The sequence below is a fragment of the Ammospiza caudacuta genome, chromosome 29, assembly GCF_027887145.1.
Source record: "Ammospiza caudacuta isolate bAmmCau1 chromosome 29, bAmmCau1.pri, whole genome shotgun sequence".
Taxonomy (NCBI): Eukaryota; Metazoa; Chordata; class Aves; order Passeriformes; family Passerellidae; genus Ammospiza; species Ammospiza caudacuta.
This window is the reverse complement of record NC_080621.1, coordinates 2082192-2152736: the sequence shown is the minus strand read 5'-3', so window position 1 is coordinate 2152736 and position 70545 is coordinate 2082192. Positions and strand designations below refer to the sequence as shown.

Below are 70545 nucleotides of genomic sequence, written 5' to 3'. Positions count from 1 at the left end.
ACACCTGAACTGGTAAAAGTTGGACAGCTGGGCTGGTTGCTTTCCACTTTTTTTTCCAGAAAAAGCCTTGTGCGGTTCCACAGGCCAATGGATTTTTAAAAATAGGCATTGCATTAGCCTGATGCCTTTTTGGGGGCTACCTATAAGTAGAATAAAGGAAATAAAAAGTGGTTGTATTTTGAAATGCTTTCAGGTACATCTTGGGCAGATGAAGCCCCCCTAGGGACTACACCCAAAAATGGACAGAAACTTTTCCTGGAAACAAAGGAAAACCAGGAAAAACCCAATCAACAGCCACTGGTCAAGAAATCTCAGGGGGAGTCATGTGGGGGCTAGAATTTGGGGGGATCCCAGTGGGGCTGGGGGTTCCTACAGCATCTCCTCAAACCCCTAGGCCTGGAAGCTTTGGTGTCCTCAGCCCCCACCTCCATCCTGGGGCTCTGAGGAGATCAGGGTGTTCTCATCTCCCATCTCTGTGCTTGGGGTGATCTCAGGATGTTCTCCAGGCTGGGAACGGCCAAAGCAGCCTCAGGATTCTGGGCTTGGACTCTACAGGAAGTTTTGTGTCTCTGCTTTGGTGCCGTGTCTGAGATTTCGGGTCCTTGGCACGTGGGATTTTCCAGAGTCGGTGATGGGAAAAGCTGAGTTTAGGTGGGAAAAGCTGGGTTTAGGTGGGAAGAGCCAGGTTTAGGTGGGAAAAGCCAGGTTTAGGTGAAAAGAGCCGGGTTTAGCTGGGAAGAGCTGAGTTTAGGTGGGAAGAGTCGAGTTTAGGTGGGAAGAGAAGGGTTTAGGTGGGAAGAGCCAGGTTTAGGTGGGAAAAGCCAGGTTTAGGTGAAAAGAGCCGGGTTTAATTGGGAAGAGCCGAGTTTAGGTGGGAAGAGCTGAGTTTAGGTGGGAAGAGAAGGGTTTAGGTGGGAAGAGCCAGGTTTAGGTGGGAAGAGCTGGGTTTAGGTGGGAAAAGCCAGGTTTAGGTGGGAAAGGTCGAGTTTAGGTGGGAAGAGTCTGGTTTAAGTGGGAAGAGCTGGATTTAGGGGGAAGAGCCGGATTCAGGTGGGAAGAGCCAGATTTAGGTGGGAAAAGCCAGGTTTAGGTGGGAAGAGCTGGGTTTAGGTGAGAAAAGTTTGGTTTAGGTGGGAAGAGCTGGGTTTAGGTGAGAAAAGTTTGGTTTAGGTGGGAAAAGTCAGGTTTAGGTCAGAAGAGCCAGGTTTATGTGGGAAAAGCCAGGTTTAGGTGGGAAGAGCCAGGTTTAGGTGGGAAGAGCCGGATTTAGGTGTTGCCTTGGAACAGTGGGTGAAACACTGGGAGTTCTGGTGCTGTCTGGGGTTCTGTTGCTTCCCCAAAAATTCCCCTTTGCTCTGCCCTCGAAGAATCTGCAAGAGCCGGAGTCAGTTTGGGGTGAGCCCAAGAATGAAGAGAGATTGAAAAGATGATGAGGAACCAGGGGGTGAACTGGGAGCACTGGGAGTGAACTGGGAGTGAGCTGGGAGCACTGGGAGTGAGCGGGGAGCACTGGGAGTGAGCGGGGAGCACTGGGAGTGAGTTGGGAGCACTGGGAGCACTGGGAGTGAACTGGGAGCACTGAGGTCAGGCTGGGAGTGACACGGGGATGGCACTGGGAGCAGTGGGGCAGACAAGGGGTGAGACTGGGATGGCGCTGCAGGGAGCAACACTGAGTCCAGAAGTGGATGGAGAGTCAGCTGGGAGCACTGGTTGGAACTGGGAGCACTCAGGGAAACCAGGGGGTCCTATTGGGAACTCTGAACTGGGAGCATGGAGATGAGGTGCTGGGAGCACTGGGAGGGGTCACTGGGAGCAGTGGACACCCCATCTCCCCATCTCGTGTCCCAGTTGCTCGAGTCCAGCTCCTCCCTGGCTGGGCAGGTGGGGAGGGGCCGGGGGGTTGTGAGAGTCTGTCCGAATTTTCCCTCATCTGCCTCATGATCGTCATTGGGGGTTACTGAAGAGACGACCCCCCTGTCTAGAATCTCTGGCTTTGTAGGAGAAAGGCCCTGAGAGCTGAAAGCTCAGTGTTAAGAAATTGTTCACAGGTGTTGTTTGCTGTATGCTACACTGAGCTCACAGGGCACCGTGTCCTTTTGCACAATAGCTCTGGAATCCTCCCCACCTCTCGGCCTGGCTGGATTTCTCCTAAGCTTTAGGGTGGTCCCCCCTCCAAAGGAAGACCCCTCTCACCCGTTCATAACCACCGTGACAGACAAGGAGAGATGTAAGAAGCCTCTTCATCAAGAGACCAAGACATGAAATCCCTATGTGAGAAGGCCCCCTCTCACCTTCTTCCAGAGACTGGGACTGAAACCCCCCCAAACTCAGGGGAGGTGTGCAGTGGGGGGAGGAAAGCTGCCCAAAGCAAGATGGATGTTGCAGGTACAGGCAATGGACCACGAAAACAATGGCTCTTGCCTGCTGCCTAGCTTGGACTTTGTGTACACCCCTTTCAGATGCTATTCTTCCCCCCTGAAGACCTTTGTTTCAGTTGAGAAATTTATTCCCTCTTCCCCCAACGAAAAAGAGTATAATCGGGGTCCAGATGAACTGTGCCTCCGAGATCTCCCAGGATGTGGCCTGGCGGACTCCATCGGCTGGACCCCAAAGGACAACGCAGTACCACGTTTGGTAGCTATAACCCATTCTTCTTCCTTCCTCTTTTCCCTCATTTTCTCCTTTTCTTCCCCGGTTCCCTCCCCAACGCATTCCTGCTGTGATTATTTCAATAAAGTTGCACTTGCTTGATTGTTACTGCAAATCCCCTGTGCCATGTCGGTTTTTTGCACCCCAAGATCACCCCCACAAACCATCACGAAGCCCGTTCATGAGGACGGATCGTGACAGGGGTCCCCACATTTTTCTGGGTGCCCCTAGCAGGGACGGTCTGATGGACAGCTGGGAGAGAACAGGTAGTGGGGGTGATACAGGTACGTGTCCAGGTGAGGGATTCAGGGTGCACTGGTGTGGATATTCTCAGTTCAGTCAAAGAAAGAACAGAAATAATTTCTCCCAGGCTGAGCCTGGGAATCTTAGAGGAAAGAATGAAAACAATTATTATCTCTCTTTCTTTAACCATTGTTTATAGTTATGGTTCTCTAGAGCGTGCTATTCATAGTCACCAATAATGTGAGATGTTTTCAATTTGACACCAATCAGATGCCAGCTTAGTGAGACTATAAAGCGAGACTATAAAGACTATAAATCTCACAACTTCTTGCTAATAAAGGAATTATTCTTTTGCTTTCTGATTCACCTGAAGAATGGAGTCTTTCTTTCCATCCCTGACTCAACAGTGTCATGCTGGGAAAGGAGACCCCAGGAATGAGGGACCCTGGGAATGAGAGACCCCGGTGTGAAAAATGCATGTATTTTATGATTGGCTTTTTGCAAATATTAAAATGAATAGTATATATGTTGTGTTAGAAATTATGCTGCATTAATTCTCTTAAATACTGTGTTAAATATAGTTTTAGGTTATAAAAAATGTTAAAATAGAAACTCTGCTATGGAGGGTACTTTTTTTAAAAGAAAGGACTCACAGCAAGATAGCAGCCACAGGACGGCTGAATCTTTCAAAGAAAAATAATTTATTCCTCCCTTATCAGAAGAAACGAACTTTTTCCTGCCTCGAAGGCACTGTAAGGATTCGGAGGAAAAAGTTGACGATGACCAGACAGAATCCTGTATTTGAATGGAATTTATGCATCATGCATGACGTGTATGAATATGCAACAGGCTGTTGCTTTTAAGAGTTAATCCTTTGTAAACAGGTGTCCTTTTTCGGGCTCCTGCTGCCCAGAAAAAGGTACCCGGACGTCCGTAACTCTTTGTCCCTATTGTCTCATATTGTCCTAATACATTATTATTACTCTAATTTTATTACTATTTTTATAACAATTTTATTACTTTTAAAATTTTAAAAACAAGTGATTGGCGTTTTTCACACCGGGGATGAGGGACCCCGGGGATGAGGGACCCCGGGAACGGGATGGACGGGCCCCGGGTGATCCGGGGTCGATCCCAGGGGGTCCCGGGGGAATTCCCAGGGATTCCCCGCCCCCACCGCGTCCCTCGGTCACTTTCGCGCCTCCCAAACGCCTCTGGGATCTGCCCAGGGACCGGTGACGTCACGAAGAGCGCTAGCTGCCATTGGCTGTGGCGCGGGCGGCGGCGCCAATCACGAGCGGGGCGGGGCCGGGGCTCCAGCGCTGGGTCTGGGGGCGCTCCGGGGGCTCCTGGGGGGCAGCGAGGGCACAGAGGGACCCCTGGCACCGGGACCCCCCTGAACTGCCCATTCCCGGGCACGGGGACCCTCGCGACCCTCTGGGCTCGGAGCCCCCCTGCCCTCCCTTCTCCGGCACCGGGACCCCCTGTACCCCTAATCCTGAACCGGGACCCCCTGTACCCCTTCTCCACCACCGGGATCCCCTGTACCCCTAATCCTGAACCGGGGCTTTGTACCTGAACCCCTTATCCTGAACCCTTATCCTGTACCTGAACCAGGACACCCTGTACCTGAACCAGGACACCCTGTACCTGAACCGGGACCCCCTGTACCCCTTATCCTTAACCGAGACCCCCCGTACCCCCTAATCCTGAACCGGGACCCCCTGTACCCCGTAATCCTGAACCGGGACCCCCCTGACCTGCCCATTCCCGGGCACGGGGACCCTCGGCAGCCGCTGTTTGCTGGTTCCCCAAAGGTGGGGGGTTCCCCAAAGGTGGGGGTGTCACCCAAATGTGGGGGGTTCCCCAAAGGTGGAGGGTTCCCCAAATGTGGGGGGTTCCCCAAAGGTGGAGGGTTCCCCAAAGGTGGGAGGGTCACCAGAGGTGGGGGTTCCCCAAAGGCTGGACCCCCAATGCTCACAGCAGGGGCCGGGGGTTCCCCCAAAGGTGGGGGATCCCCAAAGATGGGGGGGGTCCCCCAAATGTGGGGAGTTCCCCAAAGTTCTCTCCCCTCTCCCCCCCCAGCAAAGCTTTGCACCATCGGGACATTTTAACAGCGCTCATTGGTTACAGACATTGGCAGAACTTCTGATTAATTAATGGTTAATTAATTATTAATGAATGAATTTCCCAGTTTGCTGCTCCTGTCTTCCCCCTCCAGTGCGATGAGCCCGGGGTGCAGCTCTGCCCTGGCTGGGGACACGGCTGGGGTGTCCTGAGGAGAGAGACTGACAGTGACAGGGACAGTGACAGTGACACAGTGACAGTGACACAGGGACAGTGACAGTGGCAATGACAGTGACAGTGACAGTGACACAGGGACAGTGACACAGTGACAGTGACAGTGACAGGGACAGGGACAGTGAGGACAGTGCTCCCAGTCCCCCCTTCCATTAGTCCCAGTCCCCAGCAGTCCCTCCCAGTGACCCCTCCAGTGCTCCCAGTACCCCCTGTGCCATTCCCAGTATCCCCAGTATGACCAGTCTCCTCAGTGCTCCCAGTATCCCTTCGCAGTGACCCCCCCAATATCCCCACATCCCTCCCAGCTCCCCCAGGTACTCCCAGCTCCCCCAAGATCCCCCCCAGTGCTCACAGTAACCATTCCCAGTACCCATTCCCAGTGCTCCCAGTGCTCCCAGTGCTCCCAATGCCCATTCCCAGTGTTCCCAGTGCTCCCAGTGCCCATTCCCAGTGCTCCCAGTGCTCCCAGTACCATTCCCAGTGCTCCCAGTGCTGCCAGTACCTGGCCCCTCCCGGGCTGGGGGGCAGCGCTGGGGCCGGGGGGGGGGCCCGGGGGCTGCGGGGGGAGGGACAGAGATCGGGGGGGAGGGGGGATCCCACCCCAAATTGGGGGGGGGAGGGTCTCGGAGGATCTGGGGAGGTCCCGGTTAAAGGGGAATTGGGGGGGGGGGAGTTTGGGGGGTCCTGGGGGGCTTGGCGGGGTTATTTTGAGGAGGGGGATTATATTGAGGGGGTGAGGATTATTTTGGGATGGTATTTGGGGGCATTGGGTTATTTTAGGGAGGGGGATATTTTGTGGAGCATTATTTGGGGTGGGGGATTATTTTGGGAGAGTTCTTTTGGATGGGGATTATTTTGGGATGGGGACAATTTGGGGGGATTGGGTTATTTTAGGGAGGGGGATATTTTGGGGAGGGGGATTATTTGGCGTGGGGGATTGTTGGGGGGTTTGGGGGTTATTTGGGGAGGGGGATTACATTGAGGGGATTATTTTGGGGGCACAGGGATGATTTTGGGGGGGTCTCTCACCTGTCCGGCCGTGCACGAACCAGAGCCCCCCGCCAGCGCCGCCCCCACCACGAAGGCACCGAAGGAAACGGCGGCCACGGCCCCGGGGGGCACGGGGGGGGCTGGGGGGCAGCGTCAGCGCCCCGAAATCGGGACCCCCAAATCTGGGGCTGGAACCCCCCAAATTCCCCCATAAACCCCCCAAATCTGGGGCTGGAACCCCCCAAATTCCCCCCTAAACTCCCCAAATCTGGGGCCGAGACCCCCCAAATTCTCCTCTAGCGCCCCCCAAAGGGACCCCGGAGTTCGGGACACTCCCCAAAAGGGAAACCAGAGCCCCAAGACACCTCCGGCCCCCGGCCCCCAAAACTCCCCCAGGAAGGACCCAGGGATCCGGGATCCCCCCCAAAGCCCCTTCCCCGAAAGGGACTGAGCAGTTCGGGACCCCCCAAAATCCCCCCCAAACCCCCCAAAAGGGACCCAGGAGTTCGGGACCCCCCCCCCAAAAAAAAAGAGCCCGGGGTCTCCTCCCCACCCCCCCCAAACCCCCCCAAAAGGACACTCGGGGCTCCGGGACCCCCCAAACTCCCCAGTCCCGGGGGTCCCGGTGCCCCCCCCCCCCCCATTGCTGTCACTCACCCGCGGGGGGGGCGCGGGGCCGCTCCCGGGGTGGGGGCGGGGGGCGCGGGAGGGGCGGTGATTGGGGGGCACCGGGAACGGGGGGGGGGGGAATTGGGGGTCCCGGTTTGGGGAGGGGTCCCCTTTTGTGGGGGGGTCCCGGTTTGGGGAGGAGTCCCTGGTTTGGGGGGCGTCCCAGTTGTCGGGGGGGTGTCCTCGGTTGTGGGGGGGGGGGGGGCCCGGTTTGGGGAGGGGTCCCGGTTGAGCTGGGGGTGTCCCGGTTTTGTGGGAGGGGTCTCTGTTGTGGGAGGGCTCCCGGTTGTGGAGGGGTCTCGGTTGTGGGGAGATGTCGCGGTTTTGGGGGGGGTCTCGGTTTGGGGAGGGGTCCCGGTTATGGGGGGGGATCTCTGTCAGGGGGTCCCAGGTTGGGGAGGAGCCTCCGGTTGCGGGAGGAGGCTCCTGCTTGGGGGGGAGGGGTCCCGGTTGTGGGGAGGGGTCCCCTGTTTTGGGGGCGGGGGTTCCCTTGTTTTGGGGGGGTCCCGGGCTTGAGGAGGGTCCCGGTTTGAGGGGGGATCTCTGTCAGGGGGTCCCGGTTGTGGGGGGGTGTCCCTGTTGTAGGGAGGGGTCTCTGTCAGGGGGTCCCGCGTTACGGGCCGTCCCGGGGGGTCCCGGGGGGGTTTGGGTGGTCCCAGTGCGGGGGTCCCAGTCAGAGGGTCCCGGGGTTGGGGCGGACTTTGGGGTCCGGGGGTCCCGAGGGGGAGTCCCGGGGGTGTCCCCGCCCGGGGGTCCCGTACCGGGCGCGGGGGTCGCAGGTGTCCACAGTGTCCCCAGTGGGGCTGGGTTGACGGGGAGTGGGGGACGGGGATCGGGGGATGACACCTCCAGAGCCCCCCGGTGTTCCTGGTGCCATCCCCAGTGTCCCCGGTGCCGCGCTCAGTGTCCCTGTCCCTCCCCAAGTGTCCCTGTACCCCCCCCACTGTCCCTGTCCCTCCCCTGGTGTCCCCAGTGCCACCCTCAATGTCCCTGCTCCCCCCCCTCGGTGTCTCTGTCCCCCCCCGCTGTCCCTGTCCCTCCCCCAATGTCCCTGTCCCTCCCCTGGTGTCCCTGTCCCTCCCCTGGTGTCCCTGTGCCCCCCCCGCGATATCCCTGTGTCCCTCCGATGTCCCTGTCCCTCCCCAAGAGTCCCTGTCCCTCCCCCAATGTCCCTGTACCGCCCTGGTGTTCCTGTGTCCTCCCGGTGTCCCTGTGCCACCCCCGTCCACCGCGATGTCCCTGTGTCCCTCTCCAGTGTCCCTGTCCCTCCCCCGCTGTCCCTATGCCACCCCACTGTCCTTGTCCTGCCCCCATGGTGTCCCTGTGTCCCTCCCTCAATGTCCCTGTGCCCCCCGATGTCCCTGTCCCTCCCCAAGTGTCCCTCTCCAACGTCCCTGTCCCCCTCCCGGTGTCCCTGTTCCTCTCCAATGTCCTTGTACCGCTCCCCAAGTGTCCCTGCCCCCCCCCCCCCCGCAGGTGTCCGATGTCCCTGTGCTCCCCCTCCCGCAATGTCCCTGTGTCCCTCTCCAATGCCCCTGTCCCTCCCCAAGTGCCCCCAGTGCCACCCCATTGTCCGTGTCCCTCCCCAAGTGTCCCTGTGTCCCTCCCCAAGTGTCCCTGTCCCCCCTGGTGTCCCTGTCCCCACCGGTGTCCCTGTGTCCCCCTGGTGTCCCTGTCCCTCTCCAATGTCCCTGTCTCCCCCCGTGTTGTCCCTGTGTCTCCCCCCCCGATGTCCCTGTGTCCCTCTCCAATGTCCCTGTACCCCCCTGGTGTTCCTGTCCCTTCCCCGGTGTCCCTGTCCCTCCCTAAGTGACCCTGTGCCCTCCTCCCAGTGTCCCCATGTCCCCCCCAGACACAGGCAGTGCCTCCAAGAACTGGTGTCACCTTTATTGGTTCCTGTCCGTGACCGTCCCCACGGTGGCCCTGACCCGTGGTGGCCCTGACCAACCCCATGGTGGCCCCAACTGTCGCCATGGCGACACCGACTGTCGCCATGGCGACCCTGGCCACCCCCTCCATGGCCCTGGCTCTCCTCTGGTCCCTTTGGTGGCCCTGGTCACCTCTGTGGTGGCCGCCATGGTGCTGGTGGCCCCTCGGTGGCCATGGCTGTCCCCTGGCTCTTCCTGTGGTGGCCCTGTCCATCCCAGTGGTGGCCCTGGCAGTGGTGGCCATCCCCTGACTCCCTGTGCTGGCCCTTGGTGGCCCCGGCCACCTCCTGGCTCTTCCTGTGCTGGCCCAGTGGCCCTGTGGTGGCCTCGTGGTAGCCCTCTGGCCATGCCCATGGTGGCCCTGGTGACCCTGTGGTGACCGTCCGGTGGCCCTTGGTGACCCTTGATGGCCTTGGCCGTCCGCTTGGTGGCCACAGTGACCCTGTGGTGGCCCTGGGTGGCCCCTCGATCGTCCTGTCGGTGGCCCTGGGTGACCCCACAGTGGCCCCAGTAGCCTTGGTGGCCCTTGGTGGCCTGTGGTGGCCCTTGGTGGCCCCGCGTCCCCTCCGGCTCCGGTTTCGTTGGTTTGACGCACTCGACCCAAAGTTGGTTTGGCAGAATTTTGGGGGGGGGGGGAGGGGAAGGGGAGGGACCCCCCTAACCCGGGGTGGGGAGAGAGGACCCCAAGATCTGGGGTGGGGGGGAAGAGGTTTTCCCCTCTGCACCCCCAAATTTGGGGTCCCTGAGGAAGTTTTGGGGTCCCCCCATGCTAAGGGAGGGGGGAGGGGAACCCCAAAACTTGGGCAGGGGCTGGACCCCCCCCCCCCCCGTGTGTCCCCAAAACCCCTGAGGGGGTCTGGGGGGGACCCCAAAACCGGGGGAGTGCCCTGATACCCTGGGGGTCCCCAAAACACAGAGGGACCCCCAAAGTAAGGGGACTCCAAACACTGGGGGGGGGTCCCCAAATTTGGGGGGTCCCAATACCCTGGGGGGGGATCCCTGGACCTCGGGCGGGGGTGCCCAAGCTCTTGGTGGGTCTCCAAAGTATGGGGGACCCTCAGTCCTGGGGGGTCCCCAAGTTCACTGTGGACCCCCAGAACTTGGGGGTCCCCAGTACCTGGGGGGGAGAGGGGTGCCCAAAATATGGGCGGGGTCTCAACACCCCAGGAAGGATCCCCAAGCCCTAGGGGGTGTCCCCAGATTGTGGGGTCCCCTCAATTTTGGTGGGGTTCCCAGAACTGTTAAAGGGTCCCCATTCCTCCCCCCCCCCCGATTTTGGGGGCCCCCCCATCCCTATGTACAGCGTGGCGAGGCCCCCCCCGGCTGGGGGGGGTTGTGCTTCCGGGGGGGCCCCGCTGGGATTAGGGGGACCCCCCGAGAGGGGGGGCAGTTTTGGGAAGCCTCCCCATGCCTCAGTTTCCCGGGCGGGGGGGGGAAGGGCTGGTCCATTTACATCTATATTACAAGGAAAATGTGTCTCTTTGTGGGGGGGTCCCCGTTTCGGGGGAGTCCCTGCTGTGGGGGGACCCCTCAGTTTGGGGGGCTCTCAGTGCTCCCCCCTGGCTCGGTGCTGCCGAGGCCATCGGGGCCCCCCTGCGATGGCTTTTGGGGGGGCCCCCAGGATGTGGCTGAAGGATCCTCCCCAAACGCCCCCAGGCCGGGGCGGGAGCACGAGGGGGGGCCCTGCAAGGTCCGGGCGCAAAGTCCTGGTGTGAGGTCCTGGCGCGAGGGGGGACACAGCTGAGCGAGGTCCCCAGGCACGGTCCCCAAGCACGGTCCCCACGTCGGGCACCAGGTGGGTGCTCGGGCGAGGTCCCCACATGTGGCGCCAGATGGTGGATCTTTGGGCGATGTCCACACGTGTGGCGCCACCTGGATCCTTGGTGACATCAGGTGGATCCTCAGGCGAGGTCCCCATGTGTGGCCCCAGGGGGATCCTTGGGCGATGTCCTCACATGTGGCACCAGCTGGGTGCTCGGGTGACACCGGGTGGATCCTTGGCTGAGGTCCTCCCATGTGGCGCCAGAGGGATCCTTGCATGAGGTCCTCACATGTGGCGCCAGGAGGATCCTCAGGTGAGGTCCTCACGTGTGGCGCCACCTGGATCCTTGGTAACATCAGGTGGATCCTTGGGCGAGGTCCTCACGTGTGGCGCCAGATGATGGATCCTCGTGCAAGGTCCTCGTGTGACACCACGGCCTTGCACGACCACAGCTCCTCGTGTGACACCGTGCCCTGGTGCCACCACAGCCCCTGGGACCGCGCTGTCCCCTCTGGTGGCGGCCATGTTGTCGTGCAAGGCCGGCTCCTTGCTGGGGACTGGCTCCTCGTGCGGGGTGGGGGTCCTTGAGTGCCCCCAGACCCTCGAGTGAGGCCACCCCCCCATGAGGACAAGACCTCGCACGAGGGGGCCGTGGCTTGGGCCGGACCCCTGTGTGAGGCTGGACCTCCATGTGAGGAGGGGTCTTTTCTTGGGACCAGACCCCCATGTGCCCCTGGAGCCTCGATCGAGGGGGATCCCCGTGCGAGCCCGGACCCCCAGGTCCCCCCCGGCCGCATCCCCGTGCGAGGCCGCACCCCCCGGCGATGGGGGGGTCCCACGGTGCCCCCGTGCCCCCCGCGTGCCCCCGGCCCCCGGCGTGAGGGAGGGTCCCGCGCGCCCCCCCGCCCGGGGGTCTCACAGGCTGGTCACCAGCTGCATCTGCCCGTCGGGCTCGGCTCCCCCCGCGCCCCCCTCGGGCCCCCCGAAGGTCTCGGGGCTGTGCCGGCGGTTGGGGGGGGGCGCGCGGGGGGGCCCCCCCAGGTAGGGGGGCGCGGGGGGTGGGGGCCCCTCGGGGCTGCTGTCGGGGTAGTCCCGCGGCTGGGGGGGGTGCCGGGGGTCGCGGGGGGGGTCGGGGGGGGGGCCCCAGCCCGCCCGGCTTCCCCCGCGCCAGCTCCTGGTAGAGCAGCCCCAGCTCGGGGGCGCCGGGGGGGGGCTCGGTGGGGGGCGGGGGGGGGCGGCGGGGGGGGCGGCGGGGGCGGGGGGGGCGCCCCGTGCGCGGAGCCCCCTCCCCGCAGGTTGTTGTGCACCAGCTCCGAGATGATCATCTTCTCCAGCGCCGCCGCGTCTGGGGGGGCCCCTGGGCACCCCCCCCGGCCCGGCACCGCCCCCCCGGGCCCCCCCTCGGGGCCCCCCCGCAGGCTGTAGCTGTTGTTGAAGTTGCCATTGAGGGGCAGCGGCTCCGGGGGCTCCCGGGGGGGCTCTGCGGGATGGGGGGTGTCAGTGCGGGGAGGGGGTGTCAGTGAGGGAAGGGGGGGGGTCATTGTGGGTCAGTGAGTGGTTTGGCAGGTCATTGGGGGGCTTGGGGGGGTCAGTGAGGGGGTCTGGGGCGTCATTGGGGGCTTTGGAGGGTCAATGAGGGGGTTTGGGGGAGTCATTGGGGGACTTGGGGGGTCAGTGAGGGGGTTTGGGGGGTCATTGGGGGGGTCAGTGGGGGGTCAGTTAGGGGTCTGGGGGGTCATTCATAGGTCAGTCGGGGGGTCTGGATGGTCATTGGGGGGCTTGGGGGGGTCATTGAGGGACTTAGGGGGTCATTGGGGGCCTTGGAGGGGGTCAGTGGATGGTCTGGAAGGGGTCATTGGGGGCTTTGGAGGGTCCGTGAGGGAGTTTGGGGGGATCATTGGGGTGCTTGGGGGCTCAGTAGGGGGGACTGGGAGTCGTGAATGGGGGGCTTGGAGGGTATGAGGGATCACTGGGGGGCTTGGAGGGGTCAGTGAGGGGGTCTGGGGGGTCACTGGTAGGTCAGTTGGGGGGTTTGGGGGGTCATTGAGGGGTCAGTGGGGGGTCCTTGGTTGTGTCTGGGAGATCCTTGGGGGCTTTGGGGGGGTCATTGGGGGGCTTGGAGAGTCAGTGGGGGGGGTCTGGGCAGTCACTGGGGGTCACTGAGGTTCTGGGGAGTCATTGGGGGCTTTGGGGAGTCAGTGTGGGTGTCTGGGGGTGGTCATTGGGGGGCTCAGAGGGTCAGTGAGGGGATTTGGGGGGGGTCATTGAGGGCCTTGGAGAGTCAGTGGAGGGTCTGGGGGCATCATTGGTAGGTCATTGGGGGGGTCTTTGGGTGTGTCTGAGGGATCACTGGAGGGCTTGCTGGGGTCAGTGAGAGGGTCTGGGGGGGGTCATTTGTAGGTCAGTTGGGGAGTCCAGGCGGTTATTGGGGGGTCAGTGGGGGGGTCTGGGGGAAGTCATTGGGGGGCTTGGGGGGGTCAGTGTGGGGATCTCGGGGTGGTCATTGGGGGGTCAGCAGAGGGTCTGGGGGTGGCCATTGAGGGTCTTGGAGGGTCAATGAGGGTGTTTGGGGGGTCATTGAGGGACCTGTGTGGTCATTGGAGGGTCATTGGGGGGTCAGTGGGGGGGTTGGGGGCGGTCAGTGGCAGGGTCTGGGGGGTCACTGGGGGGCTTGGAAGGTCAGTGAGGGGTTTTGGGGGGTCATGGGGGCCTTGGAGGGTCGATGAGGGTGTTTGGAGGGTCAGTTGAGGGTCTGTGTGGTCATTGGATGGTCAGTGAGGGGTCTGGGAGGGTCATTCTGTAAGGCTGGGGAGATATAGGGGGAGTTGGGGGTGCTGTGAAAGGTTTGGGGGGATCTGGGGGCTTCGGGAAGGGTTTGGGGGCTCTGGGGTACTGGGGCAGGTTTGGGGGGTCAGTGGTGGGATCTGGGGAGTTCGGGCAGGGTTTGGGGGGGTCTGTGGTGGAATCTGGGGGATTGGGGCAGGTTTGGGGCATCAGCTGAGGGATCTGGGGGTTCAAGGGGGTTGGGGGGGGTCACTGAGTGGGTCTGGAGGGGGGTTGGGGGGCTCGGGGGGGTCAGGGGGTGTAGGGGTGTAGGGGGCAAATGTGGGGCTGGGGGGGCACAAGGAGGGGCACGGGGAGGGGTTGTGGGGCAGCACTTACTGGTGTCACGGAAGCTCCCTGAGGACAGAGGCAGCATTTAGGGGGGGTCACATCCCACCCCAGACACCCCCAAATCCCCCCCCCCAGACCCCCCCAAATGCCCCCAGTTCCCCCATCACCCCACAGCTGGGACATTTGGGGACATTTGGGGGCGAATTTGGGGCTGTGTGGGGTCAGGACCCCTCTGTCCCTCTCTGGGGGAGTTTTGGGGGGCCCAGAAGGTTGGGGGGGCAGTTTCGGGGAGCAGGAAAATCCCCCCCATTCCCACCCAGGGGCTGAAATTGGGGGGATGCAGCAGCCGGGACCCCCCAAAACCCCCATTGGGGGCAGGGGCTGTGGGGGATTTGGGGGGATTTTGGGGGGCATCCAGGGGCTGTGAGGGGATTTTAGGGGGGATTTTGGAGGGATCCAGGGGTCATGGGGGGTCTTGGGGGGATCCAAGGGCTGTGGGGGGATTTTGGGGGGATCCAGGGGCTGTGGGGGGGATTTTGTGGGACCAGGGGCTGAAATTGGGATGTTCAGGGGGGTGGGAGCACCCAGGACCCCCCAAACTCCCGCTGAACCCACCCATGGGGGGGAGCTGAGGCAGGAAGGATTTTCGGGGGGCTCCCGAAGGTTTGGGGGCACTTTGGGGGGGTCGGGCTCCCCCAGACCCACCTGGGGCGGTGAAGGCGGGGGGTGAGGCGGGGGTGAAGCCCCCCCCCTCGGCCAGCAGGGTGTTGTAGGGGCTCGACCCCCCCCGCGGCGGCAGCACCGGGTTGGGCAGGAGGTGCGACCCTGCGGAGAGGGGGGGGTCATACACGGGGGGCTGGGGCGGTCCCCAAAACTTGGGGAGGGGCTGGACCGCTCCCCCCTTGTGCCTGCAAAACCCCTGGGGGGAGTCCCCAAAACCCGGGGAGTTCCCTGATACCCTGGGGGTCCACAAAACCCCTGAGGGGGTCCCCAAAACCTGGGGAGGGGCTGGACCCCCGCCCCGTGTGCCCCCAAAACCCCTGAGGGGTTCCCTGACACCCTGGGGGTCCCCAAAACCCCTGAGGGGGTCTCGGGGGCTCCCCAAAACCTGGGGAGGGGCTGGACTCTCCACCGGGTGCCCCCAAAACCCCTGGGGGGGTCCCCAAAACTCGGGGGGTTCGCTGATACCCTGGGGGTACCCAAAACCTGGAGAGGGGCTGGACCGCCCTCCCGTGTGCCCCCAAAACCCCTGGGGGGTGTCCCCAAAATCTGTGCGTTCCCTGATACCCTGGGGGTCCCCAAAACTTGGGGAGGGACTGGATCCCCCCCCCACCGTGTGCCCCCAAAACACCTGAGAGGGTCTGGGGGTCCCCAAAACTCGGGGGATTCCCTGATACCCTGGGGGTCCCCAAAACACAGAGGGGCTCCCAAAGTAAGGGGAGTCCAAATACTGGGGGGATCCCAAAATTTGGGGGGTCCCCAATACCCTGGGGGGGATCCCTAGGCCCCAGGGGGGGTGCCCAAGCTCTGGGGGGGGTCTTGGGGTGTTTTGGGGTCCTCACATGGGTGCTGTGAGTGGAGTTTGGGGAGCATGAGGGGTCTTTGGGGATCCAGGGGAGGGGTGGGGGGATTCAGGGGTCTGAGGTGGATCTGAGGCATCTCAGGGGGTCTCAGGGGGCCCAGAGGGATCTTTGGGGTCCTGTGGGGTTTTTGAACTCCACCGTTCAGGGTGGAGTAATGTCTTTGTTCTCTCTGGGGTCTCTGGGGGTGTCTGGGAGTTCTGGGGGGTTTTTGGGGAGGGGTCTCACCACTGTTCAAGGTGGAGGAAGGGTCTCTGGGGGTCTCTGAAGGTCTCTGGAAGTTTTGGGGAGGGGTCTCACCTCCATTCAGGGTGGAGGGTGGCCTCTGGGGTCTCTGGGGATCTCTGGGGGTCTCTTGGGGGGTCTCTGGTGGTCTCTGGGGGTCTCAGGATGGTCTCCGGTGTCTCTGGGGTCTCTGGGGAGGGGTCTCATCTCCGTTCAGGGCAGGGGGGGCTCTGAGTTTTTGGGAGTCTCTGGGTTTTTTTGGGGAGGGGTGTCACCTCCATTCAGGGCAGGGGGGCTCTGAGGTGTTTTTGGGGGTCTCTGGGGTTTTTTGGGGTGGGGTCTCACCTCCGTTCAGGGCAGGGGGGGGCACTGAGGTGTTTTTGGGGGTCTCTCACCTCGGTTCAAGGTTGGGGTGCTGTTCAGGTCTCCCCCCATAAAACTGGACTCCGTCTGTTTCCGGACCGTGTCATTCCACATCCTCCGGATCCGGCTCTGGGGGCACCGCGGCGGGGCTGGGACCCCCAGAACCCCCAAAACCGCCCAAGAGCCCCCCCAAAACCACCCCAAAACCCACCCCAGAGTCACCCAAAACCACCCCCAAACCCACCCCAGAACCCCCCAAAACCACCCCAGAACCCCCCAGACACCCCAGAACTCCCCAAACCCACCCCAGAACCCCCCAAAACCACCCCAGAACCCCCCAGACACCCCAGAACTCCCCAAACCCACCCCAGAACCCCCCAGACACCCCAGAACTCCCCAAACCCACCCCAGAACACCCCAAAACCACCCCAGAACCCCCCAAAACCACCCCAGAACTCTCCAAAACCACCCCAGAACCCCGCCAGACACACCAGAATACCCCCAAGGTGTCCCCACATGCAGCACCCACAGCCTGGCAGGGTCTGAGGGAGGTTTTGGGAGAGATTTCGGGTCCAGGAGGTTTTGGGGTAACATGGGGGGATCTTGGGGTGTCACAGGGAGATTTGGGGGGTCTGGAGGGGGCACATCTGCATCTGGGGGATGCTCTCATGGGGGAGTTGAGGGTGCCATGGGGAGGATCCTGGGTGTGGAGTGGGTTTGGGGGCTTTGGGCTTTTTTGGGGTGAGGGGCCTTTTGGGGAGCTTGGGGGTCCCAACCTGGGTGCTGATGTAGTGCTGAGCATGAGTTTGGGGGGTAATTTGGGGGGCTCTGAGGTGTCTGGGGTGTGTGTGGGACTGACAGGCAGGACTAGAGTGATTGACAGCTGGCCTCTGTGATTGACAGGCAGGAATAAAAGTGATTGACAGACAGGATCAGCCCCTCAGAGTGATTGACAGACAGGATCAGTCCTTCAGAGTGATTGACAGGCCCCAAGAGTGATGAGGGAAGCGTGGCAGCCCCAGGATTTGAGGAGAAAAGGGGCAGGGAAAAATGGTGGGAAAAGTGTTTAAAGCCTGAGGGGAAAAGGGTAGAAAAAGGGAGGGGAAAGGGATGGGAAATGTGAGGGGAGAAAGCGTGGGAAATGTGAGGGGGAAAGGGAGGAAACATGAGGGGAAAAAGGGTAGGAAAAGTGAGAGGGAAAAATGGAGGGAAACATGAGGGGGAAAGGGGTGGAAAATTTGAGGGGAAAAGGGTGGCAAATCTGAGGGGGGAAAATGGTGGGAAAGATAAGGGAAAAAATGATGGGAAACGTGAGGGGGAAAGGGCAGGAAATGGGAGGGGGGAAAGGGCGGGAAATGTGAAGAGAATAAGAGCAGGAAACATGAGGTGAAAAGGGTGGGAAATGTGAGGAGAAAACAGTGAGAAATGTGAGGGGGAAAAAGGCGTGAAACGTGAGGGGGAAAGGGCAGGAAATGTGAGGGGGAAAATGGAGGGAAACATGAGGGAACAAGGGGTGGAAAACATGAAGAGAAAAAGGGTGGCAAACCTGAGGGGAAAAAAGGGTGGGAAAGAATGATGGGAAATGTGAGGAGAGAAAAGGGTGGGAAAGGTGAGGGGAGAAAAGGGGGGGAAACATGAGGGGGAAAGGGGTGGAAAACCTAAAGGCAGAAAAGTGGGAAATATGAGGAGGAAAAGGGTGGGAAATGTGAAGGGAATAAGAGAAGGAAACGTGAGGTGCAAAGGGTGGGAAATGTGAGGGGGAAAGGGCAAGAAATGTGAGGGGGAAAAAGGCAGGATTTGTGAGGGGGAAAGGGGTGGAAAATGGGAGAGGAAAAGAGGGGGGGAAATGTGAGAGGAAAAAGTGGCAGGAAATGTGAGGGGGAAAGGGTGGAAAACATGAGGGGGAAAAAGTTGCAAACCTGAGGGGAAAAAAGGGTGGGAAAGGTAAGAGAAAAAGTGGCAGGAAATGTGAGGGGGAAAGGGTGGAAAACATGAGGGGGAAAAAGTTGCAAACCTGAGGGGAAAAAAGGGTGGGAAAGGTAAGAGAAAAAATGGCAGGAAACATGAGGGGAGAAAAAGGTGGAAAAAGTGAGTGGGAAAAGGGTGGAAAATGTGAGGGGGAAAGGGCAGGAAATGTGAGGGGAAAAGGGAGGGAAATATGAAGGGAATAAGAGCAGGAAATGTGAGGTGAAAAGGGTGGTAAATGTGAGGGGGGAAATGGAGGGAAACATGAAGGGGGGAAAGGGTTGGAAAGATAAGGGAAAAATGGTGGGAAACGTGAGGAGGGAAAAGGGAGGCAAAGGTGAGGGGGAAAGGGCGGGAAATGTGAAGGGAATTAGCATAGGAAATATGAGGGGAAAAGGGTGAGAAACATGAGGGGGAAACAGTGGGAAACACGAGGGGAAAAGGGCAGGAAAAGTAAGGGGGAAAAGGGAGGGAAACATGATGGGGAAAGGGGTGGAAAACATGAAGGGAAAAAGGTGGGAAAGATAAGAGAAAAAAATGTTAGGAAACGTGAGGGGAGAAAAGGATGGGAAAGGTGAGGGGGAAAGTGCAGGAAATGTGAGGGGGAAAGGGGTGGGAAATATGAGGGGAAAACAGTGGGAAATGTGAGGGAAAAAGGGCAGGAAATGTGAGGGGGAAATGGCAGGAAATGTGAAGAGAATAAGAGCAGGAAACGTGAGGTGAAAAGGATGGGAAACATGAGGGGGAAAGGGCAGGAAAAGTGAGAGGGAAAATGGAGGGAAACATGAGGGGACAAGGGGTAGAAAATGTGAAGGGAAAAGGGTGGGAAACCTGAGAGGGAAAATGGGTGGGAAAGATAAGGGAAAGAATGGTGGGAAATGTGAGGGGAGAAAAGAGTGGGAAACGTGAGGGGAGAAAAGGGGGGAGAAACTTAATTGTAAAAAAAGTGGGAAATATGAGGGGGAAAGGGGTTGAAAACGTGAAGGGAAAAGGTGGCAAATCTGAGGGGGAAAAAGGGTGGGAAAGAGAAGGGGGAAAATGGTGGAAAACATGAGGGGAGAAAAAGGCAGGAAAGGTGAGAGGAGAAAACAGGGGGAAACTTAATTTTTAAAAAGTGGGAAATATGAGGGGGAAAGGGTGGGAAATGGAAATAAGAGAAGGAAACGTGAGGTGAAAAAGGTGGGAAACGTGAGGGAAAACAGTGGGAAATGTGAGGGGGAAAAGGCGGGAAATGTGAGGGGGAAATGGAGGGAAACATGAAGGGACAAAGGGTGGGAAACGTGAAGGGAAAAGGTGGCAAATCTGAGGGGAGAAAAGGGTGGGAAAGATAAGGGAAAAAATGGTGGGAAATGTGAGGGGAGGAAAGGGCGGGAAAGGTGAGGGGAAAACAGTGGGAAATGTGAGGGGAGAAAGGCAAGAGGCATGAGGGGGAAAGGGAGGGAAAAAGTGAGGGGGAAAATGGAGGGAAACATGAAGGGGAAAGGGGTGGAAAATATGAAGGGAAATGGGTGGGAAATGTGAAGGGAAAAGGTGAGAAACATGAGGGAAAACAAGTGGGAAATGTGAGGGGGGAAAGGGTGGAAAATGTGAAGGGAAAAGGGTGGCAAACCTGAGGGGGAAAAAGAGTGGTAAAGATAAGGGGAAAAATGGAGGGAAACGTGAGGGGAGAAAAGGGAGGGAAAAGTGAGTGGAAAAAGTGTGGAAAATGTGAGGGGGAAACAGGCGGGAAACATGAGGGGAAAAAGTGTGGGGAATGTGAGACAAAGAAAGGTGGGAAATGTGAGGGGAAAGGGTGGAAAAAAGAAAATAAAAAAGAGCTGAAATTGTGAGGGAAAGACATTGGGAAAATGAAATAGAGAAGGGTGGGAAAGGTGAGAAGAGTCATAAACGAAAGAGAAAATATTAAAAAAAAAGCAGGAAATGTGAAGAGAAAAAAGGGTGGAAAAGGAAAGAAAAAGCACAGGAAAAGAAAAAAACAGAAAGGGTGGGAAATGTGAGTAAAAAAAGCAGAAAAATGAAAGAAATAGGGATTGGAAATCCCATAAACCCTCCCCAGAGACCTTCCCCATATGGGGTCTCTGGGTGGGTGTCTATAGGATTGTCTGTGGGATTTGTGATTTTTCAGAGCTATGGGCCCCTATCTCTGCGAGAGATCCCTCAAAGACCCCCTGTCTATTGGAGGGGATTTTTGAGGCTTTTGGGGGTCCCCACCTGGATGCTGCTGTGGTATCAGGGGAATGTTTGGGGTTTTTTCTTGTGTAGGTCAAGCGGGTTTTTGGGGGTCTCCACCTGGGTGATGCTGTAGTACCTGGGCTGGGGTTTAAGGGAGGGTTTTGGGGTGTTTTGGGGTGGTTTTGGGGTGTTTTGGGGTGTTTTTGGGGTCCCCACCTGGGTGCCACTGTAGTACCAGGAGTGGGGGTTAGGGGAGGGTTTTGGGGTAGTTTTGGGCTGGTTTGAGGTGGTTTTCAAGTGTTTTCAGGTGTTTTTGGGGTCCCACCTGGGTGCCATTGTAGTACCAGGGGTGGGCTTTAGGGGAAGGTTTTGGGGTAGTTTTGGGCTGGTTTGGGGTGTCTTCAGGTGTTTTTGGGGTCCCACCTGGGTGCCGCTGTAGTACCGGGGGTGGGCGCGGGCGGCCGAGGGTTTGAGGGCGCCCAGGGAGGTCCCGGCGGGGCCCCTGAGGCAACACCCCGAGTGCCGCAGGCACTTGCTGAGCTCCCGGTGCACCTGGGAAGCACACACGGACACCGGTGACACCAGTGACACACCAGTGACACACCAGTAATGGCCAGTAACACACCAGTAACACACCAGTAACGCTCAGTAACACCAGTAATACCCAGTAACACACCAGGGACCCCAGTGACACCAGTAACACACCAATAACACACCAGTGACAACAGTAACACACCAGTAACACCCATTAACACACCACTAATACCCAGTAACACCGATAACACCCAGTAACACATCAGTAACACACCAGTGACACCAGTAATACACCAGTAACACACCAGTAATAACCAGTAACACCCAGCAACACATCAGTAACACACCAGTAACGCACCAGTGACACCAGTAACAGAGTAACACACCAGTAGTACCCAGAAACACCAGTAATACCCAGTAACATACCAGTAACACAACCAGTAACACACTAGTAACATCAGTAATACACCAGTAATACCCAATAATACACCATTAACATACCAGTAACACTAGTAACAACCAGTAACACACCAGTTCACACCAGTACCCCCAGTAACACCCAGTAACGCACCAGTGACACACCAGTGACACCAGTAATACACCAGTAATACCCAGTAACACCCAGTAACACCCCAGTAACATCCATAACATACCAGTAATATCCCATAACACACCAGTAACACCAGTAATACCCAGTAACACCAGTAACACACCAGTAACACCCAGTAACACACCAGTAATACCCACTAACACACCAGTAATACCAAGTAACACACCAGTAACACACCAGTGCTCCCCTGTAACACCCAGTGCTGTTCCCCATGCACCTGGGAGGCTCCTGGGGGGGTCAATACCCACCAGTTCACCCCACTAACCTCCCAGTAGCCTCCCAGCGCCCCCAGTGCCAGACCCTTCCTGAGCTCCTGGTGCAACTGGGTGCCCACCAGTAACAACCCAGTAGCCCCTCATTACTGTCCCAGTTCCCCCCAGTCCCTCCCAGTGCCCTCATTCATGATCTCTGGAGGTCCCACTCTCCCAGTTCCCCCCAGTCCATCCCAGTGCCCTTCACCAATGCTCTGTGAGGATCCCAGTCCCTCCCAGTTCCCCCCAGTCCATCCCAGTGCCCTTCACCAATGTTCTGTGAGGATCCCAGTCCCTCCCAGTCCTTCCCAGTGCCCCCCAAATCTTTTTCTGGAGGGCACAGTGGAAGAGGAAGATGAAGGTGCCCACACAGTGTCCTCCCAGTCCCTTCATTCCTGATCTCTGGGAGTCCCACTATCTCCCAGTGCCTCCCAGTCTGTCCCAGATTTTACCAGGCCTTCCCAATTCCTCCCTGTGACTCCCAGTCTCCCCGAGTTTCTCCCTCCTTCTTCTGGAGGGCCCAGTGGAAGAGGAAGGTACTTGACCACTGTCCCCCCTGTGCCCTCCTACTGTCCCTTACCCACAATCTCTGTGTATCCCAGTCCATCCCAGTGCCTCCCAGTGCCTCCCAGTCCCTCCCAGTGCCCCCAGTTCCTCCCACGCATTCTTCTGGAGGGCACAGTAGAAGAGGAAGATGAAGGTACTCAACCACTGTCCCCCCTGTGCCCCTCCCACTGTCCCTTACCCACAATCTCCACGTGTCCCAGTGCCCTCCCAGAGCCTCCCAGTCTCTCCCAGTGTCTCCCACATATTCTGGAGGGCACAGTAGAAGAGGAAGAGGAAGGTACTCGACTGATGTCCCCCCTGTGCTCTTCCACTGTCCCTTACCCCTGATCTCTGTGTATCCCAGTCCCTCCCAGTGCCTCCCAGTCCATCCCAGTTTCTCCCAGTCCCTCCCAGTGCCCCCTGCACCTTCTTCTGGTGGAAGAGGAAGATGAAGGTACTTGACCACTGTCCCCCCTGTTCCCTCCCACTGTCTCTTACCCCTGATCTCTGTGTATCCCAGTGCCTCCCAGTCCCCCCCAGTTTCTCCCACTCCCTCCCATTCCCTCCCAGTGCCTTCCAGTGCCCCCACTTCCCCCCGCACCTTCTTCTGCTGGAAGAGGAAGATGAAGGTACTCAATTGATGTCCCCTCTGTCCCCTCCCACTGTCCCTTACCCATGATCTCTGTGTATCCCAGTCCCTCCCAGGGCCCTCCCAGTGCCTCCCAGTCCCTCCCAGTGTCCCCGCACCTTCTTCTGGAGGGCGCAGTGGAAGAGGAAGATGAAGGTGCCCTGCAGGGCGTTGCAGGCCGTGAACAGCGACGCCGTCAGCACGGACTCGCGGGTGACGAAGAGGAGGCCGAAGGCCCAGGTGAGCCCCAGCAGCAGCAGCAGCGCGATGGCCCCCAGCGCCCACGACCTGCGGGGCACCCTGATCACTGGGAGGGACTGGGATGGACTGGGAGGGACTGGGGAGCACTGGGATGGACTAGGGAGCACTGGGGGGGATTGAGGAGCACTGGGATGGACTGGGGAGCACTGGGAGGGACTGGAGAGAACTGGGAGGGACTGGGGAGCACTGGGAGGGACTGGAAGGAACTGGGGAGCACTGGGAGGGACTGGGGAGCACTGGGAGGGACTGGGAAGTGGTGGGACCCAGACATGAATGAGGGGACTGGGATGGACTGGGAAGTACTGGGAGGAAAATAGGGAGCACTGGGAGGAGACTGGGGAGAGGTGGGACCGCAGGCATCCTGAGTGAGGGAACTGGGATGGACTGGGGAGCACTGGGAGGGGAGTGGGGAGCAGTGGGGCACCCAGAGGTCCTGAGTGAGGGGACTGGGAGGGACTGGAGGGTACGGGGAGGGTACTGGGAGGAGTTGGAGGGCAGTCAGAGGCACTGGGGGCACTGGGAAGGACTGGGAGGGACTGGGGAACACTGGGAGAGAATTGGGGAGCAGTGGGACCCCCAGAGACCCTGAGTGAGAGGACTGGGATGGACTGGGAGAGACTGAAGGGTACTGGGAGACACTGGGGGGACACTGGGAGGGACTGGAGGGCAGTGGCAGGGCACTGAAGGGCACTGGGAAGGACTGGGAGGGTACTGGGAAGGACTGGGAGGGCACTGGGACCCCCAGCACCCCCAGCCAGGGAGCTCCAGGGGAGTTGGGCCCCATTTTGGGGTCCCTCCCTGCCCTGTTTGGGGTCCTGTTTGGGATACCGCCATTCAGGGGTCCCACTTGGGTTCCTCCTGTTTGGGATCTCATTTGGGCCCCCCTGAACTCAAGGGGGTCATTTGGGGTCCCCCCATTTGGGGGTGCCCATAGGGGGTCCCAACTGGGGTCCCTCCCGTCTTTGCAGGTCGCCCCAGTTCAGGGGTCCCATTTGGGGTTCCCCCCTGTGGGGTCCTATTTGGGGTTTCCCTTTGGGGTCCCGTTTGGGGTTTCCCTTTGGGGTCCCACGTGGGGTTTCCCTGTGTGGGGCCCTGCTTGAAGTTCCCCCATGTGGGGTCCTGCTTGAGGTTTCCCTTTGTAGGGTCCCAGTTGGGGTCCATTGTCCCCCCCATTTGGAGTCCCCCCCCAGTTCAGGGGTCCCGTTTGGGGTTTCCCTATGGGGTCCCACTTGGGGTTCTCCCTGTGGGGTTCCATTTGCGGTTCCCTCTTTGGGGTCCCATTTGGGGTCCATCCCCCTCCTGTTTGGAGTCCCCCCTAGTTCAGGAGTCTCATTTGGGGTTTCCCTTTGGAGTCCCATTTGGGGTGTCTCCCTCTCTGTTTGGAGTCCCCCCCATTTCGGGGGTCCTGTTTGGTGTTTCCCTTTGAAGTCCTGTTTGGGGTTTCCCTTTGGGGTCCTGTCTGGGGTTTCCCTTCGGGGTCCCATTTGGGGTTCTCCCTGTGGGGTACCATTTGGGGTTCCCCCTGTAGGGTCCTATTTGAGGTCCATCCTCCCCCATATGGAGCCTTCCCAAATTCAGGGATCCCATTTGGGGTTCTCCCTGTGGGGTCTTGTTTAGGGTCCAGCCCTCCCTGTTTGGGGTCTCCCCTAGTTTGGGGGTCCCATTTGGGGTTCCCCCTTTGGGGTCCCATTTGGGGTTTCTCTTTGGGGTCCCATTTGGAATTCCCCCTGTGGGCTCCCATTTGGGGTTTCCCTGTGGGGTCCTGTTTGGGGTCCCCCCTTTGGGGTCCCGTTTGGGGTCCCCACCTGATGCTGTCCAGGCGGCTGGAGTCGGGTTTGAGGGCGGCTGAGCTGCGCAGCATCTTGTGCAGGGTGACCAGCAGGAACACCAGCGTCACCTGTGGGAGCCCAGGTGAGACACGGGGACATGGGGGACACAGGGCCAGGGGGGGACACAGAGACATGGGAGGGGACACAGAGACATAGGGGGGACACACAGACATGGGGGGGACACAGCCAGTGGGGGGACACACAGACATGGGGGGACACACAGACATCGGGGGGACACACAGATATGGGGGGACACAGAGCCATGGGGGGGACACAGAGCCATGGGGGGGACACAGAGACATGGGGGGACACAGAGCCATGGGGGGGACACAGAGATGCGGGGGGACACACAGATATGGGGGGGGGGGGACATAGAGACACAGGGGGGACCCAGAGACACAGGGGGGACAAAGAGACATGGGGGTACACAGAGACATGGGGGGGACACAGAGACGCGGGGGGACCCAGAGACATGGGGGGGGACCCAGAGACATGGGGGGGACACAGAGACACGGGGGACACAGAGACATGGGGGGGACACAGACACATGGGGGGGACCCAGAGACATGGGAGACACAGAGACGTGGTGGGGACACAGAGACGTGGGGGGACCCCAGACCCATTGTGGGACCTGCCCTGAGACATGGCAACACCCCAGAGCCATGGGGGGGACCCCAGACCCATTGTGGGACCCCAGATGACACACAGGGAAACCCAGACCCACAGCGACACCCCAGAGCCACAGGGGAACCCCAGATCCATTGTGGGACCCCACAGCTCATCCATGGTGTGATCCTCACATCCCTGGGGCTGCCCCAGCCCACAGATGAGGACGAGGATGAGGAAGGTCCATCCCCAGACCCCTGAGGCCCCCCAAGCCCTCTCAGGCCCCCATATGAGAATGAGGAAGGTCAATCCCCAGACCCTCCCCAAGCCCCCCAAGCCCCCATCCCCACATTTGAGCATGACCAAGGTCCATCCCTGGTGCCCCAGCCCCCCAAAACCCCCAGCCCCCCCTTACGAGGATGACGAAGGCCACGGGCCCAATGAAGCTCCAGATGAAATAATTGTCCACCCGCAGCCAGCACCTGCCGGGGGCGGGGCGTCATTGGGACATGCCCACCACGAGAGGACACACCCCCCACTGGTGAGACCACGCCCCCATGGATCAAACCCCACCCCCACTGACAAAGCCCCTCCATCAGAGCCCCCACCCACACCTGGTGAGTCCCAGAGCAGCATCTGTGGCCCCACCCTGCTTCAAGCCACGCCCCCTGACTCAGGCCACGCCCCCAGCCCCTCTATCCATACCTGTCACTCCCAATGGGGAAGCCCCACCCCCAGCCCGAGCCACACCCCCTAAATCAGTCCATGCCCCCAGCCCTTCCATTGACATCTGGTCACTCCCAATGGGGGAAGCCACATCCCAGCCACACCCAAACCACACCACAGCCACATCCTGGCCCCACCCTGATCACACCCCAGCCATGCCCAAACCACACTCAAACCATGCCCTGGCCACACCCCATGTTCACCCCGACCACACCCAAGCCATACCCCAGGTCCACCCTGACCACACCACAGCCACACCCTGGCCACATCCCAGCCACACCCAAACCACACCCCAGCCACACCCCAGCTCCACCCTGGCCACACCCTGGCCACACCCCAGTCCCATCCCAACCTTGTCCTGGCCCCACTCAGCCCCACCTCAGCCCCGCTCTGGCCACGCCTGAGCCACACCCCGGTCATGTCCTGCCTCCACCCAGCAGCATTGGTGGGGAAGGACATGGCTGGGGTGGGGCCGGGGTGTGGCTGGGTGGAGCCAGGACATAGCTGGGGTGTGACCAGGGTGTGGCCCCACCTCAGCCTTGCCGTGGTCACACCTCAGCCCCGCCCTCACCCCACCCAGCCCCACCCTGGCCACACCTTGGTCACACCCCAGCCATGTCCTGGCCCCATCCAGCCCCAACCCAGCCCCACCCCAACCACATCCCAGCCACACCCCAGTCCCACCCTGGCCACACCTCAGCCCTGACCCAGCCCCACCCTGTCCACACCCAAGCCATGTCCTGGCTCCACCCAGCCCTGCCCAAGCCCCACCCTGGCCACACCCCAGCCCTGCCCTGGCCACACCTCAGCCACAACCAAGCCATGTTCTAGCTCCACCCAGCCCTGCCAAAACCCCACCCTGGCCATCCCATGGTCACATCCCAGCCATGTCCTGGCCACACTCTGCCCCACCCAGCCCCAGCCTGGCCACACCCCAGTCACATCCCAGCCCTGCCCTGGCCACGCCTCGGCCACACCCAAGCTATGTCCTGGCCCCACCCGGGCCACACCCTGGTCACACCCCAAGCCTGCACCAGCCCTGCCCTGGCCACAACTCAGTCACACCCCAGCCTCATGTCAGTCACACCCTGACAACACCCTGGCCACACCCCAACCCTGCCCCAGCCCCACCCTGGCCACACCTCAGCCACACCCCAGCTCCACCCAGCCTCACCCAAACCCCACAAGCCCCACCCAGCTCCACCCCAGCCCCGCTGGCCGCTCACGCCTGGTCGGTGCCGTAGCTGCGGTGATCCACGGCGGCAGCCACGGCCACCACGACGGCAGGGAAGAAGTAGCCACCCGCGTAGTAGTACTTGCGGCGGGCGGGGTCGCTGTCGAACACCTCAAGCAGCAGCAGGTACAGGTGAACCCCCTCCAGGCACAGCCACGAGAATGACGCCAGGAAAAAATAGTGCAGCAGCACGGCGAAGATGGGACAGGCCACCTGCGCGGTGGGGACACGTGGGGACGTGTGGGGACATGTGGGGACGTGTGGGGACAGGGAGTGCCCAAAGGTGGGACAGGCCTCCTGCGGGGATGGGGACATGTGGGTAACAGGGACAGGGACAGGGAGTGCCCAAAGGTGGGACAGGCCACCTGCCGGGATGGGGACATGTGGGGACAGAAACAGGGACAGGGACAGCCCAAAGGTGGGACAGGACACCTGCAGGGATGGGGACATGTGAGGACATGTGGGCACAGCATGGGGACATGTGGGGACAGCATGGGGACAGGGACAGGGACTGCCCAAAGGTGGGACAGGGACATGGACAAGGATGGGGACAGGGACAGAAACAGGGACAGGGACAGGGACATGGACAAGGATGGGGACAGGGACACGGACAAGGACAAGGACAAGGACAGGGACATCAACAGGAATGGAGATGGGGACAGGGACAGGGATGGGGACAGGGACAGAGATAGAGACAGGGATGGGGACAGGGACAAGGACAAGGATGAGGACAGGGTTGGGCACAGGGACAGCCCGAGGGGTGCTCTGGGTGGTCCCTCGGAAGTCCCAGATGTGCCACGGGGCGTCCTGGGATGTCCCTGCTGTGTCATGGGTGCTCCCTTGGGGATCCCAGGTGTCACAGGGGGGCAGTGGGACATTCCAGGGGTCTCAGGGCTGTTCTGGGGTGTCCCAGGTGTGCTATGGGCAGCCCCAGGTGTGCCATAGGGGCCCCAGGTGTGCCATGGGATGTCCCAGGTGTGCCATAGGCAGTCCCAGGTGTGCTATGGGCAGCCCCAGGTGTGATGTGGGATGTCCCAGGTGTGCTATCAGATGTCCTAGGTGTGCCATGGGCAGTCCCAGGGGTGCTGTGAGGGTCCCATGGTGCCACAGGTGGTCACTTGGGGGTGTCAGAAGTGCCCTGGGATGTCCCAGATGTGCCATGAGGGGTCCCAGGTGTGCCGCAGGGTGTCCCTCAGGGGTCCCAGGTGTGCCATGAAGGGTCCCAGGTGTGCCATGGGCTGTCCCCCCAAAGCCCCAGGTGCAGCACGGGGTGCCCCAGGTGTGCCATGAGGGGCCCCAGGTGTGCCACAAGGTGTCCCTCCAGAGCCCCAGGTGTGCCATTGCACCCCCAGGTGTGCCATGGGGCCCCCCAGGTGTGGCACAGGATGCCCCAGGTGTGCCATTGCGCCCCCCCAGGTGTGCCAAGGGGTACCCCAGGTGTTCCATGGTGCCCCCCAGGTGCGGCACGGTGTGCCCAGGTGTGCCAGCCCCACCTGGTACTGCGTCTTGTCGATGCCCACGAGGAAGAGCAGCTCGGCGAGGAAGAGGCTGATACAGAGGTTCTTGTGGATGGTGGTGCGCTCCGAGGGCAGCCCCCGCAGGCAGCAGAAGGCCGAGATGGACAGGCCCAGGCACAGCAGGGCCACCAGGATACCTGCCCAGGTGATCACCGACAGCAGCACCTCGTTCAGCCGCCCCGGGAACTGCAGGAAAATGGGAATTCCATGGGAATTCTGGGGGGATTTGGGGTTATGGGATCCATGGGCAGGGACAGGGGCCACCAGGAGGGGACAGGAGCCACCAGGAACCCCAGCCAGGTGATCCCAGGTGTGTCGCAGCTGTCTCAGGTGTGCCCAGGTGTGTGCCCAGGTGTGTCATGGGCTGTGTCTGGGCCATCAGCAGGGCGAAGTTGGTCAGGTGTCACTGCGGGTGTGCATCACATGGCCCAGGTGTGCACAGGTGTGCCCAGACATGCCCAGGTGTGTTCCCAAGTGTGTGCCCAGGGGTGTACCCAGGTGTGCTCAGGTGTTTCCAGGTGTGCCCAGGTGTGTATCCCAGGTGTACCCAGTCATGCCCAGGTGTGCCAGGGTGTGTGCCCAGGTGTGCCCAGATGTATCTAGACATGCCCAGGGGTGTGCCCAGGTGTGTGTCCCAGGTGTACCCAGGTATGCACAGGTGTGCCCAGGTATATCCCAGGAGTACCCAGCCATGGCCAGCTATGCCTAGGTGTGTTCCCAGAGGTGTGCCCAGGTGTGCCGAGGTGTGTGCCCAGGTGTGTGCCCAGGTGCGCCCAGGTGTGCACTCACACTCTGGCTCTGTGCCATCAGCAGGGCGAAGTTGGTCGGGTGGCTGAAGGCGCACGAGCTGTGGGGGTGTGGGGGTGTGTGTGTGTATCTGTTCCCAGGTGTGCCCAGGTGTGTGCCCAGGTGTGCCCAGGTGTGTGCCCAGGTGTGTGCCCAGGGGTGTGTGTGTCTGTACCCAGGTGTGCCCAGGTGTGCCCAGGTGTGCACTCACGCTCTGGCTCCGTGCCATCAGCAGGGCGAAGTTGGTCAGGTGGCTGCAGGCGCACGAGCTGTGCGTGCCGTTGGAGCGCAGCAGGCGGCAGCCCTGGCTCGACCAGTGCCCGGCCATGGAGCGCTCCGAGTAGTTCCAGAAGGAGCAGTTGGCCCCAAAGTGGTTCTTGGTCTGGGAAATGGGGGAAAATCAGGGGAAATCAGGAAAATGGAGATCCCAAAGAGAAGGGGGGGCCCCATTTCCCTGATTTTCCCCAATTTTCCCCAATTTTCCCCAATTTTCCCCAATTTTCCCCAATTTTCCCCAATTTTCCCCGATTTTCCCTGATTTCCCAATCTGGGTAGTTCCAGAAGGAGCAGTTGCCCCCAAAGTGGTTCTTGGTCTGGGAAATGGGGGAAAATCAGGGAATATGGGGGAAATGGGAGTCCCAAAGAGAGGGGGGCCCCAATCTCGGTAATTCCAGAAAGAGAAGTTGGCCCCAAAGTGGTTCTTGGTCTGGGAAATGGGGGAACCCAGAGATCAGAGGGAAAAATGGGGGTCCCAGGCAGTCACAGGGGGTCCCAAAAAGGGGGGGAGCCCCAATCCCAGTAATTCCAGAAGGAGCACTTGGCCCCAAAGTGGTTCTTGGTCTGGGACAGAGGGAAATGGAGAAAAATGGGAGGAATGGGGGAAAATGGGGAGAAAATGGGGGTCCCAGGGGGTCCCAAGGGCAGGGAGAGGGGCCCACTCCCAGTAATTGCAGAAAGAGAAGTTGGCCCCAAAGTGGTTATTGGTCTGGGAAATGGGGGAAAATTGGAGAAATGGGGGTCCCAAAGAGAGGGGAGCCCCAGTCTTGGTAATTCCAGAAGGAGCACAATGATTCTTGGTCTGGGAAATGGGGGGAAATCGGGGAAAATGGAGGGAGTTGGGAAAAATCAGAGAGATGGGGGTCCCAAAGAGAGGGAGGACCCAATCTTGGTAATTCCAGAAGGAGCAGTTGGGCCCAAAGTGATTCTTGGTCTGGGACAGAGGGAAATGGAGAAAAATGGGGGGAATGGGGGAAAATGAAGGTCCCAGGGGGTCCCAAGGAGAGGGAGAGGGGCCCAATCCCAGTAATTGCAGAAGTTGGTCTCAAAGTGGTTCTTGGTCTGGGGGTCTGGGTGGGAAATGGGGTGTCAGGGGGGAATTGGGCTGGAAAATGGGGGAAATGAGTGGGAAAGGGGGGGTCACAGGGGCTCCCAAAGAGAGGGAGAGACTTCCAGTATAGCTTTGAGGGTCCCAGGGAGTTTGGGGTTTCAGGATGGGATTCGGGGGATCTGGATGGTGTTTTTGGTGTTTTGGGTGGGGTTTTGGGGGCTCTGGGTGGGGTTTTGGCGTTCAGGATGGGTTTTTAGGGATCCGGGTGGGTTTTTGGAGTTCTGGGTGGGTTTTTGGGGTCGCACCTCCAGGTGGGGCAGGGTGAAGACCACGGGGTCCCGCAGGAAGACCCTGCTGGACTCTTTGTTGATGGAGGCAGCGATGACCTGGGAGTTGACCACGAGCTGGGGGGCATGGGGCCCCCCGTCCCCCCCCAGGCGCACGGTGGCATTCTCGGTGGGCAGGAACAGCCCCAGGTTGTTGTACAGGATGAAGACAACCTTCACCACCCCTGGGGAGAGACAGAGGGTGAGAGACACCCCAAAAACACCCCAAAAAACATCCCCAAAAAACACCCTAAAATACCCAGACCCCCCCTTCACCACCCCTGGGGAGACAGAGGGTGAGTGACACCTGAGAAACATCCAAAACCACCCAAAATACACCCTAAAAAACACTTTAAAAACACCCTCCAAAACACCCCAAAGACACCTCAAAGACACCCCAAAAACACCCCAAAAACACCCAGAGTCCCCCTTCACCACCCCTGGGGAGACAGAGGGTGAGAGTCACCAAAAAAACACCCAAAAATACCCCAAAAACCACCCCTAAAAACACCCCAAAGACATCCAACAGATACCCCAAAAACACCCCAAAAACATCCAGAGCCCCCTTCCCCCCCCTGGGGAGACAGTGTAACAGACACCCCAAGAACACCCAAAATCACCACAAAAACAACCTCAAAACCACCCTAAAACCACCCCAAAGACATCTTAAAGACACCCCAAAGACACCACAAAAACACCCAGAGCTCTCCTTCACCACCCCTGGGGAGACAGAGGGTAAGAGACACCCCAAGAAAACCCAAAAATACCCCAAAAAACACCCCCAAAAAACAAATAAAAACCCGCCAAAACACCCCAAAGACATCCCAAAGACACCCCAAAGACATCCCAAAGACACCCCAAAAAACACCACAAAAACACCCTAAAAATACCCCAAAGACATCAAGACCCCCCTTCACCACCTGGGCCAGGGACACCCAAAAAACATCCCCAAAACCACCCTAAAAACATCCAAAAACACCCCCCAAACCACCCCAAAGAGATCCCAAAGACACCTCAAAACCACCCAGACCCCCCTTCACCACCCTCGAGGGAGCTGCAGCTCGGAGACCCCCCTGACCATTCCAGCTGCTCTGAGGGTGCCCCCCATTCCCCCAGGACCCCCAAAACCCCCCCAAACCACCCCAAAATCCCCCAAACCCCCTGAGACTGCCAGTGTGTCCGTCCCCCATTACTGCTGCTCTGTTTGGGGGTGCTCTGGGTGCCCCAAACCCCTCCCGGTCCCCCAGGACCCCCAAAATTCCCCCAATTCCCCCAAACTTCCCCAGACCCAATGATCTCCCCCCAGCATGTTCTCCCCTATTCCTGCTGCTCTGTTTGGGGGTGCTCTGGCTTCCCTAAAACCCCCCAAGACCCCCAAACCCCCCAAGCCTACCAGACCCTCAGGACCCCCCTGGACCCCCAGATTTGTCCCTCCTCACTCTTCTGCTGTTCTGTTTGAGAGTGCTCTGGTGTGCCCCAAAATCCCCCAAACTCCCCCCAGATGCACCAGGACCCCCCTGGACCCCCAAATTTGCCCTCCCCTCACCATTCCTGCTTCTCTGTTTGGGGGTGCTCTGGGGTGCCCCAAAATCCCCCAAACCCCACCAAGCCCACCAAGCCCCCCAAGCCTACCAAGCCCCCAAGCTTCCTGGACCCCCATGACCCCCCTGGACCCCCAAATTTTCCCCCCTCCTCACCGTTCCTGCTGTTCTGTTTGAGGGTGCTCTGGGTGCCCCAAACCCCCCAGACCCCCCAAACTCCCCAAGCCCCCCAGGACCCCCCTGGACCCCGAAATTTTCCCCAACCTCACCATTCCTGCTGGTTTTTTGGGGGTGCTCTGGGTGTCCAAACCCCCCAAGCCCCTCAAGCCCCCCAGGATCCCCAGGACCCCCCCAGATCCCCAGACCTGCCCGCCCCCACCACCATTCCTGCTGCTCTGTTTGGGAGTGCTCTGGGGTGCCTCAAAATCCACCAAGTCCACCAAACCATCAAGCCCCCCAGACTCTCAGAATCCCCAGATTTGCCCCCTCCTCACCATTCCTGCTGTTCTCTTTGAGGGTGCTCTGGGTGCCCTAAAGCCCCCTCAAGCCCCCCCAAACCCACCAAGCCCCCCAGACCCTCAGAACCCCCCAGGACCCCCCTGGACCCCCAAATTTGCCTCTCCCTCACCATTCCTGCTGTTCTGTTTGAGGGTGCTGGCCGAGAGCTGGATGGAGCCATCACCCCCCAGCTCCTGCGGGAACACAAGCTCCTGGAGCGGCCCCTCGGTGTTGAGCACCGACACCTCCAGCACTGGGGAAAAAACAGGGAAAAACATGGAAAATATGGAAAAACCCATGGAAAATACAGAACGAACATGGAAAATATGGAAAAAACATGAAAAAACACAGATAACAGGAGCTCCTGGAGCAGCCCCTCGGTGTTGAGCACCGACACCTCCAGCACTGGGGAAAAAACAGGGAAAAAACATGGAAAATATGGGGAAAATCCCATGGAAAATATGGGAAAAGGCCATGGAAAATATGGAAAAAGTCTGAAAAAACACAGAAAACACAAACTCCTGGAGCGGCCCCTTGGTGTTGAGCACCAACACCTCCAGAACTGGGGGAAAACAGGGAAAAACCATGGAAACCATGGGAAAAATATGGAAAATGTGGAAAAACCATGGAAAAAACCATGGAAAATATGGAAAATACATGGAAAAACACAGATAACACGAGCTCCTGGAGGGGCCCCTCAGTGTTGAGCACCAACACCTCCAGAACTGCCAAAACCAGGGAAAAACATGGAAAATATGGAAAAAACATGGATATTCTGGAAAAAAAAAAAACCCATGGAATATATGGAAAAAATCCCATGGAAAATATGGAAAAAAATCCCCACGGAAAATATGGAAAAAAACCCCATGGAAAATATGGAAAGAACATGGAAAATATGGAAAAAACCATGAAAAAACACAGAAAACACAAGCTCCTGGAGGGGCCCCTTGGTGTTGAGCACCAACACCTCCAGTACTGGGGGAAACAGGAAAAAGCCCATGGAAAATATGCAAAGAACAAGGAAAATATGGAAAATATGGAAAAAACATGGAAAAAACCCCATAGAAAATATGGAATGGAAAATATGGGAAAAAAAACCCATGGAAAATATGGAAAATACATGGAAAAACACAGATAACACAAGCTCCTGGAGGAGCCCCTCGGTGTTGAGCGCTGACATCTCCAGAACTGGGGGAAAACAGGGAAAAACCATGGAAAATATGGAAAGAACATGGAAAATATGGAAAGAACATGGAAAATATGGAGAAAACATGGAAAAACGTGGCAAATAGGAGCTCCTGGAGCAGCTCCTCAGTGCTCAGCACCAACACCTCCAGAACTGCCAGGAAACATGGAAAAACGTGGAAAAACATGGAAAACCACGGTAATAACATAGGAAAACCATGGGAATGACACAGGAAATGCCATGTATCCCACAGAGCCCATGGGAACACACGTGTGTCACCCACGGGAGACCCTCAGTGCTCAGGGAATTGGGGTGGGGGTCCCCAGGCTGGGAATGGGGGTGGGAGATGATCCAGGGAGGGAACGGGGGGTGGGAGTGACCCCGGGAGGCCCCAGGAGGAGCTGGGGGAGAGCCCTGATGGCCCAGGGATGAGTGGGGATTAGGATTGGGATTGGGGATTAGGGATTTGGGATTGGGAATTTGGGATGGGGATTGGGAATTTGGGATTTAGGATTGGGAATTTGGGATTTGGATTGGGGATTGCAATTGGGGATTGGGGATTTGGGATTGGGATTGGGGATTTGGGATTGGGATTGGGGATTGGGGACTGGGAAATGGGAATTAGAAATTTGGGACTGGGATTGGGATTGGGGATTGGGGGATTGGGATTGGGGATTTGGGATTGGGATTGGGGATTGGGGACTGGGAAATGGGAATTAGAAATTTGGGACTGGGATTGGGATTGGGGATTGGGGGATTGGGATTGGGGATTGGGGATTGGGGATTGGGAATTGGGAATTTGGGATTGGGGATTGGGAATTTGGGAATTTGCATTTGGGACTGGGAATTTGGGATTTGGAAATGGGAATCTGGCCTTTGGGAATTTGGGTTTGGGATTGGACTTGGGCTTGGGGATTTGGGATTGGGAATTGGGATTGGACTGAGATTGGGACATTGGGAGATTGGGATATTGGGACATTGGGACACTGGGATTTGGGAACATTGGGATTGGGACATTGGGGTCTCTTACGAACCCCAGGGACTGCAAGGAGGGGACAGGGTGGGCAGGAGGAGCCCGTGGGGACCCCAGGAAGGGTTTGGGGTTTGGGACCCCAGGAAGGGGTTTGGGCTTTGGGTTGTGGGGTTTGGGGTTTGGGGACACCAGGAAGGGGTTTGTGGTTTGGGGATCTCAGGAAGGGGTTTGGGGTTTGGGGTTTGGGGATCTCAGGAAGGGGTTTGGGGTTTGGGTTTGTGGTTTGTGGTTTGGGGGTCCCCGCCAGCTGACCCAGGTTCTGCCGGGCGGCCAGGAAGCGCGCGGGCTCCTTAACGTTGTCGGCGAGCAGGAAGGCGCCCTCCTCGAGCACGTCCAGCAGCATGGTGGCCGTGTGCGCCTGCTCCGAGCCGTTCATGTCCCGCCACGACTCCAGCGCCTCGGGACGCAGCAGGTTGTCCACGGCCTCCACCACGGCCTGCAGGATGAATGGGGTGGGTGGGCTGGGACACGCCCAGGGACACGCTCGAGGACACGCCTGGGGACACGCTTAGGGATGTGCCCAAGGACACGCCCAGGGACACACCCGGGGACAGGGCCGGGGACACACCCAGAGACACGCCCAGAGACAGACCCAACCGCCACTGCCTCCACCACGGCCTGCGGGATGAATGGGGTGGGTGGGGCTGGGACACACCCAGGGACACGGCAGGGGACACACCCAGGGACACACCCAGGGAAACGCCCAGGGAAATGCCCAGGGACACGCCCACCCCCCACAGCCTCCACCACGGCCTGCGGGATGGGCGGGGCGGGTGGGAATGGGACACGCCCAGGGACACAGCCAAGGGACACACCCAGGGCCATACCCAGGGCCACACCCAGGGACACGCCCAGGATCACACCCAACTCCCACAGCCTTCTGGACAGACAGGGTGGGGCAGGGTTGGGACATGCCCAAGGCACATGCTCCAGGGACACACCCAGGGTCACACCCAACTCCCACAGCCTGCGGGATGGGTGGGGCTGGGACACACATGGGGACACGCCCAAGGGATAGGCCCATAGAGACACACCCAGGGGCCACACCCAAATGACACACCCACATGGACATTCCCAAAGGGACACACCCAAATGCCGTCCAAGCAGGACGCGTCCAAGCAGGACGCGTCCAAGCAGGACGCGCTCCGCCCACTGATACCCATCCCTCAGGTCTCCAGCATTGTCCTGGGTGTGGCCATGTCCAACCCCAGGGACACGCCCACCCGGTCAGTCCAACCACACCCATGGGACACACCCACCTGGTCAGACCACGCCCATGGGACATGCCCACACAATCAGACCATGCCCATGGGACACACCCACCCAATCAGACCACACCCATGGGACACACCCACACAGACAGACCCCGCTTATGGGACTCACCCACCTAGACCACATCCATGTGACATGCCCACACAATCAGACCACACCCATGGGACATGCCCACCCAGTCAGACCCCGCCCATGGGACACACCCACACAGACCACAGCCATGGGACACACCCACACAGATGGACCACACCCATTGGACACACCCACCCAATCGGACCACTCCCATGGGACACACCCACCCAGCCAGACCACATTCATGTCCTTCCAGGCTCCACCCATCCTCTCCAAGTCCCACCCATGCTGACCACGCCCATCTCCCAAAGCCCCCACCTAAACTCACCCCTAAGCTATGCCCATGAAGGCTCCACCCCCTGAATAAGCCCCACCCACCAACACAGGCTCCACCCATTTCATGGCCTTGTCCTGGACACACCCACCCACATAAGCCCCACCCACAGCCCCACAAGCCCCGCCCATCACACCTCGACCACACCCACAGAAGCCCCTCCCATTGTGCATGGCCACGCCCCCCACAGGCCACGCCCCTCACCTTGATGTAATCCTTGCAGGTTCGCTCCCGCTTGTGCATCTGCAGGGGAAATAAAGGGGGGAGACGACACCCAGGTGAGGGGGTGGGACCCTAAAACCTGACAGGGGGCACCCCAGATTCCACAACAGGATCCTCCCAAAATCTGGCAAATAACCCCAAAATCTGTGGCAAAACAACCCAAAAATTTGGGGCAGAACAACCTCAAAATCTGGGGCAGAACAACCCCAAATCTGGGGCAGAACCACCCCAAAATCTGGGGCAGAACAATCCCAAAATCTGGGCAGAACAACCCCAAAATCTGGGGCAGAACAACCCCAACATTTGGGGCAGAACAACCCCAAAATCTGGGGCAGAACAACCCCAGAGTGTGGGACAGAACACCCCCAACATTTGAGGCAGGACTCCCAAATGTGGGGCAGAAGGGGCCAGGCACAGTGACCCAAAAACCTGGGCAGGAGCACCCCAAAATTCCGGTTAGGACGTGTTTGATCTCTAGAAAAGGAGCCACTCAACATTTGGGCCAGGACAACCCCGAAATTCAGGGCAGAACCCCAAAACTTGGCCAAAACCCTCAAAAATAGGGTTCAGATTCTGGAGCAGAGGAACCCCAAAACTGGGGCACAGGCGCGAGTTCCACCTTGGCCACCTCACCCCTCAACAGGGGTGACCCCAAATTCGGGATTTTAGGGTCCCACGTTGTCCTCATTCTTTCTGTAACTCTTCTTCATTTGGTGCTGAAAGCTCCCAAACATTTTTTTTTAAATAAAATATTTCCATAACATCACCAAAACAAAAATTTCTGTCTCTAAATAAACTAAGAAAAAGCTTTTAAAAATAATAAACTAACTAAAACTTTAAATTTTCTTTCTTTACATTATCAGTAAAAAAGAGAAAATTTTTAAAAATTGAAAAAATTTTTTTCTAATCCTTATTTCTCTTTCTTCTAATTACTATTAAAAATTTTTTCTTTTTACCTTTTGAAGTTTTTAAACCTACTTTACCTTTCTCCTAAAACTCCTAATAATTAACCAGTAGTACAGTTGTTGTTGTTGTTGCTGTTGTTAATAATAATAATAATAATAATAATAATAATAATAATAATAATAATAATAATAACATACAATGCATTATAAAGTTATATATAATAATGTAATATTATATTATATATTATATATTATATATTATATATTATATATTATATATTATATATTATATATTATATATTATATATTATATATTATATATTATATATTATATATTATATATTATATATTGTATATTGTATATTGTATATTATATAATATATATATATAATATTCTGTAGTATATTTATGTAATATATTTTCTGTTTTATATAATATATTTTGTATTATATATTTCATAATAGTTTTGTATATTAATATATAATATACTCTGTATAATATAACACATATTAAATAATAATATAAATATAAATTGAATTATAAATATACATTAAATAATAATACAAATACTAACAATGAACTAATAGTTAATACTAATAATTAATACTAATAATTTAAATAATAAATTCTAGCAATTAACCAACACTAAACCCACCACACTCATTAACACATTACCCAAAAACCCTAAAAATTACCAAAATCTGAAATTAACAGCCCAAAACCACCATGGGCTCCCACCTTGCTGCAGGTTTTCTGTGCTCGGAGCCCCTCGACCTCAGTCCTCTTTGTTCCCCCTCAGTCCCACCTGTTCCCCCTCAGTGCCCTTATGGGCTGAACCCCAAGTCAGGGTTTTGGGGTTCCACCTGTTCCCCCTCAGTCCCCCAGCGATCTGAACCCCAAATCGGGGTTTGGGGTCCCACCTTGCTGTGGATTTTTCCCCTTGAGCTGCACATCCAGGACATGCCAACACCGTGTCCCCTGCCCATTCCCCTTCCCTCCCTTTGGCCTGAACCCCAAATTTGTGTTTTGGGGTCACACCTTGTTGTAGTTTTTCCCCACTGACTGCCTCTCCAGCGGGTGCAGTGCCTACAGCTGCACACGCAGACTGTGCTACCATGCCCCCATCGCTCCTGCCTATCCCCTACCCATTCTCTGCCCTCCCGTTGGCCTGAACCTCAAATCCGAGTTTTGGGGTCGAATTTTGTTGTTTTTCCCCCAGACTCCCTCTCAAGCGGGCGCGGCACCTGCAGCTGCACACCCAGGACACACCAGTGCCGTGTCCCCACTGTCCCCTGCCTGTCCCCTGCCCCCTCAGTTGTCCAAACCCCAAATCCGAGTTTTGGGGTCACACCTTGTTGTAGTTCTTGCCCGCAGACTCCCTCTCGAGGGGTCACAGCACCTGCAGCTGCACACCCAGGATGTGCCATCACCGTATCCCCATCGCTCCTGCCTGTCCTCTGTACACCCCTTTGGTCCAAACTCCAAATTTGTGCTTTGGGGTCGCACCTTGTAGTTTTTGCCCACTGACTCCCTCTCGAGCGGGTGCAGCACCTGCAGCTGCACATCCAGGACACACCAGTGCCCTGTCCCCATCACTCTCTACCCATTCCCCTGCCCCCCCCCCAGCACTCTGAACCCCAAATTTGGAATTATGGTCACACCTTCTTATAATTTTTGCCCACAGACTCCCTCTCGAGGGGTTGCAGCGCCTGCAGCTGCGCGTCCAGGATGTGACACCGCCGTGTCCCCATCGCTCTGTGCTCATCCCCTGCCTGTCCCCTGCCTGTCCCCTGCCCCTCCAGCAGTCTGAACCCCAAATTTGGATTTATGGTCACACCTTGTTATAATTTTTGCCTGCTGACTCCCTCTTGAGCGGGCACAGCGCCTGCAGCTGCACACCCAGGATGTGCCACCGCTGTGTCCCCTGCCTGTCCCCCATCCCCCCTTTTAGGCTGTACCCCAAATTTGTGTTTTGGGGTCACACCTTGTTGTAGTTTTTCCTCGCAGACTCCCTCTCCAGTGGGCACAGCGCCTGCAGCTGTGCGTCCAGGATGTGACATCGCTGTGTCCCCACTGTCCCCTGCCTGTCCCCTGCCCATCCCCTTTGGTCCAAACTCCAAATTTATGTTTTGGGGTCCCACCTTGTTATAATTTTACCCGGTTGACTCCCTCTCGAGCGGGCGCAGAGCCTGCAGCTGCACATCCAGGACACACCAGTGCCCTGTCCCCATCACTCTCTACCCATTCCCCGGCCCCCCCCAGCAGTCTGAACCTCAAATTTGGAATTATGGTCACACCTTGTTATAATTTTTCCCAGCTGACTCCCTCTCCAGGGGTCTCAGCGCCTGCAGCTGCGCGTCCAGGATGTCCAGGAGCTGCTCCAGCAGCCGCACGGCCGAGCTGACGTCCCCCGCGAACACCGGGCCGCGCGTGTGCCGCGCCAGCTCCCCCGCGATGGACGCCGCGTTCTCCCCGCTCTTGATCTGCAGAGACCCAGGGTCAGGGGGTCCCCGGGGGGTTTGGGGGGCACCCACGGGTCAGGGAGCCCCTCAGACCCCCTGTACCACCCCAAGATCCCCCAAACTCGCTGGGGGCTATCGGGGAGCCCCCCCTGAGCCGCGTGTGCCCCCCAGACTCTCTGTAACCCCCTGGGGGATATCGGGGACCCCCAGACCGTCTGTAACTCCCTGGGGAATATTAGGGAGCCCCCCTGACCCGTGGGTGCACCCCCAAACCCTCCAGGGGGATATCAGGGAGACCCCCAGACCCTCTGTAACCCCCCCAACCCACTCCAGATCCCCCAAACTCCCCGGGGGCCATCAGGGACCCCCCGACCCATGGGTGCACCCCCAAACCCCTGCGGGACATTGTAGAGGGGATCGCCATTTCTGGGGGGTCCCAGGTTTTGGGGATTTCTGCTTAGGAGTGTCCCTGTTTCTGGGGAGTCTCCATTTTGTGTGATTTCTGTTTAGGGGTCTCCCCTTTGGCCAGGTCCCATTTTGGGGGATTCCAGTTTAGGGGTATCCCCTTTGGGCATGTCCTGTTTTGGGGTGTCCCCATTTCTGGGGAGTCTCAGTTTTAGGGGATTCCTGTTTAGGGGTGTCCCCTTTGGGTGGGTCCCATTTTGGGGCATTCCTGTTTAGGGTTGTCTTCTTTGGACGAGTCCCATTTTGGGGGATTCCTGTTTGGGGGTATCCCCTTTTCTGGGGGGCTCCTGTTCTGTGGGATTTCTGTTTGGGGGTTTCCCATTTGGGCAGGTCCCATTTTGGGGGATTCCTGTTTAGGGGTGTCCTCATTTCTGGGGAGTCCCTGTTTTTGAGATATCTGTTTAGGGGTGTCCCCTTTTGGCTGGATCCCCCCCCGTTTTGGGGGATTTCTGTTTGGGGGTGCCCCCTTTAGGGCGGGTCCTGTTTTGGGGGATTCCTTTTTAGGAGTGTCCCCATTTCTGGAGGGTCTCGTTTTGGGGGATTCCTGTTTGGGGTGTCCCCTTTGGGTAGGTCCCATTTTGGGGGACTCCTGTTTAGGAGTGTCCTCATTTCTGGGGGTCCCTGTTGTAGGGGATTCCGGCTTATGGGTGCCCCCTTTGGCTAGGTCCCGTTTTGGGGGATCCCTGTTTAGGGGTGTCCCCTTTGGCCAGGTCCCATTTTAGGGTATCCTTGTTTGGGGGTGTCCCCATTTTTGGGGGTCTCAGTTGTAGGGGATTCCTGTTTAGGGGTGTCCCTATTTCTGGAGGTTCCCGTTTTGGGAGATTCCACTTTAGGGGTGTCCCCTTTGGCTGGGTCCCATTTTAGAGGATCCCTGTTTAGGGGTGTCCCCATTTCTGGGGGGGTCCCATTTTGGGGGAATTCCTGTTTTGGGGTGTCCCTCTTTGGGCAGGTCCCACTTTGGTGGATCCTGTTTAGGGGGGTTCCCATTTCTGGAGGGTCTCAGTTTTGATGGATTTCTCTTCAGGGGTGCCCCCTTTGGCTGGGTCCCATTTTAAGGGTTCCCTGTTTAGGGGTGTCCCCATTTCTAGAGGGTCTCATTTTAGGAGATTCCTGTTTAGGGATGTCCCTATTTCTGGAGGTTTCCGTTTTGGGGAATCCCTGTTTAGGGGTGCCCCCTTTGGCTGGGTCCCATTTTAGGGTATCCCTGTTCAGGGGTCCCCCCTTTGTCTGGGTCCGTTTTGGGGTGCCCTGGTACCTTCTGTGCCACCTGGTTGACCCAGGGGCTGGTGCAGTTGCTCAGGTCGGGCCCGCGGGGGTTCCACACCCCCAGCCCCAGCAGGCACTGGAAGGAGGCGATGCCTGGGAGGCACAGGGGGGTCAGGGGGGTGAGGGGGGCACAGGGGGGTGAGGAGGGTGAGGGGGACCCCACAGCTCCTGAATCCCCCCCAGTGCCCTTTCCCCACCCCACAGAGTCCCCACCCTCAAGACACCCAGAACCCCCCAAAATCCCAAAAATCCCCTATAGCCCCCAGTTTCCCCATAGCCTGCAGCACCTCCCAGGACTCCAGGGACCCCCCAGAACCCCTGAGACCCCATCCAATCCCCCCAGTACCCCCTCAGTTCCCTCCAGTTCCCCCCAATTCCCTCCCAATCCCCCCATTCCCTCCATTCCCCCTGAATCCCCCCATTTCCCCCATATCCCCCCAGTCCCCCCAATCCCCCATTCCCCCTATTCCTCCCCAATCCCCCCCACTCCCCCAATTCCCCCCAATCACCCCCCCATTCCCCCTAGTCCCCCCCATTCCCCCATTCCCCTCAATCCCGCCAAAGCCCCCCAATCCCCCCATTCCCCCCCCAACCCCTCCAGTCCCCCCCATTCCCCCCACTCCCCCCAGTGCCCCCCACTCCCCCCATTCCCCCAGCTCACCTCGGGTCCCCTTGGGGCAGGGTCTCTCCACCAGCGCTCCCTGTTGTGCCGCGGGCCATTGCACCCTGCGCACCTCCCGCGCCTCGCACAGCCGCCCCCCCCGCCCCGGGACCCCCCCCGGGCCCGCCCCCGGCTCCCCCCGGCCCCGCCCCTGCCCCGGGCCCCGCCCCCGAGTCCCCCCCCGGGCCCCCCCGGCGGGCGGCGGGAGGGGGGAGGGGCGGGGGGAGCCCCCCCGGGGCCGCTGTTGGGGGGTCCCGGGGACCCCCCCGGGGTGGCGGCGCTGTGGGCGGGGCCCGGGGGGGGCCCCGGGGGGGGGGCCGGGCCGGGGGGTGAGGGGGGGGGCCCCGGCGGGCGGTGGGGGAGGGGAACGGGGGGGGCGGCGGAGCTGGGGGGCGCCGTGGGGCGCGGGGGGGCCGCGCTGGGCGGCTCCGTGGTCACCGGACCTGGGGGGGGGGAAAAAAATGGGGGGGGTTGAGGGTCTGGGGGACCCCCCCGAACCCCCCAAGGAGGCCCCATGGGGGGGGGGAGGGGCTGATGGACCCCCCAAAGTGACCCCGGACCCCCCCAGGAATTGGGGCACAGCGGGACCCCCCAAAACCAACCTGGAGGGGCCCCCCGAGTGTTGGGGGTCCCCCCAAAGTGACCCCGGACCTCCCCAGGGCTGCGGTATCCCCCCAAAAATGAACTGGGGCACCCCCAGAGTGAACAGGGACCCCCAGGGCTCCCCCCCCCCCGCACTTCAGGGACCCCCAAAATCCCAAAACCTGAAAAACCTCAAAAACCTAAACCCAGCCCCTCGGGGCTCCCCCGCAGTGCCCGGGACTGCACCCCACAGTTCACCTGGACCCCCCAAAGTGAACTGGGACACCCCAAAAGTGAACTGGGACACCCCCAAAGCGAACCCCCGACCCCCAGGGCTGCCCCCACCTGGGTGGGGGCGACACCCCAAAAACTAAACTGGAACCCGACAGCACCGGGAGGGCCCCCCAGAATAAACCAGAGCTCCCCCAAAACACCTGGGGGTCCCTCTGGGGTCTGGGGTTGCACCCCCAAAGTGAACTGAGACCCCCCAAGGCTCCCCCAAAAATAAATCGGGACCCCCAGGGCTCTTCTCCTATATTTGGAGCTGCACCCCTAAATTAAACCAGGACCCCCAGGGCTCCCTCTAAAAGTCTGGGCCTCGACCTAAATACCCAAGACTGAACCCCCAAATCAAACCTGGACCCCCAGAGCTCTCCTCAGATATTTGGAGCTGCATCCCCAAAATAAACCGGGACCCCTGGGGCTCCCCTAAACCAAACCGGGACCCCCAGGGCTCCCCTCAAAATAAACTGGGACCTCCAGTGTCCCTCCCAAATCAAACCAGGACCCCCAGGACTCCCCCAAATCAAACCAGGACCCCTAGGGCTCCCCCCACAAATTAAACCAGGACTCCCAGGACTCTCCTCAGATATTTGGGGCTGCACCCCCAAAATAAACCAGGACCCCAGGGCTCCCCTCAGAATAAACCAGGACCCTCAATGTTCCTGCCAAATTAAACCAGGACCCCCAGGGCTCCCCCCAAAACTAAACCGGGACCCCCAAGGCTCCCCAAAAAATAAATCAGGACCCCCAGGGTTCTCCCCAAATTAAATCAGGACCCCCAGGGCTCTCCCAAAATAAATTGGGACCCCCAGGGCTCCTCTCACAAATCAAACCAGGACACCCAGGCCTCCCCCTACAGCAAACCGGGACCACCAGGGCTCCCCCAAAAATAAACCAGGACCTCCAATGCCCACCCCTCACAGCAAACCGGGACCCCCAGGGCTCCTCCCGGCCCCGGGCACTCCCCCCAAGGCATCTCTGCACCTCTCCCCCAGCCCCCCGGCCTCACCCCAAACCCTCCTCACCCCAAATCCCTGCGTACCCCACCCCAAATCCCCCCTCCCCGCTGACCGTCGCCGTCGAGGGGCGCGAAGTCGAGGCCGTAGCGCAGCAGGAAGTGGTTGTTCCACACGTACAGCTGGTTGTCGCGGGGGTTGTAGCCCACCGAGGCCACGAACTGGTACGGGTTGGGGAAGGGCAGCGCCAGCGCCGAGCCGCGCCCGCGCCGCGTGTCGAAGGCGTAAACCAGGGCGTTGCCCAGGTGCTCCGTGTCGTCGTCCAGGTAAACGCTGCGCACCACGTAGAGCACCCCGCAGGCCATGAAGGCGTCCGAGGCCGCCCGCTTGGCGTAGCCGGTCTCCCAGGTGCCCTCCAGGCGCAGCGTGTAGGGGTTCAACTGGCTCACCACCAGGCGCCCGCCGTTGCCCTCGGTGGCGTAGATGACCCAGAGCCCCTCCTCGTCCACGGCCAGGTCGATGTCGGTCTTGCCGCCCCAGCGATAGGGCGACGTGTCGTGATAGTTGGCGGCGCCCACCACGGTCTCGCCGCTCTTGATGCGGGTGCGCAGGTCGTACTTGACGATGCTGCGGGTGCGCTCCTTGTTGTAGAACACGGCGCCGTCGTACACCACGAAGCCGGTGCCGTCGGCGCGATGCGGGAGCCGGTGCGTGGCCGCGGGCCGGGCGCCCACCAGGTCGGCCCAGGACGCGTACTCGGTGAGCGTGTCCGTGCGGTACGGCACCCACGGCAGCACGTAGAGCCGGTCCCCCGACTGCAGCGGGTCCCGGCACCAGCCGCCGGCCTGGTGCGGCGACTCGTGCGTGGACAGCGCCGGACCCACGCGCTGGGGCACGCCCGGGCAGACGAAAACTGCGGGAGGGACACGGGGAGGGACGGGGGGGCAGGGGACAGACAGGGGGACACGGGGAGGGACGGGGGGACAGGGGACAGACAGGGGGACACGGGGAGGGACGGGGAGGGATGAACAGGGGGACACGGGGAGGGACGGGGAGGGATGGACAGGGGGACACGGGGAGGGACGGGGAGGGATGAACAGGGGGACACGGGGAGGGGACGGGGGGACAGGGGGAGGGACAGGGCGACAGACAGGGGGACACGGGGGAAAACGGGGAGGGACATGGTAAGGGACATGGGGACACAGGGGGACACGGGGAGGGGGGGAGGGACGGACAGGCGGACGGACGGGGGGAAACGGGGAGGGACAGGGGGGACGTGGGAAGGGACATGGGGACACAAAAGGACACGGGGAGGGAAGGAGGGACATGGGGACACGGAGAGGGTGGGACAGACAGGGGGACAGGGGGAGGGTGGGACAGAAAGAGGGACATGAGGAAGGACAGACAGGGAGATACGAGGAGGGACAGAGGGACAAGGGGAGGGACACAGGAAGGGACAGACGGGGGGACACGGGTGGTTTGTGGGACAGGCAGCGGGCCATGGAAAGGGATGAGGGACACGGGAGGGGTGTGGACAGAGGATGGATGGACACGGGGACAGACACACGGACACAGGGATGGAGGAGGGACAGGGGAATGGGCACGGGGACAGACACGGGGAGGGAGGGGGGACAGGAGGACGGGGATGGGGACAGACACACGGACACGGAGATGGATGGACGGGGGACAGACACAGGGACGGAGCGACAGACACGGACAGACGGGGGCCACGGGTGGATGGCGGTCACGGGGACAGACCGGGACACAGGGGGACAGATGGATGGATGGAAGAGGGGACAGACACGGGGATGGACACAGGGGACAGGGATGGACACAGGGGACAGACGGACACGGTGACAGGCGTGGAGGCACACAGGAACACGGGAGGGGACAGACATGAGGACATGGGGGGCCATGGGGGACAGAGGGACAGCGAGGGGTTGGCAATGGAGGTGGTGGCAATAGGGAGGTGGCAGTGAGGGGACAGAAGGAGGACACGGGGAGAACAGGAGGGGACACGGGGGAGGGGACAGACGGACCAGGGGACACGGGGGGCAATGGGGGACAGAGGGACAATGAGGGGGTGGCAATGGGGGGTGACAATGGAGGGGTGGCAATGGGGGGGGTGTCAGTGAAGGGGGACAGAGGGGGATGGGGACACGGGCGGGGGACACGGGGAGGGGACAGACATGGGGACACGGGTGGCAATGGGGGGACAGAGGGGGTGACAATGGGGGGACAGAGAGGGATGGGGACACGGTGGGGGGGGACACGGGGATGGGGACACAGCGAGAACAGGAGAGAAAAGAGAAGCGTTCCATCAGCGACTGGGGGGGTCCCACGGGGGGGGCTGGGGGGGGACCCCAACCCCGGGGGGATTTTGGGGACCCGGGGGAGGGAGCGGGACACGGGGGGGAGGGAGGGGGAGGGGGGGGAGGGGGGGGTCCCTTATCGAGGGAGGGGACAGAGGGGGAGGGGACAGAATGGGGGGGGTATTGGGAGGGGGGGGACACCCCGACTGTCCCCGGCAATGGCGACAAGGGGGGGCCGAGCCCCCCCCGCCAACCCGGGACCCCTTTAATGGGGGTCACCCTGAGGGGGGCGGGGCAGCTCTGTTTGTGGAGGAGCCCTAAAACGGGAGGGGCTCAAATCGGGGGGGGGGCCCTAAATGGGGGGGCCCTAAATGGGGGGCCCTAAATGGGGGCGCTCTAAATGGGGGGGCTCCTCCCTCCCCCCCGGGCCCACAGCCAGGGACGATCGAGCGCGACCGAAACACGGGGAGGGTTGGGGGGGGGCTCGGGGTCCCCCGGGGGGTCCCCGGTGCTGGGGGGGGTTTTGGGGGGACCCCCCCCGGTTTTGGGGGGCTGGGGGGGTTCGGGGGTCGCGCGTGGTCCCGGTGTCCGCTGGCGCTGCAGAGAGGCTGGGGGAGAGAAACGGGGGGGTTAGAGCTGCGGGAGAGAACGGGGACACGGGGGGGGGACACGGGGAGGGGACACGGGGGGACCCCCAGAGCAGAGACCCCGCCCCCCAAAAACCCAAACCCCGCCGCAAAGCCCCGCCCCCACGGGGTCTCTGCGCGGGGGGGGGATGGGGGGATGGGGCTCCCCTGGGGCGGGGGCCAGGCTGGGACCCCCCCAGTGCCACCCTGGCCACGCCCCCTCAGCCTGGCCACGCCCCCCGCCCGGGGCGCGGCACGAGGGGGAGGGGCCGGGACAGACACGCGTGTGCGGGGCGGCACAGGTGAGCACAGGTGTGAGCAGGTGTGCAAATATGTGCGCACAGGTGTGCAAATATGTGTGCTGGTGTGTACAGGTGTGAGCTCAGGTGTGAGCATAGAGGTGTGCACAGATGTGAGCACAGGTGTGCAAAAGCTGAGCACAGGTGTGACACAGGTGTGTGCAAATATGTGAGCACAGGTGTGAGCACAGGTGTGACACAGGTTGTGACACAGGTGTGAGCACAGAGGTGTAAGCACACAAGTGTGCGCAGGTGTGAGTACAGGTGTGACACAGGTGTGCACAGGTGTGACACGGGTGTGCAAATATGTGAGCACAGGTGTGCACAGGTGTGAACAGGTGTGTGCACAAGTGTGAGCCCAGGTGTACAAAGCTGTGAAAAGCTGAGCACAGGTGTGCACAGGTGTGCACAGGTGAGCACAGGTGTGTGCACAAGTGTGAGCCCAGGTGTACAAAGCAGTGAAAAGCTGAGCACAGGTGTGCACACAGGTGTGAGAACAGGTCTGTGCACAGGTGTGTGCAGATGAGCACAGGTGTGTTTACATGTGCACATGTGAACAGGTGTGAGCACACCTCCCTCTGTTCTAGGGGTGCACACACCTGTGCAGCCACACACACACCTGTGTGAGCCCATTTGCACACGCATGTGGGCACGTGTTCACCTGGCCGTGTGTTTGCACAGTGGGTTGTGAAGGTGTGTGCTCAGGTGTGAGCAGGTGTGAGCCCAGGTGTGAGCCCAGGTGTGAGCCAGGTGTGTGTGCAGGTGGTCACAGGTGTGAGCACAGGTTTGAGCACAGGTGTGAGCACAGGTGTGTGCCCAAGTGTGCTCAGGTGTGTGCAGGTGTGTTCAGGCAGCAGCACATTTGCACATTCAGGTGTGCGAGAGCTGCCACACCTGCGTCACTCTGTGTTCACACCTGTGGCCGTTACCTGTGCAAGCTCACATGTGTGTGTCACTGTCACACCTGCCCAGCTGCGTGTCATTGTTACACCTGCCCAGGTGTGTGTCACTGTCACACCTGCCCAGGTGTGTCTCACTGTCACACCTTCCTGAGTGTTTGTGCTCACACAGGTGTGTGTCACTGTCTCACCTGTCCAGGTGTGTATCATTGTTAAATCTGCCCAGGTGTGTCCCTGTCACACCTGGCCAGCTGTGTGTCACTGTGTCCCTGTCACATCTTCCTGAGTGTTTGTGTTCACACAGGTGTGTCTCCCTGTCACACCTGCCCAGGTGTGTGTCATTGATACACCTGCCCAGGTGCATGTCCCTGTCATACCTACCCAGGTGCGTGTGCTGCCCCACCTGTGCCCTGTCGCACACGCGTGTGCAGGGGGCCGCGGGGGCTGCGTGTGCAGGGGGCACACCTGGACGTGCAGCTGGATCCAGGTGTGCACAGGCACCTGTGAGTGCACAGCCCCAGGTGTGCACAGGTGTGCACAGCTCAGGTGTGCCTGGGTGTGCACAGCTCAGGTGTGCACGAGGACTGGGAGCACACAGGCCCCAGGTGTGCACAAGGATCCAGGTGAGCACATGCCAGGTATGCACAGGTGTGCACACAGATCCAGGTGTGCCTAGGTGTGCACAGCCCAGGTGAGCCCATCCAAGTGCACCCAGGATCCAGGTGTGCCCATCCAGGTGTGCCCAGGTGTGCACATCCCAGGTGTGCACAAGGATCCAGGTGTGCACAAGGCACAGGTGTTCACAGGTGTGCCCATCCAGGTGAGCCCATCCAGGTGAGCCCAGGATCCAGGTGTGCACAAGGATCCAGGTGAGCCCAGGTGAGCCCATCCAGGTGAACCCATCCAGGTGTGCACATCCAGGTGTGCACAGGATCTAGGTGAGCCCACCCAGGTGTGCACATGGATCCAGGTGTGCCCAGGTGTGCACAGCCCAGGTGAGCCCAGGTGTGCACAGCCCAGGTGAGCCCAGGTGTGCACAAGGACACAGGTGTGCCCAGGATTCAGCTGTGCCCATCAAGATGTGCCCATCCAGGTGCACCCAGGATCCATATGTGCCCAGGTGTGCACACAAATCCAGGTGAGCCCGGGATCCAGCTGTGCCCATCCAACTGTGCCCATGGATCCAGCTGTGCCCAGGTGTGCACACAAATCCAGGTGAGCCCATCCAGGTGTGCCCACGGATCCAGCTGTGTCCAGCTGTGCCCATCCAGGTGCGCACATGGATCCAGCTGTGTCCAGGTGTGCCGCCCGGCCGTGCCGCAGCCCCCCCTTTTCCTCCGGGGTTTTTTGGGGTTTTCGGGGGTCCCCGGGAGGGTGGGGGAGGGGAGACTCACAGGCTCGGGGGGGCCCCGCGGTCCGGGGGGGCGTGGCCGGGCCCTGCGGGAGGAGGAGGAGGAGAGAGACACGTTAGGCCCCGCCCCCCGCTCCGGCACCTGTGGGAAGAAGCCGCGGCCCCGCCCCCGCCCCCGCCCCCGCCCCCTCCTGCCCGCAGGCCCCGCCCCTCCCCTGCCACGCCCTGCCCGGACACCGCCCCGCCCCTCCCCCCCCCTCCTTCCCGCATGGACGGACAGACGGACACGGGGGCGACGCCCTGGCTGTGACCCCGGAGTGACCCCGGAATGACCTCTGAGTGACCCCTGAGTGACCCCTGAGTGACCCTGAACTGACTGCTGAGTGACCCCTGAGTGACACTGAACTGACCCTGAGTGACCCCTGAGTGACCCCAACTGACCCCAATTATCCCAAATGACCCAAACTGATCCAAACTGACCCTGAGTGACCCAAACTGCCCCTAACTGACCTCAACTGCCCCAAACTCACCCCAACTGACCCTGAGTGACCAAACTGACCCCAACTGACCCCAACTGACCTTTACTGACCCCAACTGACCCCAATTGACCTTTACTGACCCCAAATGACCCACACTGACCCACAGCTGCACACCAACCCAAAACTGACCCCAAACTGACCCAAATGGACCCTGAGTGACCTCAGCTGACCTTGGCTGACCCCAACTGACCCTGACTGCCCCAAACTGCCCCAAACTGACCCCTGAGTGACCCCAACTGACCCCAACTGACCCTGACTGCCCCAAACTGACCCCTGAGTGACCCCAGCTGACCCCAACTATCTCAAATAGTTTTTGAGATAGACCCAAACTGACCCAAACTCACCCTCACTGATCCACAGCTGCACCCCGACCCCAAACTGACCCTGAGTGACCCTGACTGACCCTGATTGACCCCTGAGTGACCCTGACTGACACAAACTGACCCCGACTGACCTTTGCTGACCCCAGCACTGCCCCGGCCCCCCCGAGCTGTCCCTCAGGATTATTTTGGAGGATTATTTTTGGGGTTATTTATTTTTGGGTTGAATTTTGGGGTTTATTTTTGGGGAGCTCTTTGATTTGGGGGGGTTCAGAGGGACCGGGGGGGTCCCAGGGCTGCCCCTCTCCCCCCATTTTGGGGGGTGACCTGATGGGGGGCGGGGCCTCCCCAAATTCGGGGGGGGGGGGTGGGGACACCTCGGGGATTCCCCAAGGTTTGGGGGTCCTGGGGGGGCTCGGGGCACTTTGGGGGGTCCCGGGGACCCCCGAAGGGATGGGGGGTCTGGGGGTCCCCCCAAATTAATGAGAGTTAATTACGGGGGGGGCAATGACCCCCCCCTGTGTTGGCGACCTGGGGGGAGGGGAATGGGGGAGGGGGGAGGGGAAAGGGGGGCAGGATTTGGGGGTTCAGGTTCAGGGGATGGGGGAGGGGGGGCGGGAGGAATTGGTGGGGGGGCAGAGGGTGGGGGGGGCAGAGGGATTTCAGGGTGGGGGGGTCAGGATTTGGGGTGGGGGAGGGGATTGGGGGAGGGGCAGGATTTGGGGTGCGGGGTCAGCGGGGGAGGGGGGGTGAGGATTTGGGGTCACTCTGGAGGGGGGGAGGGGTTTGGGTGGGTATTTGGGGTGCAGGAACAAGGGGGAGCTGGGGGGGTCTGGGGGGGTCTGGGAGGGGTTTGGGGGTTCAGGGGTGGGGGGTGGGGCAGGGGGCGGATTTTGGGATGGGTTGGGGGGCGCGGGAAGTTTTAGGGGGGGTCTGGGGGGGATCAGGAGGGTTTGGGGCGTTTGGGAGGGTTTTGGGGGGTCGGGAGGACTCAGGAGGGTTTGGCGGTCTCTGGGGGGGTCGGGATGGGGTTTTGGGGGGTCAGGAGGGTTTGGGGGTGTTCGGGGGGGCCGGAGCGGGGGGTCCGTGTTACCTTTTTGTTCCACTTCTATTTTTAGCACCGGAAGAAAAGGCGGGAGAGAGCGGGGGGGGGGGGGGGGGGAGGGGCGGGGTGCGGGGTGGGGGAGGGGTGCGGGGTCACACGGGCAGGGGGGGGAGGGGAGGGGGGGCAGGGGGGTCGAGAGAGGAGACAAAGAGAAGAGAGATTAAACGGCTCCGGCCCCCCCAGCCCGGGGGGACCCCGAAACCCCCCGGGAACCCCCAAACCCTGCGGGGGGAGCGGGACCCACACACGGACACACGGACACGGGATGGACAGATGGACCAATGGACATTGGGATGGACACACGGACACAGGGACACGGGATGGACACACGGACACGGGGACAGATGGACACACGGACACGGGGACACGGGATGGACACACAGACACACGGACAGATGGACAGGGGATGGACACAGGCATGGACACAGGGACACAAGGATAGATGGACAGATGGACACATGGACACGGGATAGACAGGGGATGGACACACGGGCATGGGATGGACACGCGGACACAGGGATGGACACACGGACATGGGATGGACCCATGGACAGATGGACATGGGATGGACAGAGGGATATGGGATGGACAAGGGGATGGAGACTAAGGATGGACACACAGACACAAGGATGGACACAGGGATGGACAGATGGACATGGGACAGACATACAAACATAGGATGGACATCAGGATGGACACAAAGCTGGACATGGGATGGACAGATGGGCACAGGACGGACACACGGACAAATGGACATGGGATGGACGGACAAACACAAGATGGACACATGGACATGGGATAGACATGGGGATGGACACACGGACACAGGGATGGACAGATGGACACGGGATGGACACATGGACAGATGGACAGATGAACATGGGATCTACAGATGGACATGGGAATGGACACGCGGACACAGGGATGGACACACGGACACGGGGATGGACAGAGGAACAAGGGGGACATGGAGGGATGGAGGGATGGACACATGGCAGGAGGGACTGACGGACGGAGAGGTGGAGGGACAGATGGACATCAGGATGGGCAGGAGGATGGACAGAGGGACGGCAAAGAGCTGGACAGAGGGACAGATGGACAGAGGGACAGAAATGGGGAAAAGTCAATGGGAAGGGAGGAGGGACAGAGGGAGCCGTGGAGGGGACAGACGGACGGCCTGGGTGGGGAAGATGGACAGAGGTGATGGATGGGCAGACGGACACGGGGACAGACAGATGGACACAGGCAGAGATGGACACAGGGACAGATGGACACAGGGATAGACACGGGGGCAGACAGATGGACAGACAGACATGGGGACAGAGGGACACGGAGACAGACACAGGGACAGATGGACAAATGGACGGACAGACGGACACACGGGGGGTCGCAGGGCTCCCCTCCCCCGCTCTCCTGCCCCCCCCGCCCCTCCCCCCGCCCTGCAGAGAGAGACGGCGATGGGGGAGGGGCGCGGGGGGGGGCGGGGCTCCAGCAGCTCCTGCAAAGGAAAGAGGCGGCCCCGCCCCTCCCCCACCCCCGGATGGACACGCCCCCCGAGCGGCAGGGACCGAGTGTGAGTGTGAGTGTGAGTGTGCACTGAGTGTGTGTGTGAGTGTGCACTGTGAGTGTGTGTGAGTGTGAGAGTGTGTGAGTGTGTGTGAGTGTGTGAGTGGGCACTGAGTGTGAGTGTGAGTGTGTGTGAGTGTGTGTGAGTGTGTGAGTGGGCACTGAGTGTGAGTGTGAGTGTGTGTGAGTGTGTGTGAGTGTGTGAGTGGGCACTGAGTGTGAGTGTGAGTGTGTGTGAGTGTGTGTGAGTGTGTGAGTGTGAATGTGTGGGTATGTGAGTGTGTGAGTGTGAGTGGGCACTGAGTGTGTGTGCGAGTGTGTGTGTGAGTGTGTGTGAGTGTGTCTGTGAGTGTGAATGTGTGGGTGTGTGAGTGTGAGTGGGCACTGAGTGTGTGTGCGAGTGTGTGTGTGTGTGTGTGTGAATGTGCACTGAGTGTGTGTGTGAGCGTGTGTGTGTGTGTGTGTGTGTGTGTGAGAGACTGAGTGTGAGTGTGCCCTGACTGTGCTCTGAGTGTTCCTGCTGTGTGATCAATGTGTGCCTGGTGTGTAATTAGCCTGTACTTAATGAGTAATTAGTGTGTGTTAATGTGCCCAGGTGTGCCCAGGTGTGCCCAGGCGTGTCCCTCACTTTGCTCTCACACCAGGTGTGTGTTTCACATGCTCAGGTGTGCACCTGGAGTGTCCTCACCCTCACCATTGGCCCAGGTGAGTTTAACGCACACCGTCCTGCACACCAGGTGTGCCTTGAGAGTGCAGGGTGTGCACTTAGCATGTCCTTAGCATGCTCAGGTGTGCACAGAGCGCTCTCAGGTGTGTTCACTGTGTGCTTAGCGTGCACAGGTGTGTCCAGGTGTTGATTGTGTGCTTGGCACACCCTCAGTGTGTTCAGGCACCCTCGACCCACGCCAGGTGTGCACTGGCACATACATGTGTGTGACTGCCCCACCCTGCACACCAGGTGTGCATTGGCATGTACAGGTGTGAGCTGGGTGTGTCCTGAGCGTGCCCAGGTGTGTTTAACCCACACCAGGTGTGCATTTAGCACACACAGGTGTGAGCTGCGTGTCCTGAATGTGTTCAGGTTTGTTCAACTCATGCCAGGTGTGCATTGACACACACAGGTGTGTGACTGCCCTGCCCTGCACACCAGGTGTGCATTGGCATGTGCAGGTGTGAGCTGGGTGTGGCCTGAGTATGCCCAGGTGTGTTTAACCCATGCTGGGTGTGCCCTGAGTATGCCCAGGTGTGTTCTACCCATGTCAGGTGTGCATTTAGCACACACATCACACGCTCAGGTGTTCACCATGTCCTTAGTGTGTCCAGGTGCATTTACCTGCCCAGGTGTGTTAAACCCATCCAGATGTGTTCACCTGCCCAGGTGTGTTTACCTGTCCAGCAGTATTTACCTACCCCAGGCATATTTACCTACCCAGATGTGTTTTCCTGACCAGCTGTGTTTATTTATCCAGATGCGTTTATCTGCCCCACGTCTGATAATCTGCCCCAGGTGTATTTACCTGCCCAGCTGTGTTTATTTATCCAGGCATGTCTATCTGCCCCAGGTGTGTTTACCTGTCCAGGTGTGTTCACCTGGCCATGTGTGTTTACCCACCCCAGGTGTGTCTAACTATCCCAAGTGTATTTACCTGTCCAGATGTGTTTCCCTGCCCAGCTGTGTTTCCCTGCCCAGGTATGTTTATTTGTCCACGTGTGTTTCCCTGTCCAGCTGTGCTTATTTATCCAGGGGTGTTTCCCTGTCCAGGTGAGGGCTGGGGTCCTGCAGCCCTGGGGCTGGCACGTGCTCCCTCTGTGGTTTTGGGGCATTTTGGGTGTGGTTTTGGCCATGGTTTTGGTGTGGATTTTGAGTGGTTTTGGTGTGGTTTTGCTGTGGATTTTGCGTGTTTATGCCATGGTTCTTGCCGTGGTTTCAGCCATGTTTTTGGTGTCGTTTTGCCGTGGTTTTGGTCTGGTTTTGGTGTGTTTTTGCATGTTTTTGCCATGGTTATGGTGTGGTTTTTGCGTGGTTTTAGTCTAGTTTTGGTGTGGTTTTTGCGTGGTTATGCCATGGTTTTTGCACGATTTTGCTTGTTTTGGGTGTTGTTTTGCCGTGGTTTTTGCGTGTTCCTGCCATGATTTTGGTGTAATTTTACCATGGTTTTGGTGCATTTTTGGTGTGGGTTTTGCGTGGTTTTGCCATGGTTTTTGCTATGATTTTGGCCATGTTTTTGGTGTTATTTTGCCATGGTTTTGCATGTTCCTGCCATGGTTTTTGCATGGTTTCACCATGTCTTTGCCATTGTTTTCATTGTTTTTTGCGTGTTCCTGTCCTGTTCCTGCCATGTTTTTCCTGTGTTTTTGCCATGGTCTTTATGTGGTTTTTGAGTGATTTTTGCTGTGTTTTTCACGTGTTCCTGCCACGATTTTTGTATGTTTTTGGCCATGTTTCTGCCCTGTTGCTGCTATGGTTTTGCCATGGTTTCCATGTGTTTTTTGCGTGTCTTTGCTGTGTTTTTCACATGTTCCTGCTGTGTTCCTCCCATGTTTTTACCGTGGTTTTTGCATGGTTTTGGCCTTGTTTTTAGTATGTCTTTGCTATGTTTTTCGTGTGTTCCTGCTGTGTTCCTGCCATGTTTTTGCTGTGTATTCCTGCCCTTTTCCTGCCCTGTTTTTTGCCGTGTTTTTTGCATGGTTTAGGCCATGTTTTTTGCCGTGTTTTTGGTGTGTTTTTGCTGTGTCCGTGCCGTGTTTTGCCATGTTTTTTGCCATGTTTTTGGTGTGGTTTTGCCGTGTTTTTTGCCATGGTTTTGTTGTGTTTCTGCTGTGTCTGTGCCGTGTTTTTGCTGTGTTTTTGCATGTATTTTGCTGTGGTTTTGGTGTGTTTATGCCGTGTTCCTGCTGTGTTTTTGCTGTGTTTTTTGCATGTTTTTTGCCATGTTTTTGGTGTGTTTTGGGCGTGTTTTTTGCATGGTTCTGGCCATGTTTTGGGTGTGTTTTTGTTGTGTTTTTGCCGCGTCCCTGCCGTGCCCGTGCCGTGTCCCCGTGCCATGTCCCGGTGCTGTGTCCGGCCCTGTCCGGCTGCTCCCTCGGGCGGCTCCGGTGGCAGCTGCAAAGCAAAATGGGGGAGGGGCCGGGGGGGTTCTGGGGGTCCCGCGACGGCGCCTGGGGAGAGACGGGGTCACCCCAAAACCCCCCGGGACCCCCGGGTCACACAGAGCCCGCTGGGGCTGGGGGTCACAGCACCTGCACTGGGGGGTCACAGCCCGGCCTGGGGGACAAACGCGACACGAGGGGACCCAGGGGGGCACAACCCCTGCACACACCTGGGGGCTTCCTGAGACCCCTCCAGTCCCACCCCACACCCCAAAGGTGCCCCCAGGGTTGGGGGCTGGGGGTCTTGGGGGGCTGTGGGGTCCCTGTGGGGCTCCATGGGGCTCCATGGGTGCTGTGGGGTAGGACATGGGGGCATTGTGAGATCCCTGTGGAGTCCCCATGGGTGCTGCGGGGTGGGACACTGGGACACTGTGAGGCCCCTTGGGTGCTGTGGGGCAGAACTCCCCAGGTGCACCTCTGGGTGCTGTGGAGCTGTGGGGGCACTGTGGGGCAGAGCTGTGGGGCAGGGTCTATAGGGCAGGGCTGTGGGCACAGCTGTGGGACTGAACAGGGTTATGGGGCAGAGCTGTGGGGCAGAGCCATTGGGGCACGGTTATGGGCCAGAGCTATGGGGCAGAGCTGTGGGGCAGCAATCCCTGTGGGGGACCAATGGCACTTCCAGGTACTTATAGGTGCCAGGACTGGGGGTACTGTGGGGCAGGACAGCGCAGAGCTGTGGGGCAGAGCTATGGGGCAGGACGGGATCTATGGGATCTATGGGGCAGCACTCACTGTAGGGCACGCAGTCGTACTGCACCTCCAGGTATTTGTAGGGGCTGGCACAGGGGTGGCTCTGGGGAGCTGTGAGCCAGGATCTATGGGGCAGGATGGGATCTATGGGACAGGATGGGATCTATGGGGCAGGGCTATGGGGCAGGATCTGTGGGGCAGCACTCACTGTAGGGCACGCAGTCGTACTGCACCTCCAGGTATTTGTAGGTGCCCGGGCAGGGGTCGGGGAAGGCGTCGGAGCCGGCGACCACCACGCACTGAGTGCGGTTATTGCACCTGGGGACACGGGGACACGTCAGGGACACGGCAGGGACATGGCAGCGACATGGGGGACATGGCAGGGACAGGGGACACAGGGACACGGCAGGGACACAGGGGCGCAAAGGGACACATCAGGGACAGGGGACACGGGGACATGGGAGGACATAGCAGGGACACGGGGACACATCACGGACAGGGACATGGGGACATGTGAGGGACAGGGGACACGGGGACACAGGGGAACACAGGGACACGTCAGGGACACGGGGTGGAACATTGGGAGACATCAGGGACAGAGCAGAGACAGGGCAGGGACATGGGAACATGGGGGGACACGGCAGGGACAGGGCAGGGACACAGGGGGACATGGGGACACATCAGGGACAGGGGACACGGGGACACTGCACGGACAGGGACAGGGGACATGTCAGGGACAGGGGGGACACGGTAGGGACAGGGCAGGGTCACAGCAAGGACATGGCAGGGACATGGGGACACGGGGACAGGGCAGGGACACGGCAGGGACATGGGGAGGACATGGGGGGACATGGCAGACACAGCGGGGACATGGGGTCATGTCAGGGACATGTCATGGACACGGCAGGGACACGGGATAGTGGGAACACAGAGACACATCAGGGACATGTCAGGGACACGGGGACATGTCACAGACACAGGGGACACATCAGGGACACAGAGGGACATGGGACACTGGGGGACAGTGGGGGGTCACAGGGGGACATGAGGGAACAGCAGGGGACAGCAGGGGGGACACAGGGGGACATAGGGACACGGGGACATGAGGAGACATGGGCGGGACACAGGACACAAAGGGACACAGAGACATTGGGGGACACAGGGGGACAGCAGGGACACAGGGGGACAGGGGACCTGAGGGGACATGGGGACAGTGAGGGGACATGGGGACACAGAGGATGTCGAGCAGGGACATGGGGACAGGGACAGCAGGACAGTGGGGACACACAGGACATGGGACTAGGGACATGAGGGACACAGGGACAGTGGGGACAGTGGGACAGTGTGGACAGAGGGACAGTGGGGACATGGGGACAGTGGGGACACAGGGACACAGGGACAGTGGGGACAGTGGGGACACGGGGCAGGGCACAGGTGTGGCCCTGCCACTTGGGGACACAGGACTCAGGTGCCACCACCAACGTCCCTGGGGTGGGGGGGACGCCGTAGGGACACAGGGACATCCTCAAGCTGTGCCACCCCCGTGTTGTCCCCAGGGCCACCCACCCCACGTGTCCCTCAGTGTCCCTGTGTCCCCCCCGTGCCACCTCCACGCCTCCAACTGTCCCCAGGTGTCCCCACGGCACCACAGGGCCATGTCCCCAGCATGTTCCTGCTCCCCCATGTCCCACCCTCCTGTGTGCCTGTCCCTGTGTCCCCAGAGTGTCCCCAGCCTTCCACATGTCCCCATGTCCCCTGCACGTCCCCGTGTCCCCCCGTGTCACCCCCATGTCCCCTCTGTGCCATCATGTGCAGGGCCAGGGCCAGGTCCCTGTGTCCGCACAATGTCCCCATGTCCCACCCTGTCCCTGTGTCCCCACAGTGTCCCTCTGTCCCCATGTCCCCAAGCCCATTGCTGTGTTCCTGTCACCTGCCTGTCCCCATGTCCCCAACCTCCTGCACCTTCCCAATGTCCCCAGTGTCCCCAATGTCACCAATCCCCCCAATATCCCCAGTATCCCAAATTCCTCCAATGTCCCCAAATGTCCCCAATGATCACATTGCCCTGAGTGCCACGAATGCCCCCAATGTCTCCAATGCCCTCAATGTCCCAAATGTCCCAATGACCCCAGTGTCCCCAATGTCCCCAACGTCCCTGACGTCCCCAACATCCCCAGTATCCCCAGTGTCACCAATACCCCCAATGTCTCCAGTGCCCTCAATGTCCCCAATGTCCCTACTGTCCCCAGTGTCCTCAATGCCCCCAATACCTCCAGTGTCCCCGGTCCCCCAGTGTCACCTCTGGGCCATGATGGCCTGGGCCTGGGGCAGGTGACATTGCACGTTCGCCATCTGCCCGGGGTCCCTGATGTCCCCATGTCCCCCCAATGCCCCCAGTGTCCCCAGTGTTCCCAATGCCCTCCAGTGTCCCCAATTCTCCCAATGTCCCCAACGGCCCCAATGTCCCCAATACCCCCAACGTCCCCAATACCCGCAATGTGTCCAATACCCCCTCTGTCCCCAGTGTCCCCATGTCCCCCCACTGTCCCCAATTCCCCCAGTGGCCCTGTGTCACCTCTGGGCCATGATGGGCTGTGCCTGGGGCGGGTAGCGCTGCACTTTCGCCATCTGCCCTGGGTCCCTGATGTCCCCATGTCCCCAGTGCCCCCAATGCCCCCAGTGTCCCCACCATCCCCAGTGCCCCCAGTGTCCCCAGTGTCCCCATTCCCCCAGTGTCACCTCTGGGCCATGATGGGCTGTGCCTGGGGCAGGTAGCACTGCACGTTCGCCATCTGCCCGGGGTCGGCGTCGCAGATTTTGTCGTCGGTCCGGCCGTAGTTGGCGTCGGCCACCAGGACGACGTCGCTGCCGGGGCAGCGCAGCTCCAGCGGGTACCCCTCGCACGCCAGCTCCCGGCGCGCCAGCCCGAACGGCAGCGCCCCCCGGATCAGTCCTGAAACCCCAAAATGGATCAGGGAACCCCAAAATGGTGTCAGGAAACCCCAAAACCCCCGGGGTATCCCAAAACCCCACACCTCCAGCAGGTACCCCTCACACACCACTTCCCGGCACGCCAGCCCGAATGGCAGCGCCCCCCAGATCAGCCCTGGAACCCCAAACAGGATCAGGGATCCCCAAAACATTCTGGGTAACCCCAAAACACCCGGGGTACCCCAAACATCCAATCCTGCTGTGCCAGCCCAAATGGTGGCACCCCCTGGATCAGCCCTGGAACCCCAAATGGGGTCAGGGAACCCCAGATGGGGTCCCTCATTCCCACCTCTGTGCCCCGCTCAGCCCTTGGGGTGCAGGGACCACCTGGACCCTAAACCCCAAATCAGGGGCCCTGGGCACCCCCAGCCCTGCAGCCCCCAGCCCTCAAATCCCAAATACCTGGAAACTCCAACCCCAAACACCTGAGACCCAAACACTTGGGATCCCCAACCCCAAACACCTGGATCCCTGACACCCCTGGGTTCCCCCAGTCCCTGACACCTGGGACCCCAAACTCCAGGGTCCCCCCGATCCCAAACACCTGGGATCCCACCCCCTGGCACTGGGAATTCCCAATCCTGTACACCAGGTCCCCCCATAGCTGTACACTGGGGGACCCCAAATCCCCAAAACCAGGGACCCCAATGGATGCTTGGAGTTCCCCAAAATTCTGGGTCCCCATTCCCTGACATCGGGAACAATCCCAAACACCTGGGACCTCAAATCTGACACACCTGAGTTCCCCCAACGCTGGGAACCTGAGACCCCAGATCCCAAACACCCGGGACCCCAAATCCATGGTACCTGACACCTCGGATGGATGTTTGAGTCCCCCAAAATCCAGAGGCCCCCCCAAGCCTCAACACCTGGATCCCCCCAATCCCAACACCTGGGATCCCCCCAATCCCAACACCTGGGATCCCCAAATCCCAAACACCTGGGACCCCAAATCCGTGGTACCTGAGACCTCGGATGGATGTTTGGGTCCCCCAAAAAATCCAGAGCCTCCCAAGCCTCAACATCTGGATCCCCAATCCCAAACACCTGGGACCCCAATCCCAAACACCTGGAATCCCCAAATCCGTGGTACCTGAGACCTCTGATGGATGTTTGGGTCCCCAAAAAATTCAGACACCCCCCAGGCCTCCACACCAGGATCCCCAGTCCCAAACACCTGGGACCCCCCAATCACAAACACCTGGGATCCCCCAAATCTGACACACCTGAGCTCCGCCAATGCTGGGAACCCGGGACCCCAAATCCAACACCTGGATATCCCAATCTCAGACACGTGGGACCCCCCATCCCACACTCCCGGGACCCCCCAAACCCGCATCCCCCAATCCCAAATTTCCCATCCCCAGATTCTGGGGCACCCCAAGAGCCGGGCCCAGCTCAGGGCTGTTGTGCCAGCCTTGCACACTCATTGCACACTCATTGCACAGCCTTTACACAGCCTTTACACAGCCCTGACACAACCCTTCCATGCCACTTACACACCCTTTACACATCACTTACAAAGTCACCACACACTTCTTACACACCCCTTACAGAACCTTTACGCACCCCTTACACAGCCCTTGCACACCCTTTAAACACCATTTACACACTCTTTGCACACCCCTTACACACTCACCACACTCTTTACACCTCCCTTACATATCTGGACTGTTGTACACTCCTTACACACCCTTTACACAGCCCTTACACACTTCTTACACACCCCTTACATACCCTTTACACAACCCTTGATACTCCTTGCACACCTCTTACACACTCACTGCACACCCCTTACACATCCTTTACACACCCATTGCACAGCCCTTACACAGTCACTGCACACTCCTTACACTCCCCTTACACACCTGGGGTGTTGTACACTCCTTACACACCACTCACACACACACTGCACACTCCTTACACACCTCTTACACACTTCTTATGCATGCCTTACATACTCTTTACACACTCCTGACACACTCTTACACAGTCACTGCACAACCCTTATGCACCCTTTACACACTCCTCGCACCTCCATTACACACTCCTTACACACCCCTTACACACTCCTTGCATACCCCTTGCACAATCCTGGCCACCTCTGTTGTGCTGCTCAGCCCTTCCACAAGCGTTACACACCCCTTGCACACCACTGAGCCCCTCTGTGGTGTTGTACAGACACAACTCTTGCACAGCCCTTACACAACCCTCACACAACTCTTACACAACCCTTACACAATCCCTGCACACCCTTTGCACAAACATTTCACAACCCTCGCACCCCCAGGCACCTCCGGGCTGTGACACAGGCCTTGCACAGCCCTTACACGCTCCTTGCACACCCCTGTGCACCCCTGAGGTGCTTTACAGATACACCCCTGGGTCGGTGTACAGACCTCACACATTCCTTACACACCTTTTACATTCCCCATTGCACACCCCTAGGCACCCCCGTGGTGTTGTTCGGACACACCCCTTACACACTTGGGGTGTTGCACAGGCTTTACACAGCTCTTACACAATCCCTTGCACAGCCTTTACACATTCCTTACACACCTGGTGGGTTGTACTGCCCTTGCACACCTTGCACACCCCTGGGCACCACTGGGGTGTTGTAGAGACACAATTCTTACACACCCATCACACAGCCCTTGCATGTCCCTTACACACCCCTTACACGCCCCTTACACAGTTCTTACACACCTGTTACACAACCCTTGCACACCTGGGGTGCTGCACCAGGCTTGCACAAATGTTACACAAACCTTGTACATCTGGAGTGTCGTAGAGCCCTTTCACACCCTCTACACGCCCCTTACACCCCCGGGGTGTTGTGCAGCCCTTACACAGCTCTTGCACAGCCCTTGCACGCCTCTCGCAAACTCCTCTCATAACTCACACACCTGGGGTGTTGTACGCCCATTTCACAGCCGTTACACACCCCTTACACCCCTGGGGTGCTGTACAGCTCTTACACACCCCTAGAGTGTTGTACACACCTTACACATCCCTTACACACCCCTTACAGACCAGAGGTATTGTACAGCCCTTACACACCCCTTACAAACTCCTTACACACCTGGGGTGTTGTGCAGCCCTTTCACAGCACTTACACACCCCTTACACAGCTCCTGTACACCTTGGGTATTGTACAGCCTTTTCACACCCCTTACACACCCCTGGGCATCCCTGGAGTGTTGTACACACCTTACACATCGCTTACACAATCCCTTACACACCCCTTACAGACCAGGGGGATTGTACAGCCCTTACACACCCCTTACAAACTCCTTACACACCTGGGGTATTGTACAGCCTTTTCACACCCCTGGGCATCCCTGGAGTGTTTGTACACACCTTACAAAAACCCTTACACAGGGGGCAGAGTGTTGTACACCCCTTACACACCCCTTACAAACCTGGGGTGTTGTACAGCTCTTACACAGCACTTACACACTCTTTACACACCCCGGGGCACACCTGGGGTATTGTACACCCATTACACACACCTTACACACCTCTTGTACACCTGGGGTATTGTATACCTATTTCACAGCCCTTACACATCTAGAGTGTTGTACAGCCCTTACACACCCCTAACACAGCCCTTACACACCCCTTGCACTCCTGGGTTATTGTGCAGCCCTTATACAGCGCTTACACACACCTTACACACCTCTTACACACCCCTTACACCCCTGGGGTATTGTACAGCCTTTTCACACCCCTTACACACCCCTGTGCACCCCTGGAGTGTTGTACACACCTTATACACACCTTACACACCCCTTACACAATCCCTTCCACACCCTTTATACCCCTGGGGCATTGTACACCCATTTCACAAATTGTTCACCCATTTACACAGGCCTTACACACCCCTTACACCCCTGGGGTATTGCACACCCATTAAACACCCCTTACACAACTCTCACACAGTCCTTACACACCTGTGGTGTTGTACAGCCCTTTCACAGCACTTACACCCCTGAGGTATTGTATATAGCCTTTATACAACACTTACACACCCCTTGCACAGGGGGCAGAGTGTTGTACAGCCCTTACACACTCCTGGGCATCCCTGGAGTGTTGTACACACCTTACACACCCTTTACACACACCTTACACCCTTGGAGCATTGTACACCCATTACACAGCCCTTACACTCCCCTTTCACAGCTCTTTCACACCCCTTACACACCTGGGGTGTTGTACAGCCCTTACACACCCCTCACACCCCCCCTGGGCACCCCTGGGGTGTTGCACACCCATTACACAGCCCTTACAGAGCCCTTACAGACCAGGGGTATTGTACAGCCCTTACACAGCACTTACACTCCCCTTAACACCCTTTATACACTCCTTACACACTCCCTACACACCTGGGTGTTACACACTCTTTACATACCTGGGTGTTACACATCCCTTACACACCCTGGGGGTATTATACCCCATTTCACAGCCCTTGCACATCCCTTACACATCCCTGGGCACCCCTGAGGTGTTGTACACCCATTTCACAGCCCTTGCACAGCCTTTACACAATCCCTTACACACTCCTTACACCCCTGGGGCATTGCACACCCATTTCAGAGCCCTTACACACCTGGGCTGTCGTACAGCCCTTACATGCTCCTTGCACCCCTGGGGTGTTTACACACCTCCCACACCCCTTACACATCCCTTACACAATCCCTTACACACCCCTTATACACCTGGGGTGTTGTACAGCCCTTTAACAGCACTTACACACCCCTAGGGTGTTGTACACACTTTACACACCCCTTTACACGCCTTGTACACCTAGGGGGTTGTACAGCCCTTCCACAGCATTTGCACACCTGGGGTGTTGTGTACAGCCCTTACACACCCCTTATACAGTCCTTACACACCCCTTGTACACCTGGGGTACTCTACAGCCCTTTCACAGCACTTACACACCCCTTGCACACCTGGGGTGTTGTGTATAGCCCTTATACAACACTTACACACTCCTTAACACGCCCCTCACACCCCTGAGGCATTGTACACCCATTTCACAGCCCTTACACACCTGTGGAGTAGTACAGCCCTTACACACCCCTCACACAGCCCTTACACCCCTGGGGTCTTGTTACACCCCTCACACACCCATTACACCCCGGGGTGCTGTACACCCATTACACCCGCCTTACACCCCACGTACACACCCCTTGTACACCTGGGGTATTCTACAGCCCTTACACAGCTGGGGTATTGTGTAGAGCCCTTACACACCCCTTACACACCCCTTACAGACCTGGGATATGGTACAGCCCTTGCACAGCCCTTACACAGCCCTTACACACTCTTTACACATCTGGGGTATTGTACAGCCCTTGCACAACCCATACACACCCCTGGGCACTTCTGGGGTGTTGTACACACCTTACACACCCCTTACACACCACTTACACCATCCCTTACACAATCCCTTACACACCCCGTACACACCTGGGGTATTGTACAGCCCTTTACACACAGCTGGGCACCCGGGGGTGTTGTACACCCCTAACACCCCTGGGGCATTGCACACGCATTTCACTGCCCTTACACGCCCCTTACACACCCCTCACATCCCTGGGGTGTCGCCCACCCCCCTCCCGTCTCCCGCCCCCTCCCCTGTCCCGCCCCCTCACCGTGGCAGCCCGAGGGCAGCAGCCCCAGCAGCAGCACCGGGACCAGAACCGGGAGCGGAACCGGGAGCGGGAATGGAACCGGGCCGGGGGTGGGGGAGGGGCGCGCCATGGCGGGGGAGGGGCGCGGGGACCCCCCAACCTCAGCGGGGGGATCCGAGCTGGGGAGAGAAAAACGGGAGAGGGGGGAATTAATGAGGGGGGAATTCATTAATGGGGGGCAATTAATGGGGGGGGAAGGCAGGGGGATTAATGGGGGTAATTAATGAGGGGGGAGTTAATTAATGGGGGAATTAATGAGGGGGAATTCATTAATGGGGGGAATTAATGGGGGGGATCAATTAATGGGGGGAATTAATGGTGGAGGACCCTGGGGATCAATGGGGGTAATTAATGAGGGGGGAGTTAATTCATGGGGGGAATTAATGGAGGGGGAATTATTAATGGGGGGAATTAATGGGGGGATCAATTAATGGGGGAGAATTAATGAGGGGGGAATTGATTAATGGGGAAATTATGATGGGGGAAATAATGACGGGTTAAATTAATGTGAGGATAATTACTGAGTGGGAAAATAATGGGGGTGAATTAACAAGGGGTTAAATTAATGTGGGGGTAATTAATGAGGGGGGAAATTAATGAGGGGGTTAAATTAATGTGGGGGTAATTATTGAGGGGGGTAAGAAATGGGGTGAATTAATAAGGGGTTAAATTAATGGGGGGAATTATTGCGGGGGCTTAAATAAATTGGGGGGTGAATTAATGAGGGGGTGAAATTATTGAGGGGGTGAATTAATGAGGGGGTGAATTAATGGGGGACAATCAATTATTGGGGTAACTAATGAGGGGTTAAATTATTTTAGGGGTAATTATTGAGGGGGATAAGCAATGGGGTGAATTAATAAGGGGTTAAATTATTGGGGGGTCATTTATGCGGGGGTGAATTAATGAGGGGGGCTGAACGAATGGGGGCAGTTCATTTAATGAGGGGGGTTAAATTAACTGTGGGGTAAATTAATGAGGGGGTTAAATAAATTGGCGGGTGAATTAATGAGGGGGTGAAATTAATGAGGGGTTAAATTAATGTGAGGGTAATTATTGAGTGGGGAAATAATGGGGGGGGATTAATAAGGGGTTAAATTAATGGGGGGGTCATTTATGAGGGGGTGAATTAATGAGGGGGCCTGAACTAATGGGGGGCGGTTCAATTAACGAGGGGGGGTTAAATTAATTGTGGGGTAAATTAATGAGGGGGTTAAATAAATTGGGGGGTGAATTAATGAGTGGGGTGAAATTATTGAGGGGATGAATTAATGAGGGGCTGAATAAATGGGGGGGAATTAATGTGGACGTGAATTAATGAGGGGGTGAATTAATGAGGAGGTGAATTAATGGAGGGGGAGGGGGCACCGCGCTGTCCGCCCCCCCCATCTGTGCCCCCCAGAATTGAGGGGATCCGAGCCCCCCCCAAATTCCTCCCCCCCTCCCCTGCACCAACCCCCCCCCCCAGACCGGCGCCTGCCCCTCCCCCCCATCCAGGGAGGTCCAGCTCCCCCCAAATCCGGGGGGGCCCTGATGTTCTGTAACCCCCCCCCACCCTCCCCGGACCATCTGCTCCCCCCAAATCCCGCCGGGATCGGAGCCCCCCCCGGCCCCAATCCGTGGCCCCCTGGGGGGGTCAGAGCCGATTATCGATTATCGATTATCGATCATCCGCCCCCGCCCCCCCCCCCCCGGGACCCCCCCGGCCCCCCCCTCACCCCGCGCAGGGGCCGATGCGGCCGCGGTGCATTGTGGGAAGCTCAGCCCCGGGTTGCCAGGGGCGACGGCGCCGACGTGCATTGTGGGAGAATCCCCCCATCACACCCCCCCCACCCAGAATGATGGGGGGGGGCGCAGCGCCATCCCAGAATGCTCTGCGCGCGACATCGGCCCCCCCCCCAATTCCACCCCCCCCTTGGGGAAACTGAGGCGGGGGCGGACCCCCCCCCAGCCCCTCCCCCAAAATACTTGGGGGGTCCCCACCCCCCCTCCCCCCCCCGCCTCAGTTCCCCGGGGGGGGGGGAAAAACCGCGTCCCCCCCAGGAGGGTCCCAGATGAGGGGGGGTCGGGAGGGGCCGCACCCCCCTTTTCAGCGCCCACCCCCCTCAATTCCCGGCCCCCGCCCTGTTCCCCACTCCCCCCTTTATCCCCGGCCCCCGCCCTGCTCCCCCCCCCAAATGTCACCCCCGGCCCCCCGGGACAGCGCTCACCCTCCCCCCGTTTTCCCAGCCCCCCTCTTTTCACGGCCCCTCCCCAGCGCCTCGGGAGCCCCCAGTTCCCACGACCCCCCCCCCCATTTTCGCGGGACCCACCCCAGATTCACGCGACCCCCCCCCATTCAATCTCCCCCATTCCAACCCCCCCATTTTACCGACACCCCTTTCTCATCCCCTCCCCATTTCCCAGCGCCCCCCCGGCCCCTCCGCACCTGCGGGGGCGGCTCCCCCCGGCCTCCCCATCCCCCCCTGCCCCGGGGGGCCGCTCCCCCAGACCCAAACGGCGCCCCCGGACCCCCCCGGACCCCCCCGTACCTGCGGGTTCAGCTCCATGCGGCGATCGCGGCGCGACCCCCCCGCACCGCCCCGCGCCCGCGGGCTCCCCCCAACGGCGGCCGCCGGAAGTGCGGGACCCCCGCCCGCCCCTCCCGGCCCGGCAGCGCCGCCCGCGGCCGCCGCCGGACCTGCAGAGACCCCTCCCCCACCCAGCACTGCCCCCTGCGGCCGCCGCCGGAACTGCAGAGACCCCTCCCAATCGGAGCGCCCCTCCTGGTCACCGCCGGAACTGCAGAGACCCCTCCCCTACCCCACAGCGCCCCCTTCGGCCGCCGCCGGAACTGCAGAGACCCCTCCCCATCCCCCATCTCACCCAAGCACTGCCCCCTCCTGGTCACCGCCAGGACTGTAGGGACCCTCCCCATCCCCCAGCCATCCCCCCATCTATGGCCCCACCCCAACACCACCCCCTCCTGGTCATCGCTGGAACTGCACCGACCCTTCCCCATCCCCCACCCTGACAGCGCCGCCCGCGGCCAGCCCTGGAATTGCAGCGACCCCTCCCCATCCCCCACCCCATCCATTACTGCCCCCTCCTGGTCACCACTGGGACTGCAGCGACCCCTCCCCCACGCCATCCATCACCCATGCCCCATCTATGCCCCCACCCCACCACCACCCCCTCCCAATGACCACCGGAACTGCAGGGACCCTTCCTCAACCCCCACCCACCCCCACCCCAACACCGCCCTCCCCTGGTCATCACCGGAACTGCAGCGACCTCTCCCCATCCCGGAATCCATTCATCGCTACCCCCCTCCTGGTCACCGCCAGGACTGCAGGGACCCCTCCCCCACCCTGGGACCGCCCCTGTCCCCTCGTGGTGACTGCCCCTCTCCGTCACCCTGCCCCCTCCCCCCAGGGTCATGGCCTGGACTGTGGGGACCCTTCCCCATCCCCCACCCCATCCATCACTGCCCCCACCTAGTCACGGCCAGAACTGCAGGGACCCATCCCCCACCCCTCCCCCATCTATGCCCCACCCCAGCACCGCCCCCTCCCGGTCGCCTCCAGGACTGCAGCGACCCCTCCCCCACCCTGGGACTGCCACTGTCCCCTCGTGGTCACTGCCCCTCCCCCTCCCTGCCCCACCCCTTCCCCCCAGGGTCATGGCCGGGATCCCTCCCCATCCCCCACACCACTACCGCCCCCCGTGGCCACTGCAGGGAGTGCAGCACCGAGGGGCGTTAATGAGGGGCGTTAATGAATGGGTGTTAATGAGGGGCGGTAATGAGGAGTGTTAATGAAGGAGCAATAATGAGGGGCATTAATGAGGGGCAATAATAGGAGTGCTAATGAGGGGCGTTAATGAGTGGGCGGTAATGAGGGGCGTTAATGAGGGGGTGTTAATGAGGGGCGGTAATGAGGAGTGTTAATGAGGAGTGTTACTGATGGGTGTTAATGAGAGGCAGAAATGAGGGGTATTAGTGAGGGGCATTAATGAGAGACGTTAATGAGGGGCAGTAATGAGGGGTACATACGAGGGGTGATAATGAGGGGTGTTAATGAGAGGGCATTAATGAGGGGTGGTAATAAGGAGCATTAATAAGGAGCGTTAATGAGGAGT

The 70545-nt window shown here is 59.3% G+C and overlaps 1 protein-coding gene across 1 annotated transcript; it reads right to left on the bottom strand.

The window, feature by feature from the left end:
- Positions 1-11457: 11457 nt before the first annotated feature.
- Positions 11458-66496, bottom strand: LOC131569160 (adhesion G protein-coupled receptor L1-like). The gene is made up of 26 exons (XM_058821385.1): positions 66388-66496; positions 60765-60842; positions 60476-60689; positions 57945-58054; positions 52319-52333; positions 44995-45792; positions 43299-43502; positions 43060-43155; positions 42388-42491; positions 40503-40688; positions 37283-37321; positions 35653-35836; positions 33312-33434; positions 31122-31327; positions 29701-29871; positions 28680-28889; positions 27179-27399; positions 25642-25708; positions 24597-24688; positions 22650-22818; positions 20385-20513; positions 15857-15953; positions 14362-14481; positions 13705-13722; positions 11811-12022; positions 11458-11640 (listed from the first exon to the last, which is right to left on the bottom strand). Exons 1-26 carry the CDS (start codon positions 66494-66496, stop codon positions 11458-11460), a joined length of 4155 nt encoding a protein of 1384 aa, XP_058677368.1.
- Between the last annotated feature and the right edge of the window lie 4049 nt (positions 66497-70545).

What these genes read in the sequence shown, in the direction of transcription:
- LOC131569160 (XM_058821385.1), bottom strand. Translation starts at nt 66,496, where the DNA reads ATGGCGCGCCCCTCCCCCACCCCCGGCCCGGTTCCATTCCCGCTCCCG. An exon ending in GTACCTGCTGGAGGTGTGGG is followed by an intron (nt 60,690 to 60,764) that starts GTTTTGGGATAC and finishes TTGGGGTTTCAG; the next exon opens with GACTGATCCGGGGGGCGCTG. An exon ending in TCAACCAGGTGGCACAGAAG is followed by an intron (nt 40,689 to 42,387) that starts GTACCAGGGCAC and finishes GGGTCTCTGCAG; the next exon opens with ATCAAGAGCGGGGAGAACGC.